Source organism: Peromyscus leucopus, chromosome 3 (assembly GCF_004664715.2).
Source record: "Peromyscus leucopus breed LL Stock chromosome 3, UCI_PerLeu_2.1, whole genome shotgun sequence".
NCBI lineage: Eukaryota > Metazoa > Chordata > Mammalia > Rodentia > Cricetidae > Peromyscus > Peromyscus leucopus.
In genome coordinates, this window is record NC_051065.1 from 60,813,577 (window position 1) to 60,882,878 (window position 69,302).

Genomic DNA, 69,302 nt, shown 5'->3' on the forward strand with positions numbered 1-69,302 from the left:
TTCAACCACATCAAAGACCTGAGAAGGAACATAATGGTACCTGAGAAATGGTAGATGGATGTAAGCAACTTTCGGGAATCTTGCAAGAGTAGACCAAGACAGCTGGCAGCCTGGACAGTCACCTAATGTTTCTCAGCATTGTTGGTGCATTCAAATTGGCTACAGGCCTAGAGTATCTGACAGACCATTTTTAGAAGCAGGAATTTTAAGAGACCATCTTACCCTGTCTTGGCAGAGTACAGTGGTCGCTTTCCTTGTGTCCCGCTTGTCCAGAAAGGACAGCATTGCATTTGTACTGTCAGCCATCAAGGCAAGGGCAGTTCTTTGCCCAGTAGGCCATTTTGTGCCAAAAAGACAAACTTCCAAATGGAAATGTCTTAGAAGCCCAACATTCTCTCGGGATCAAATTGGTGCAGCCAGGAGCAATTGTGTCTCACGTCAACAGAATTCTAAGTTATTTAAATGCCATATTCTCTAGGTCTATGAAGTGTTTGAAGATTACCTATCTATCTGAAATATATCTATGTATACCTAGAAGACTTAACTAACATGGCTACAGATATGATTATCATAGATGACTAATTATTAATCTATTTTTTAATTATCCATTACAATTTTAAATGAGTTATATAAACACAATACCTCAAACAAGAATAGAAACATATATATATATATATATATATATATATATATATATATACAGTATAACAAAATCAACCTCAAGTCTGTATCAATGAACCAAAATCTATACCAATGTAAAACATTTTAAACAAGTTGTTCTTTAAAAGTAGGTTCATTAATCTACCCTTTTATCTTATCATCTCCATATCCTTCTATATATCATATCCCCTTTTCTTTTTCAGAAAGAGATCATATTTATAATCAACCTGTTTTAAATAAAAATATTGGTTTTTCTCTGTCCCACACCAGAGGGCTCTTCTGATTTGGGACACAAGAATCCCTTAACCATTTTTTTTTTTTTTTTTAAAGCAATATGTCTGGGTTTATAGGGGGAGTGAGCCAATTCCACCTCTAAAGCCAGTTTGGTATATTTGGGAATTTGGGCGTAGCATCTCTTACTACTTCCTGCTGGAGGGGGGCGCTGTATCTTATGGGGATGCAAAGAAAATTTTAGACCTATGGGGTAGTCCGTGAGGCTGTATTGTGTGAACCAGTTGCCTTGAAACCGATCTGGATGTTGGATCATCTGGGCCATGGTGTCATTGGAGTCCTTTCAGGGGGTCTTGGCTGGTGAAACCTGATGTATCTTAATCTGGAACAAGTCCACAGCCTCTGGCTTTCTGTGGAAACAAAAGCAGAACCTCTTTTCCAAAGTAACATATCCTTATATCCAAATTTTGAAGTCAAGGTACCTTTAAAATATACATTTTGGCATAACTCAACAGGTTTTGTAATCAAATGTTTTTCTTTAGTTATGAATATCAAAGAGAACATAATCCAGATTTTCTGTGTGGTAGCCATCTTTATGTGGCTTATGTTTTATATTACCTTGAGCCTTGAGCCTATTGCTTTAAACTGTACCATTGTAAGCCTGAAACGGCGCTGTGGCTGCTGGCTCCGCCCACTTCAGCTTCCCAACATGGCAGTGGTACGTTTTCTGCCAGCTCTGGGAGTCATCAAGTCTCAGAAATAGTGGGTCTAAGCTTTTATCAAAGCAGCGTGTAGCCCAGAAACCTCTTTTTTTTTTTTTTTTAAAATACTAGTAAAGACTAAATCTACCACACAGCTTAATTTGCCGCTGGCAGATGCCTCATTTTCGCCATACTGCCGGTCAAACGCACCCGCCAGGAACCCGCCAGTGTCCAAACTTGCGTTTTGCCGCATCTAGCTGCCCGTATGAGACAAGAAGCAGGAACCTGGTTTTGGCTCTGTTTAGAATTGGTTATTAAATATTCTCAGGTTTAAGGTGGAAACTCGAGCCGTTGGGCGCCATTTGTCGCTGGAGGGCTTCTCTCCAGGTTCCCCAAGCCCTGCAGTCCCACAATCCATTTATAAAATAATCACTCAGATGCTTATATCACTTATAAACTGTATGGCCGTGGCAGGCTTCTTGCTAACTGTTCTTTTATCTTAAATTAACCCATTTCTATAAATCTATACCTTGCCACGTGGCTGGTGGCTTACCAGAGTCTCTACATGCTGCTTGTCCTGGCGGTGGCTGCAGTCTCTCTCCCCCAGCCTTCCGCTTCCCAGAATTCTCCTCTCTCCTTGTCCCACCTACCTCCTGCCTGGTCATTGGCCATCAGTGTTTTATTTATATAGAACAATATCCACAGCACAGGCTGAAGCCCCCAATTCTAAGGCGTTACGTTTCTGACCAGTACAAAGGCTCAGGAATCTTTGCCCAAGTCCCTGACATTTATTTCCCCTTGCAGAGTCAAGGCTGGTACTCTGTCTCTTTTATTGAGAAAAAAGCACAGGTCACATCTACTGAATGGGAATGGTAGGGGGAACAAGGTACTTCTTTCCAGGGTCAGGAGAAAAGGAATGCTTTAGGGCTGTGGTTCTTTCTAATGCTCCATCCTTCAGTACAATTTCTCATGTTGTGGTGACCCCCAGTTATAAAATTATTTCATTGCTACTTCATAACTTTAATTTTGCTACTGGTATGAGTCATAGTGTAAATATCTGATATGCAGGATATCTGATAGGTGACCCTCAAAGGCCTTGATATAGGGCCTTGTTTAAGAAAGGAGAGGGGCTGATCACAGATGTGACGGAGGGGTCTCTTTGAGTGTATGAAGTCTGCTTGAGGGGCTCTTGCAAAAATGCAGTAATCAACTCTAGTGATCTCGAGGCATCAGATCTGCACACTCATTAACCACAAGCATTTTACATTTCACACTTACTCTGCTGGGCCCAGCATGTGGTGCTCCCCCGCCCCCCAAGCCCCCTCTTCCCTGCCCCCCCACCTCTGCACACAGCTGCAGTGGGTAAGGGTGAGGCTGGGTAGTGCTGCCCCTGTCCCCGTCACCCACATGCAGCAGTCTGGCCCCCAGTTAGCCCTCTAACATCTCCAAGGCTCAGCTGTGTCATCTGTCAAGTGAGGACCAGAGAGTCTGTTTCGTAGGGCTGTTGAGGGGATGAAATGAGATGTGTAGGGGAGGGTTTTTGTTTTGTTTTTAGAGACAGGGTTTCTCTGTGTATCCCTGGTCTTGGAACTCACTATGTAGATCGGGCTGGCCTAGAACTCACAGAGATCTGCCTGCCTCTGTCTTCAGAGTGCTGGGATTAAAGGTGTGTGCCACCACTGCTCGGCAGTGAGAGGGGTTTATCACCACACCAGACGCAAAATTAAGTCCCCCTGAGGGTTTACGCATCCCTATAAAACATGCAGGTGGGACTGGGGGGTCTTACTGCATATTCTTTTGCAACCACTGTGCTGGACATATGCTCCACGGATGCTCCACCCATGCTTGCTGAATGGGAAGCTCTGCAGTCTGGGGTGCACTTTACAGGAAGAGTGAAAGGTCTGCCTGCGTGCAGCCCACATGTCAGCGACTCCACAGTGAGAGGCAAGTGTGACCCCGACAGTGCATCTATTCCATGAGTGCGCACATCTCTGTTCTCTCCCAACAGAAACAGGGTTCCAAATATTGACAAGTTCTAAAGTTCATGTGGAAAGACAGAGGAGTGATTCTAGACAAGTTTTGAAAATCAAATTAAACACGACAGACTCGCTGTAGGGAATGCTGAAACTGAAGTGTTAAAATTCACTTTCTGCAACAAAACTGTAAACAAAGAGTAACGGGATGGAGGATATAACGTTCTAAACACAAATCTAAAGGCAAACATCAGAAAGAAAAGGATGGGCAAGTTTCAGCACATAAAACCAAAATTTTCTCACTTCAAAAATTGAAGTTGCTGAGTGTGGTAGACATGACTGTAATTCCAGGTTTGGGTTCGAGGCCAGTGTGGGCTATATAGAGAGACCTTGCTTCCCATATCCCCAAAAAAGAACAGTCTAAGGGAAAACATTTTCCACATACACAACAGATTAACACCTTCAAGCATGAACCCCAAACAACAAAACCAACTTCCCAACCTTGAAATTGGACAAAGGACAAATTCTCAAAAGTCATAGCATACACTGGAAAAAAAAAATCAAACTCATGTAAAAGAAACAGTTCAGCAAACCAGCAATCCAAGAAACAAAAACCAAAACAAAGTCATTTTAATTAACTTTGGGAAAATAGCCCATGTTGTCAAGGAAATGGGAAAGTGGTCATTTCTCGGGGATAGTAAGTTTTGGATGATCATTTAAAAATACATACCTTGTCTTTGACCATCTGTTTCCACCTCCCAAAGTCCGATACTGGGCATGTACAGTGAAACATTAATCTATAAGGATATAGCAATTTGTAATCTATTTGTATATTCATGTAGCCATTAAAATATATGAAAAAATATAAAAGAACAATGAAATGGGAGAAAATTTGCAATATCTTAAGTGACGAGCCAGCATATACAGTTGCAAGGGATTACCTCAGGCAACCCCAACATAAAATGCTATTCAGAGCATCAGAGTATGTCAAAACACCGAATGTAATTGACTCTAGGAGGCTATTATATGAAAGGGCTAGATGGCCCTCTATTTCCTACGTATGGGAGAGATTTTAAAAGTGTTTTTAAAATAATTGTACAATTCAAAACTTGTCTTTGTTGAAAGCATGAAAGGACACGAAATTGCGCTGGTCTGGAAGCTCCAAGATGGGGTTCCTTTGGAAAGCCAAGGCCACCTGCTAGTGGGTGAGTCATCACCACAGGCTTGCACCTGCCCCCGCAGACGCCACACTGGCTGCTGTGCGTTTGCAAGCGTAAATGACCCACTTGTGCCAACAGCCACCTGGGCCCGGCCTGCGGCTCTAGAGAGCGAGCAACTCCGGATCTTAGTTGTGGGAAGAGAGGGCCTTGCAGGGTTCACAGTCGCGGGCCATTCATTCTCCGTCCGGGTGCGTGCGGGGTGCACTGGGTTGCCATGGGATCTGTGGCCCTGGTGAGCGGCCGCCCCGCAGCAGCCCCAAGCAGGAGCGGCCTGGGCAAAGCCCCGGGCTCGATGCCAGGGGAACCGACGGTGGTGCCCTGTCCAGTTCTCTCGGCCTGAGTCTTTAAAAAGGCAGTGCAGGTGGGTCAGACGCACTGACCACAGCCTGGCCACGAGGTGACCCAGGGGCGAGCGTCCTTCGCTGGGACAGAGGGGTGAGAAACTGGAGTTCCGGCCGGTGGCCAAAACTCGAGCTGGTGGCTGCCATGGTAACGGAGCCGGGCCCTCCCCGGCCGTGCGCCCAGGCGGGAGGGAAGCGCGGGTGACCTGGCCCGCCCCGCCCCCAGGCCGCGGCCGCCTAGCCGAGACTGACCCTCCGCAGCTCCTGTAGTCACGTGGCGCTGGGAACCCGGAGGGGGGAGGTTGGGGACGGGCCTGGCAGTTGTGAACTCGAACCTGCCGCTGTCGCGGCGGCGGGGCGGGGAGCGGGCCGCAGAGGCCGGCCGGGGGCTTCATGGATGGGCGCCGCGTCCCCGCAGGGCACGCGGGAGAGGTAGGGCCCGGAGCAGGGGCGCAGGGGCCACGGAGGGCGCGCGGGGGCAGCTCCACCTGCGGGCGCGTGACCGTGAGTGTGTGCGGCTGGGGGTTCGCGCGCGCGCGCGGGGCGGGGGCGGGGGGGGCGCGGAGTGCTGCGGCGCCGGGCGAGCGCACCTGCGCACAGGCTCCGCGGGCTGCGCTCTGCGTGGGACCCAAGATGGCCCGCTCCCTCGTAGGAGCCGGTCCAGCGTGCCAGCGACCGTGGACAGAGGACACTCACCAATACAAAAGGGGGGTGTGGGCCTGCCGCCACCCGGGGCTGTCCTAGATACCGAAGGGGATCCCGGCCGAGTCCTGGGCACACTGGCGCGCCCCGCGCAGACCCTCGGGCCACAGGCCTGGAATTTCTGTTGCGGGGAGAGTGGGGGAAGGGGAGCCAGCAGGGATTCCTGAGTTACTGCTTAGGTCGGTCGGCCTTTGGCCACAGAGAAAGATCGTCGCCACCGATCAAGAATTCGTCTGTGACCCTTCCAGGCTAGGAGGTGGCCCCCCAAAGGCAGCACTGTGCTTCCTGGTGAAGGGCCATATTCATGCTTTCGTCCAGTGGCCGTTAGGTCATTCTGCCAAGCTGGGGTGTGGAACTCAAGGCAGAAGTCTGTGGCTTTGAATGGGGGAGGGACTGGGTGAGGACACAGAGCTGCCTGGCCGAGCGCGGAGCCTCACCTAGGTTTTCTCTCCCTTCCCCAGGTAAGGCTGACCTCTCTGCAGTTAGAGGTCTGAGCTCTGCCATGGGGATAGGGATGTCTTTATTGCTACAGTTTTCTCTGACATCCGGGGGCTACCAGAGTGTGGGCCGAAGCAGGCGCTGCGGCAGAAGTTTCCCCAGGAACGTCCCCACGAGGAGCTGGAAAACGCCTCATCCCCAGCTCCGCACTCTCCAGGGTAGAGTCTGGCCTTTCCTGTGTCCTCAAACAAACCCAAGCTCCAGTGTTGGGGAAGGAAGGAGTCCCGGGTTCAGGCAGCGGGGGCGGGGGTGATCCATGTCGCCAGTCCCCCAGAAGAGAGCTGGTTGTGAAGGAGTTCGGGAGGTTGTCCCTGGACAGAGCTCCTGAGCAGGCGTGAACGGTCCCTGGGGAGTCTCACTGCCACCCCAGAACTCACTCCGTGCAGGAGACTCTGGAATCTGGGCTCCCCTGCTGTGGTATAGCTGAATATGGACAGTCCTTGGCCAGGTTTGGGCAGCACCAGGCAAGGGAAACAGAGATCACAGTCTCTTCTTCCCTCCCCTTCCTTACCCCAACAATCCCTCGTCCCCCTGAGAGATGCTGGACCAGGGATTGTCCCCTCCCTCCCCACAGCAGACTGTGGGTGCTCCTTGGATTGGAAAGCACTTTCCTTCCCCAGTGTCCCAGTTGTAATCACTTGGGTGTGGGTGACAAGGGCTGGTAGGCAGAATGTGGGCAGTCTGGACAAGTGGTGGCCTGGCATTAGTCTGTGCTGGGAGAGGCACCTTGCTCCCCTCGTGAAGGAAGGCGGTTCCCACTTCCCTCCAGGCTTAGAGCTGGGGTTGGGGAGGCTGAAAGTACCTCCCTCAAGGCTTTAGCCAGATGGTTTTTAAGATCTTTGCACACCTCAGTGTTAAGAGGAACACATACTGGTCTGGGGGTTCACAAGACCTGTCCCCCCAGCTTTGGTCTGCTAGTGGTTTCCAGTGTCACCTCAGGCAAGTACTACCACCATTTAAAGCCCCACACTCGCCTCACGTGTCAAGTGGAGAGCTCTCATGGGGTAGGAAAGGGTTGCCATGGGAAAGGTAACAGGCGGGTTTACAATAGGCCAGGCACAGTAGGGAGACGCTGGAGTATTCTCTGTAAGCCCTCCTGACACTAGGTAATACCTGTGAGAATCCCAAGGAGTGACAGCATGTCTCCCTTCTGGAAGTTTCCAAGGCAGTAAAGATATAAAGATCCTTGAAATGTCGTTTAGAAACTCAAGACCAGCATATAGAATAGAATGGTGCTAGCAGTTCCTAGAGGGCAGCCTTTCTAGGGGTGGGAGGGAGAAACGGGGGTCAGCTCGTGCAGTGACTGTGCCTTTCCACCCCCAGCAGAGGAAGAACCGATGCTGGAGCGGCGCTGCAGGGGCACCATGGCCATGGGCCCAGTCCAGCCCAGGCTCCTTTCTGGGCCCTCCCAGGAGTCCCCCCAGCCCGAAAGAGGGTTGAGGCACCAGGGCAAGTCAGTAGCTCAGCCAGGAGGCCAAGCACCAGGCAAGGCCCATCGCTGTGCCCACTGTCGGAGGCGCTTCCCGGGCTGGGTGGCCCTGTGGCTTCACACTCGGCGGTGCCAGGCCAGGCTGCCGCTGCCCTGCCACGAGTGCAACCAGCGCTTTCGCCACGCCCCCTTCTTAGCGCTGCACCTTCAGGTTCATGCCTCTGCCACCCCTGATCTGGGTTTCACCTGCCACCTCTGTGGGCATAGCTTCCAAGGCTGGGTAGCCCTGGTACTACACCTCCGGGCTCACTCAGCTGCAAAGCGGCCCATCACTTGTCCCGGATGTGACAGGCGCTTCTGGCGACAAAAGCAGCTTCGAGCCCACCTGCAGAGGTGCCATCCCCCTGTCCCTGAGGCTAGGCCCTTCATATGTGGCAACTGTGGTCGGAGCTTTGCCCAGTGGGACCAGCTGGTTGTTCACAAGCGGGTGCACGTCACTGAGGCCCTGGAGGAGGCAGCAGCCAAGGCCCTAGGTCCCCGGCCCCGAGGTCGCCCGGCAGTGGCTGCCCCCAGGCCGGGCGGAGATGCCGTGGACCGCCCCTTCCAGTGTGCCTGCTGCGGCAAGCGCTTCCGTCACAAGCCCAACCTGATCGCCCACCGCCGTGTGCACACTGGCGAGCGACCACACCAGTGCCCAGAGTGCGGGAAACGCTTCACCAACAAGCCCTACCTAACTTCGCACCGGCGCATACACACCGGCGAGAAGCCCTACCCGTGCACCGAGTGTGGCCGCCGCTTCCGCCACAAACCCAACCTGTTGTCGCACAGCAAAATCCACAAGCGCTCAGAGGTCTCAGCGCAGGCCGCCCTGGGCACCGGGAGTCCCCAGATTGCAACGGAGCTCATGGTGCAGCCTGCACTTGGGGCTCCCCTGGGGTCCCCGCGGACCCCGGCCGAGGCATCAGTGCTCTTGCACAGCTGCGCCGACTGTGGCCGCAGCTTCCGTCTCGAGCGCTTCCTGAGGCTGCACCAGCGACAGCACACAGGCGAGCGGCCCTTCACCTGCCCCGAGTGCGGCAAGAACTTCGGCAAGAAGACACACTTGGTTGCTCACTCGCGAGTGCACTCGGGTGAGCGGCCTTTCGCCTGCGAGGAGTGTGGGCGCCGCTTCTCACAGGGCAGCCACCTGGCAGCCCACCGGCGCGACCACGCACCGGAGAGGCCCTTCGTGTGCCCCGACTGTGGCAAGGCTTTCCGCCACAAGCCCTACCTAGCAGCACACCGGCGCATCCACACCGGCGAGAAGCCCTACGTGTGTCCAGACTGTGGCAAAGCCTTCAGTCAGAAGTCCAACCTGGTGTCGCACCGGCGCATCCACACGGGCGAGCGGCCCTACGCCTGCCCCGACTGTGACCGCAGCTTCAGCCAGAAGTCCAACCTTATCACACACCGGAAAAGCCACATCCGGGATGGTGCCTTCTGCTGTGCCATCTGCGGTCAGACCTTTGACGACGAGGATCGACTCTTGATGCACCAGAAGCAGCACGATGCCTAAGAGGGGCCATAGGCTGAGGGAAACAGGCCTGGATGTCCTTGGCAATAGCATGGCAGAGGGCCCGTGTGGGGTGCCTTCACTGACACGTCTGGAGGGCATCCCAGGGGGATAGAAGAGGCGGAGTGATCAGGCCTCTGTTCAGGATTGGAGTTTCCCCGGGTGGTCAGGGAACCCATTTTAGAATGCAGGGACCTGGTTTTGAGTTAGCAGGCCCCCACCTGGTTTTTGTAAGGTCAACTCAGACTGCCCTGTACCCTGGAAAAGTAGCAATAGCAGCTCCATCTACCCTTTGAATCCTCGGCTAGAGGAGCCACCAGTGGGAAGGGAGCTACTCCACCTCTGGTGTTGACGCCTTAATGTCCCAGTCTTCACTATGAGTTACTTCAGGTCATTTTTTGGAAGTAGGTGTGGTGTAGTCACTAGTAAATGAATCCTGGGGCAGGGAAGTGTGCCAGCTGGATACACCTTGGTGAGCCGGCTGCTGGCCTTGTCAGGCAGCCGGAGAGGTGAAGCTGAGCTGTTTCTTTTTCCTTTTTCTTTTTTTAACCAGTACCCTTCTGCAATGCCTCCCGCACAGGTACCTAGAGGTGTCGAGGCCCATCCTCGGTTAGCAATTCCATCCACTTCAGGTTATCCTCCCAGGGCATTTATTTACTCCTTCACCTGCCTGGCTTTATCAGCCCTTCCTCCCCGAGTAGAGGGCTTCCCTGGTGGTTTCGTTTAAACCCCTGGCTCTCCCCAACTCTTTCCAGAGCTTCAGGAGTTCTGGGAAAGCCTAGCCCTCTGATGCTGGGGGTTTGACTGCAGGGAAGGTCCTGGGTAGATTTTCTTTTTAAGGTTTCCTGGGTGTGGATGCAGCCTCCACCCGCGCACCTCGGTGCTGGGGCACTCTTACCTCCAGAGGCTCTGGTTCTATTGTAGGGTGATTCGAATTGTTAGAAATCCTTACTTATAATGATTGGATTCTGCTTTCCTATGATTTCTGCCCACTGGGTCTTATTTTGTTCTCTGGACCGAAAAAGAACCATTTACCCTCCTTTTCAAACTAAAGAATAAAGATTTGGTTTTAGAACTAGTGGCTGGCTGTGTTCCTTTCTGTGGGAGCTATGGTGACAGGGGAAGGGACATCACTCTGTTTCCAAAAAAGAAGTCAGGCTCTGGGAGCTTTGACAGCAGCTGAGTGCCTTATACTCTCCTCCCAGTCCTTCCTGGAGGCAGAGCTAGACATACCTGAGCTTGAGCAAATTCAGGTGTGTGCAAAAGCACCAGAGAACAAACATGCTTACTTTGGAATCAAGGTATTGGAATGTTGGGCCAGAGACTATCATTGCTTTCTTCCAACTTCAGCCTTCATGTCACATCACTGAGAGCTTCCTTGGAAGGACGGTGAACCTTACATACTGCGGTCACATCTGCAGCTTTGTCAGGTTGTTATGAAAAAACAAAGAGTCTCTGGGAAAAGAGGTGTTCTGAGCAGCAAAGAGCTTTCAGCTAACACCCCCACACTGATTACAGATCCACACATGAGCACAGCCTTCTCTGGGGTCAGCTCAAAATCAGCAGGTTCCCTACGGGGAAAAGGGATTCCGTGGCAGGTTGCTGCAGGCCCACCATGGATAGTTTCACACACAGCTGAATGCTGCTCTTGTGGGGCATTCATAGGCCCCTTGCCTGTGAGCTGCATCAATCCCTACACAGAGTGGTGCATAAGAATAACTAACTTTTTGGGAATGCACTTTGCTAAGAAGTTCTACCTGATCCTGCTGATGGGCTGCTCTGGATGCTCTTCTCCCCTTAAATTCATGCAAACGCTTGCACATGATCCTGCAATGCTGATTACTAGAGGCTGAGACTCGTCTGTCTGCTCCTGCCCCCTTTTCTCTTAGAGATGTATATGTGTATGTATTTGCCTTCATGCATGTCTGTGTACATGTGTGTACCTGGTGCCTGTGGAGGCTAGACCAGAAGAGGGTATTAGACCTTCTAGAACTGGAGTTATGAGAGTTGTGAGCCACTGTGTGAGCTCTAGGAACCAAACCCAAGTCTTCTCCAAGAGCAGCATTAATTAGTCTTAATTAGTCAGCCATCTCCCCAGCTCCCCTCTCACTCTTGACTTCCACTACATATCAAAAAAAAAGTAAATTTGTGTGCTGCTTTTGGTTAATATTGAGGTTGGGGAGATGGCTCGGTTTGTCGATCATATTCCTTTCAAGCATGAGGACCAGCCGGAGTTTGGCTCCCAGGGGCCATGTGACAAGCTGAGTGTGGTGGCTCACAATTGTAATCCCACAGGTAGTGCAACCCCTGCATCTTGCTGGTCACCTCAGCCTAGGCTGCTTGATGAAGCTCCAGGCCAATTAGAGACCCTGTCTTGAGAAGATAACAGGTGCCTGAAGATACCTGCTGGGGTCCTCTGGCCTTCACATGCATTCCCCGTACACATACACACAAATTTTATAATGCAGGTTCTCCCTGTATGTGTATATATGTATGTGTATCAACACCCATGTAGTTTTGTTTTGTTTTGTTTTGTTTTGAGACAGGATATAACATAGCTCCAGGCTGTCCTTGAACTCACTATGTAAGGTAGGCTGGCCTTCAACTACTGATCCTCTGAACTTTACCTCCCAAGCACTGGGATTCCAAGCAAGCACCACCACATGCAACTTCTCTTTATGTGCTTTACATATCCTTCTTGGCCCCTCTTTCTCTTCATACCTGAAGTTCAAAGGATTTTCTCCCAGCCATTTCTTTTTGTGCCTTTTCAGCTGCCCTGTTTTGGCTTGGTGGGAAATACTCCCAGATGTGCTTCAATCTTTCACTCTGGAGTGGAATTGCTTGCTGTTCCAGGGCCACACTAGCTGGTGGAAGATCTGGAACTAGAATGCTGCTCAGAGAGGAATGAAAATCCAGAAAGATATACAAGCAGGTGGAAAATTATTCATCTGTTTCACAGACAAATACGTCAAAGTCCAGAAACAGAGAAGTCTCTCTCGTGACTACTGCACGTGAAGTCAGTGGGGAAATGGGTAGAAATTCCACCCCAGTTTCCATTATGCTTAAGAGCTGGACAGCAGCTGGGCTTAGAGCAAGCCCAGATTGATCAGCTGCAGATTGGTCCCATGGCAGGGGTCGTAGAAAGTCATCCATCTTGGTTCCAAATGCACCTTCAAAGTAGCTCTGGAGAGAAAATGCAGTTTCTCTCCAGTTGACCCCACCGTGGTTCCTAAGCCTGGAGTGAGAGAATTTACCCAACTTTGACCCAACTAAAGGCAGGAGTGGGAGGAGTTCTTTCAGATGGATGGAAGTGGTTGGAGATGAAAACACTTCCCTGAAGGTGTTTGGAAACAGTCACCCTCCTTGGTGGCCTGGACCGGGTTAGCAGCTTGAAGATATTTCACTCAACTGAACCCTAGAGTGCAGTGAAACCTGTTGCGGTAAAGTAACCTCTTCAGACCTGTTTCCTCAGCTAGAAAAAGTTCTCGAGTGCAACGATTTCCAAGGCCACTCCCAGACAGCACCACACATCGTTTATCATGACTGTGGTCTGCTGAGGTGCTGACCATGGCTCATCGCATACTCATGAGGTACAAGAGTCCTGCAATGTTTAACAGGCGGGCGTGTACAGTGTCACCTGAACACAGCTCTCAGGGAATAAAGAAAAAGGGCCACACTAAAATGGACATACTCTCGAGAGGGCTCCTAACAGTGGTGGCCCGCGACGGCTTCCCAGGACCGACACCAGTAGCACCACGAGAATACTAGCTACTGCCGGACCCCGCACCTATGTTACGAGTTCAGATGTCAACACGCGCTTGTGCGGGAGGCCGAGCACGCAAAGGCGGGCAGATCCGAGGCACCCGGTGGACAGGGGAGGACGACGTAATGTCGCCCAGCACAGGACGCCGCCGGAGACCACCGTTCTCATCCCAGCAGTGCCCGGCGCACAGATTGACCGCTCACGAACGCTCGTCCGCGGGCGAGGTCAGACCCTGGCTATTGGCTCCGGAGAACAAAGGGGCCGCCCCGCGGGCTGCTCCGATAGGGCCGGGACTGTCATCTGAGCCGCACAGCCAATCCGCAGACAGGGCTATGCAGGGCGGCCAGCCAATCACGGGCGCCTGCCCGCCCCGCCTGCCCCGGGACTGGCCGTGGCCGGGAGCCGGGTGCCCAAGTCGCCCCTTGGGTAGCAGTTCCCGTTAACCTTAGCTACAAAGTCAAAGGTATTTATTTCCCAGCCCCCCTTCCCCACCCCGAGTCCCTGTGCATTCCAGGCAGGAGGGGCGGTGCAGGGATGGTCCAGCGCCTGGCCGCTGCTCCGGTGCTGCTCCGCTGTCCCGGGCTGTAGAGGAAGGATGGGTCCCGGGCCTTGAGGTGCCCTGAGTCCCGCGCGCACCTCAGCTCCAGGCCCCAACTTTCTGCACCACCAGCACCCTGCCTAGCGCAGCGGGGAGAGACCTGAGGCTGGCTGGGGGGGCGGCAGGCCAGGGCAGAGAGGTCAAGGGGTAGGACCGTTGGAGAGCGGAGAGTCTACGCGCGGCCCCTCTGGTTGTTCTGAGTTCTCTGTCTGCCCACCCCACCCCCACCCCCGCGTAGACGCGCTTCTGGAGACAGGAACCCCAGTGTTGGTTGCAGAAAGACTCAGAGTAGGTGATCCCTAAGTGAGCGATTCGGTGACCTGGGATGAGGATGGAGGTGGAGAACAAGCGAGAGAAAAACACACAGAAGTTACAGCTGTGTGCGCGTTTTCGGGGGAGGGGGTTCCCGAGACTATTCAAGTAAAATGATGGCAGCAGCTTCAGTGGGTGTGGTGTCCGGCGACCTAGAGTCCGGAATGGTCTCCAGCTGCAGCGGAGGCTGGGTGTGGTCACCTGAGGTTGGAGGCAAGTGACAATCCAGGCTCCGCATTTTTGTCTGTTCGGTTTTGTTTTTTACCTGTGTTCAGCAATTGCATGAAAACATTCCATAGCATTTGTGTCCTGTCAATTCCAAGGTTCCATGATTCTGTGCTTCTACCAATCAGTTGTGGCTGACGAACTGACATTTATTTAAGTGAGCCCTCATAACCGTGTTTTGTAATGGTCTACAAGGCTGGGCCTGGATTGTGTGCTGCGGTAGAGGCATCCTGTATTAGGATGTGTTTGATCTTCTGTGATAACAGAAAACACTGATGATGACAGTTACCCTGAGTACTTGTTTGGATGACACAGAAACATTAGCTTGTGTCTCCAAAAGGTGTCTGTCTCTGGCAAAGTGAGCCCTGATTTGGGCCGGAAAGGGGTATGGGCAAGTCACTGCAAGACAGGTCAGAGGTTGCAGGTGGGTGAGGAGACAAGAAATCTGGGTATTGGGTGATAACATACATGGGACAATGGGGAAAGGTAACCAGAGACTAAATTTTGAATGACCTTGCCAAGACGTTTTGGCTAAATTTCCAAGTGTCTGGGAGCCCTTGAAGTATGTTAAGGGAGAAAAATGTCCAAATTGCAGTTTTCAAAAAGTATTTGGGTTCTGGGTGGCAGATGGATTGGAGGGACCAAGAAAATCAGTAAAACTTTCAGATTTTACTTATTTTGTGTGCGTGGGGTGGGGGAGGGAGGGAGGGAGGGAGGGAGGGAGGAGGGAGAGAGAGAGAGAGAGAGAGAGAGAGAGAGAGAGAGAGAGAGAGAGAGTGAGTTTTGGGAGTTGGCTCTCACACTCCACCACGTGCATCACATGGGTTCTGGGTATCAAACTTAGGCCAACAGGTTTACATGTCAAGCACTTTTACCCACTCAGCCAGTGGTTCTCCATCTTCCTAGCGCTGCAGCCCTTGAATCCAGTTCCTCATGTGGTGACCCCCAGCCATAAACTGTTTTGAAGTTACTACTTCATAACTGTGATTTTGCTACTGTTAGACTCGGACTATAAGTATCTGTGTTTTCTCATGGTCTTAGGCGACCCACAGGTCGAGAACTGATGTATTAAGTGCTCTCACTGACTTTTTAAAGTCAGTTAGGTGAGAAACAGTGAGAACTGAACTCAGAATTGGTGTCAGGTGGCCCGGGATGGGTTCCTGATTCCCGTTCTAGGTGTGATGTGGAGGCCTGGAAGAACTTTGCCAGCCTTGGGTGTGGGCTCAAGGGAGAAACTTGGGCTGATGATTTAGACTTGGGGTAACTGAGCTCACCCAAAGTGGGTAGAGGGGTAAGGACCTGCTGCTTCTGTGTGGGCTAGGCCCTGGATGAGCTCACACTGCACGGACTGCTGGGCACATTCTAGTCATCATGTCCCATAAGGCAACTCAGGGCTTCCTCCCTCCCTAAATTCTGTTTCTTGGAGTGAATGTGTGTTAATATGGCTCTGGATATTCAAAGACTTTTTAAAAAAATTTTTTTAAGATAGGGTTTTATTTAACCCAGGCTAGTGTTGAACCTGAAATGTAGCTTAGGCTGGCCTTGAACTCCTGGGGTTCCTGTTTACTGAAAGCTTGGATTACATGAAGGTCCTACTACATTCAATTTGAGAAGACTTTATCATGATTGCTTTCGTTTCTGTTGTCATAAGTGATTCGTGATGATGTGCCTCACATCGGCATGCCTGTATGATGCTGGAAATGCATCTTTTTTTTTTTTTTTAAGATTTATTTATTTATTATGTATACAGCATGTATGACTGCAGGCCAGAAGAGGGCGCCAGATCTCTTTACAGATGGTTGTGAGCCACCATGTGGTTGCTGGGAATTTAACTCAGGACCTCTGGAAGAGCAGTCAGTGCTCTTAACCTCTGAGCCATCTCTCCAATAATGCTACTATGTCAGGAAATGCATCTTTTTAAAAAGACTTAGTGTTGCTTTATGTGTCCGGGTGCTTTGCCTATGTGTATCTCTATACACCACATACATGCATGCAGACCAGAGCAGGAGTCAGATCTCCTGGAACTGGAGTTACACACCGGTGTCAGCCATCATGTGGGTGCTGGGAACGGAACCCCATCCTCTGCAAGAGCGGCAAGTGCTCTTAACTAGCCAGTCACCTCTCCAGCCCCCATGCCTGTTTTAAGACACTTTCCTGTGTTTACAAGTCCGGTCCTCCAGCCCTCCACGTGTCTAGGGGACACGCTGCAGTGTTGCCCAGCTCCCAGTGCGTGTTTGAAACTGCAGCTAATACTGGACTGTACTCAGTCTTTTCCGCACATACATCTGACAGTCTACTTTATACATTAGACAGAGAGGGTAAGATCAGTAAATGTTACAATATAACAGTTATGACAGTGTGTTGCAATAAATGTCATGGGATTCTTGGGTCTCTCAAAAGGTCTTTTCTATTCTGCCAGGTGAGGTTGGCCATGGCTAACTGGATCTGGAAAGCACACTGTGGGTGAAGGGTTACTGTGCAGTGTGGCAGGTATCCGTTCTGTGTCTTTGAACTTGTGTTTGCTCAGCTGGTTTGGATAGGGGGTATTGCTCGTGTGTGCACTTGGTTGTGTTTCTCAGCTTCCTGTTGGCCGTTGGTCTTGTTTGACTGAAATCCATTCCAGGCAGAGTCAATGTGTTGGTGATGACAAGGGACAAGCCAGAGGAGTGTCTGCTTCAAGTCTTCACCTTAACTACCCAATTCAGTGTGTGTGGGCTCTTTTGTGTCAGGGCTCCCGCAGGGCAGGGCTCTGCCCTCCTAGATCTCACCCCCCAGGAAGACAGCAGTGGCCTTGGCTGTCAGTCACAGTGGGACAAGCACATGTGACCAGCATGCTTGAGAAACTGAATTTTAAAAGTTAATTTATTTGAATTGAAGGATGCTTGTTATTGTATCTGTTAATGGTTTGTGTATTTTTATTTTATGGGCATTGGTGTTTCACCTGCATGCATGTCTGTGTGAGGGTGTCAGATCCCCTGGAACTGAAGTTACAGGCAGCGTAAGCTGCCATGTAGGTGCTGGGAGTTGAACCCTGGTCCTCTGGAAGTGCAGCCAGTGCTCTTAACCTAGGAACCATCTTTCCAGCTCTTCTGAATTTAAATAACCACATTTGGGCATAGAAGGCAAACTCCTGAAAATGAGGGACGGGGGGTTTAGGGTTGTCTTGGCTGCTGGTGCCCTCCAGGCAAGTCTCGTACCTTCTCTTGGAGGCTACATGGTTTTGGAGAGTGCTTCTTCTCACCCCCCATCTATCCTGATGCCACCGTTTACATGACCCCAGGCAGGATTTCCTTAGCTAAAAGACAATGTGGGCTTTGCTTGCTGAGTGCTTGATACTTGTCAGTTTTTAGCAGCTGGGGACATTTTCCTTGTTCGTGCTGACAGCTCTTCTCTCTTTCCCCAGGTCACTGTCAAGGAAGCCCGTGACCCCATCCTCAGATCCGTGTGGGCTTGGGTGATGCACATCCTCTTCCCCAGGGGGGAGCCAAGAGCCTCCTTGGCACAGAGGTACAGATGTTACCCTCCCCTGTCCCTCTGCAGATGCTGTCCCTGCTTTCTGGCAATCCCCTGGGAGGCTGGCTGGCAAGCAGGGAAGGCAGGCAGAAGGATGATGTCACTGGTGGGTGCCCTGAGGACCGGCAGGGTCAGTGAGGGCTGGGAAAGATGTTTTTGCCAGGAAGGAAAGTGGGGGAGAGGACAGGTGGGGAGGGCCCTGAGGCGGGCTGTCGCCTGCCTGGGTCTCCTGGGAAGGTAAAGGGTCCTTGGTGTAGATGAGAGCTCAACAGGACTGGGACCTGGTGGGACCTCTGGGCTGAGAAAAGCCAGTGGCTGGGCTTTTGTCATTGGAAGGCCTGCTCTACTGATGACGAGATACGAAGTACCGAAGTACCGTCCACTTCTCACTTCCATTCCCGGGCAGGGGCCTGCATTGTGGGAGGGGTGAGTGGGGAGACCTGGACGGGCCCCTGAGTTGCTTGTCTCTGTCACTGGGCCTCACCTCAGTTCCTCTTCTTCACCCCGTGCACTTCGGTCTGTGCTGACACCAAAGTCCCTCGTTATTCCCCCGTGTCCCAGCCCTCACCGCCTGCTGCAGGCCACAGTCCCCTCTTTGTGTTTCTGCAGATGGCAGAGCAGCCGATGGCTGGGGACTTCCCATCAGGGGAGTTCACAGCCAAACCGTGGTCAGAGGCCTTACCTTGTGTATGTCCTGTCCCCGCAGTTCTCGTGGTGATGGAAAGAAGAGAGGGTCAAGACTGGGGAACCCCTGTGATAGGCCAGCCTGTCTTCCTGTCTCTTGGCTGTATAGGAAGTAGTGTGTGTGGGGGGGTGCACCCGCCCCTTAGCTCCTATGTCTTGCTAGGGTGTTCAGGTGGAAAGTCTGCTGCTCACTTGCTTCCTGGGTGTCTCTCCTGTCAGCTGGCTGGTGTGTCAGGTGGGTTATGGGGAGGGACAATGTAAATGGCGCGGCAGAGCGATAGGTGGAATGAGAGACACACTGGGAGGGTGTGGCATGGAGGCATGGAGGACTCGAGAGTGGCCGTGTGTGACTTACCCTGGGCTTGGCTTGCCTAGCCTGTGTTCTGCAGACATGTAACACCTGAGCATACAGGGAGTAGGTCTCCAAAGACATGGCCTGCCTCCACGTATCTCTGTCTTTTCTGTATCCCCCTCATCTCTCTCCCTCATCCCTTTGGGCCTGTGTAGGTCCTCCTTCCTTCTTTTCCCATGTCTGTTCCTGCTGAGACCCCAGGAGATTGCCCTTCCTGCCTGGTGTGGCCTGGCGGTGCTCAGGCTGGGTCACCAGGAACCAAAACCCTTCCGGTTCCACTTTTGAAATAGTTCTTAGAAGCCAGTGGGTGAAGTGGTGCTCTGGCTGGGCGGTTTAGGGGTGCTCTGACTGGGCGATTTAGGGGTGCTCTGACGACTGGGTGGTTTAGGGATGCTCTGGCTGGGCGGTTTAGGGGTGCTCTGACGACTGGGCGGTTTAGGGGTGCTCTGGCTGGGCAGTTTAGGGTCTCTCAGGTGTGGTGTAGGCTGACTCCTGACCCTCTTGCTCTGTTCTGCATTCCAGGCCCGCACTCTCTCAGTCTGGCCAGGTGACCTCCGTTTATGGTCCTCTAGGCCTCTAGACCTAGGTGGTCTCCAAGGTGTGGGATGCAGAAACTCACATACAGAAATAGAGGGACCTGGAGGTAACGGGTGGTGGACAAGAGGGAGCTCCAGTCCCCAGATGTCCCTCAGGTAGGGCTTGCCTTCGGCTTCCTGCTGCTCCCTCCTCTCTGCCTCCAGTGGGTGTCAGTGTCTATGAGAAAATGCAGTGACAGTGCTTCCCAGACCCCCATGCGGAAACAGAACTGCAAACAAAACCTGCTGCCTCCATAGAAGAGTTCCCACAGGGGTAAAGGAGAAAGAAAGGTCGTCCCCCCTCCCCCATTGGATAAATATTAGTACGAATGATAGCTTGGCCAGACAGTGGAAATCAAGCTCCAGATGTAGCCTAGGAAGATGCCTCCCACTGCACAATCATGTTCTCACAAAAATCATGGCTGGTGGTCAGGCAGGAGGATGTCACATGTCACATGTCACATGCCCCTCATTATGAGTCCAGCTGGTCGTTGGGGTGACGATCTGTTAGATAATTGCCCTTTTCCAAATTAAAGATAAGCATCATTTTCCCCCCAGTATCAGAGCTTTATTGGGGGGGGGGTAGGACAGAAGAGAGTGACCAGACCTGTGAAAGACACGTGCAGGGAGGGGGTGGAGGAGAGAGCAGAAGGTAAACATCGTATTTTTATGACAGAAAAAAACAGTTTGCTGCCCAGGTGCCAGCCTGCTGGAGGGAGGCATCCAACTTTCTTGAGGAGAGAGGCCGCTGGCTTCCTGCCTGCTTTATCTCCAGTGGATGGCTCCCGACCCTTGAAGAAGACAGTGGGTTGTCAAGCTTATTTAGAGGCTTATTTAGTTTTGAAAAGATTTACATTTGTTTAGAGAGGACAGAGTCAGAGCTTAGCAACTAGAAATTTCTAAAGAAGATGCTCCGAGAAAAGGAAATATTTCCTCCCTGCCTTGCATCTGGGGGTTGCATTTCTGGTCAGGGCTCTGATTTCTAGTCTGGGGAAGCACCCCCAGGACAAACTCGGGAAGGTGGCCTGGGGGACGTCATACTGAGGGCTGGTCTCCAGGGCCCAGAGTTGATTTTCTAGTGCAGATAACCCAGACAAAGGTGTCAAGAAGTCCCTGTCTGGGGCTGGGTGAAACCAGCTCTGAATTTCCATAGGGCAGCCAGCCACAAAGTCCTGGTTGTGCTAAGGGGGAATTGTTGGGTGAAGCTGGACCCCAACCTTAGGAGAGACAGTCACACCAGCGTGGTGGATGGCACGAGCCCACCTGTGAGCCACAGCTGAAAGCCAGGCAGCGTGTTTGGTGATACACAGAGCCTGTCAGGCTCCAAAACACGTTGGAGGCGAGCTGGGGAATGTAGCTCAGTTGGTAGAGTGGGTGCAGAGCATGCTGGGAGCCTTGAGTTCTGTCCCTAGACCGCATAGAAAGCCAGGCCTGGTGGCCCGGGTCTGTGACGGGGGCACGAGGGAGATGGGAGTTGGAGGCGGTAAACTGAAGGTCATCCTTGAGTACATGACAAGAAAGGCCAGCCTGGCCTACACAGGACAGTGCCCCACACTCTCCTAAACTTAGGGGATGGAAACAAACAGTGAGGGGTCCCGGGGCAAGCCAGCCACTCTGGTAAGGTGATGCTTAAGCAGAAGGAAGGAAGGGTGAGATAGGCAGAGATTGTAGGGATGAACAGAGCAGAGGGGGGGTCAAAGCCTGGGGCATCCAAGCAGCTGTGTGGTCTGTCTCAAGCGGTACCCCAGCTATAAAGGGAGGCAGTTGGAGAAGTTCATAAGATGATTGTAAAATAAGATTGGTGAATGCTAGATCTGGAACTAGGGGGTGGTGAGCCTGCGTTCTTGGTGGTGGTGGTGGTGGTGGTGGTGGTGGTGATGGTGGTGGTGGTGGTGGTGGAGGCGGTGGTGGAGGCGGCGACAGCAGCTGTGAGATGTCATGGAGGGGTTTGTTCTAGGATATCGGAAGAGTTTTCCACTGACGTAGGGAGTGTGGGAGATGGTCTGCCTTCCCGGGGTTGTCTTAGTGTTGGTGATAGTGTTGGGATGGAATTCCAGGCCTTGCACATGCTAGCCGAGCCCTCTGCCACAGTCACATCCCCAGCCCTTCCAGGTGTCTTCTTGAACAGGTCCCCCATATCTAACCTCACCTGGGGTACCTGGCTCTCGGGTGCCATGCCCTTCGTATGCCCTCTACCCATGCTGAGGGTATGGACTCTGAGGCTTTGGTGTGGGAGTTAGGGAATTTGCACACATTCAGCTGTCTAGCCATCTCTGTGTCTCTGGGCGCATGCAGGCCTCTCTCAGGCCCAGTTTCCTCTTTGTCCGTGAGAACTGTGCCCGCTTCCCTTCCCATCTGCACATTTCACCCGAGGGAGCCGACAGAACTCTGAAGAAAAGCCTGGGCTGTGAGATGGGAGAGCGCTGGGAAAATGGGTTTTGACTGTGCCACGGACCATTCTTTCTCTTTCCTTCCATCTTCCCCCAGCGGGCAGGGCTGAGACCTCAGCAGCACTGATGCAGGGGGAGGTCTGCAGGGATGGAGAGCATCCTCGTTGCCAACGGCGCAGGTAAGAGAAGTCAGCCTCCCCCTCCCAAGCCCTTACCCTCCTTGGAGCCCAATGTAAGTTGCCTCCCTCAGCTACTATCTTCTAGAATGTAGAATTTCAGTGCGGGGACCAGGACTTTGAAGGTCATCCAAAGAATAAAACAAAGACAGTAATGTTGGAGCATGAAAAAGGCAAAGCCAGGCCCGTAGAGACACAGCAGGCCGGTAAAAAGCGGGCTGTTGTTTTCAGTGCTGGGACTGGGACTTGACGACGCCTTGCCAGTCAGACTTGGGGAGTGAGCTCTCTGGGTAGGGCGGTTGGCTAACAGAAGCTGTTGTTCACTGACCATCAGGCCAGACTACTAGAGATCCCAGGGTCACGCCGAGTTCAGGGTCCTCATCATTCTGCAGGCTGCTGTGATGACGGGCAGCAGGCGGTCTGGGGATTTCCCAGGCCAATGCTTCCTGGAGTGGAAACATTTCCTGCCTGGCATTCTGTTATAAGAATGGGAGCAGTACCTGGAGGCCCGAGACTTTCATCACACTTGCGCACCTTGGGGCAGGCTGAGGTTCAAGCACACTCCCTTCCTCAGCCGTGCAGGGGTCTGTGCTGGGTCCAGATTCCTCTGCACTCTGAAGCATACAGCTGGAGAAGAGCTCTGTCCGGGGGTCATCTTTCTGGTTGGATGTCATCTAAGCTTAACTAGATAAGGCATTAAACATGGGGGCCTCTGGGTTATTTCAATAGGCACCTTGTCAATCAGGGACAGTGATCTCTTCTCATTGAATAAACCTCAGACTCACTGCCAGGTTAGATACTTGGCACCAAATACTTCCTTTGCCCGGATTTCAGTGCAGGTCAGGGACAGTCCTATAATCAATTTAACTCATTACACTTGGATATTCAGTTCCTGCCAATACAGAATTGAAGCCACTGCCCGCCTTCTTAAGCATGACTTACTAAAATGAATTCTCATGACCAAGCACAGAGAAGACCAAAATTAATTTAGAACTGATGTTTATTAATACTGTGCACCAGGAACCTGTTGAATTTCCCCTGAAAGAGAATGTCTTAGTTACTCTTCTGTTTCTATTATGAAACACCATGACCAGAGCAACTTGTAAGAAAAATCATTTAATTTGGCTTATGGTTTCAGAAGGTTAGAGTCCATAATGGTGGGGCAAGGGACCAGCTGAGGGTGCACATCATGATCCACAACCATCAGACAGACAGACAGACAGGACAGAGGGGAACGCACTGGGAATGGCTCCAGTCTTTGGAAACCTCAAAGCCTACCCCCAGTGATACTAACTGGAGACCAAGATTTCACCTCTATGACCCCCTCTGGAGGCCATTCTTTCAAGCTACCAAAGAAAGACAGTTGGCACTAAGACCTTTGTCTCTTCAATAAAATTTAGTGGTTTTCTTTACAAACATTTTCTATGCTTTTTAAGGCACTCATAATTATAAATGACTGTTGTCTGTTTTTAAAAGTGATTAATTTTGTATTCTTTTGTGCCTGACAGTCTTGCTGAACTTGCTGAACCATAGTATCTCCATTTGTTAGTGGGCTCTCTGGTACACCTAAGTTAATAGTCATAAGCACATGAGAGTTTTTTTTTTTCTCTTTCAAGTATCTTTGTGTTTTTCTCCTCTATCTTTGGCTGATTCCTCAGGGTTAAATAGTATCAATGAGAATACTTGTCCTTACTGTGTCTGAATACTGTCTTCTATCCTTTGCTGCTGACAAGAAAGCTTGCTGTAGTGTTAGTATACATCTTTTGTCATCTTGAATTTCCTTATATCCCTAGTTTGCTAATGCCCTTCCTCCTCCCGAAATGATGACTGAAATTTTTTCATGTGACTTCTTCTGCATCTGTTGAAAATGCTGTAAGGTAGACTTTTTTTTTTTTTTTTAATATGCTGGGGAATCAATTACAGGCCTTGTGCTGCTAGGTAAACACTCTACAACCCCAGCTGATATTTCACTTTTTATAAGATAATATCGAGCCAGGTGGTGGTTGTGCACACCTTTAATCCCAGCACTCGGGAGGCAGAGGCAGGCGGATCTTTGTGAGTTTGAGGCCAGCCTGGGCTACAGAGTGAGTTCCAGGACAGGCTCCAAAGCTACACAGAGAAACCCTGTCTTGAAAAACCAAAAAAAAAAAAAAAAAAAAAAAAAAAAAAAAAAAAAAAAAAAAATAATATCGAGAGTTATATCATGCCATCTGTACCTTTTCTAGGGAAAAATCCCAGCAAGGCTGTAATATTTCTAATTCTGCTGAACTTGCTTTGCGAATGTTTGTGTTTGAGGAGCGGTGAATCTGCACTTTCTTGCCTGTTCCCATTCTTGTAGGCTTGTCTTATAGATGCTCCCTGCCCCTCCTTCTCTCCTCTCCTCCTTCCCTCTTCCCTCCTAGTTACTGACTAACTAGTTCCAGAGCTGAGAATCGTCCTTTCTTATCAATTAAAAGACATTTTTATTTTTGAGTGCTGAGTGTGTGTCTGTGAGTGTATGCTGTACATGTGCATGTTCCCAAACTCCAGAAGAGAACGTCAGATCCCGAGAGCTAGAGTTACGGCTGGTTGTGAGTCACCCCACCTGGGTGCTGAAGCCGAATTCAGAGCAGGACATGCTCTTCAGTGCTGAGCCTCATACTTCCTTTGAATTTTTTATAGAGTGTGTTGATGCAGCTATGTTGTTTATAACCCAGTTTGGGCTAGAATTTAGCTTTCACATTAATCTCATATATATATATAAATCAGTTTTTTAACCTGTTCTTATTTAAAATCATTTTAAAATGTGTTTTTATTTTTAAATTATTTATTTTTGTTCTTTTAAAACGGTCTCTTTAGGGAGGTTATGTAGCCCTGGTTGTCCTGGAACTTACTATGTAGGTGAGGCTGGCCTCAAACTCACAGAGCTCTGCCTCCTTCTGCCTCCCAAGTGTTGGGATTAAAGGAGTACACTGCTATGCTGGGCCATTTTTATTTTTATGTGTATGCATATTTTACCTGCATGTGTCTGTGCACCACATGCATGCAGTACCCATAGAGGCCAGAAGGGGGAGTCATTACAGGAGGTTTATGAGCCGCCTTGTGGGCACTGGGAACTGAGCCCTGGTCCTCTGGAAGAGCAACTGGTGCTCTTAACCACTGAGCCATCTCTCCAGTCTTTTTAACCTGCTCTTGAATTCATTTTAATTTATATTTTCTTGTAATATTATTTACTTTATATTTATGGATTTAGTGATATAAAGGCTATTCATGATATTTTAGTATTGTTGGAATCCTTTTGTACTTTGCGAGACTTTATTTTTAACTTTATTAATCTTTTTTTCTACTTCTTTGAATGTGTTACTTTGCTGATGCTGAAATCTGTTGTTTGCAAATCTTCTTGGCTCATGACTGTTTCGTACTGCCTCTTTTTATCAGGTGTGAGCTCCTTACTGAAACACAGCACACAAAGGAAGGTGCACACATTACAAGCTCATAAATTCTTACAAAGCAGCCCACCTTTGTAACCAGGACCTGTGTCAAAGAAGAACACAGATAGGACCTCAGAGCCTGTTCCTCTGTGATGGGCCATGATCTAACTCACAGTAGTTTTACCAGATTTGATGTTTACATATGTGAATCACGTCTATACTCTGCCCTTTCTAAAGCAGTCTTCACTATGGCTTCTTACCACCGGGAGCCTGGGTGTAAGCTGTGGGCTGGTCACTCTTCCCCTGAGTTCTAGTGCAGTGGTTCTCAACCCATGAGTTGTGATCCCTTTGGGGGTGAATGACCCTTTCACAGGGGTTGCATATCAGATATTTAAATTATGATTCATAGCAGTAGCAAAATTACAGGTATAAAGTAACAATGAAATAATTTTACGATTGGGGGTCACCACAACATGAGGAACTGTTTAAAGGGTGGCAGCATTAGGAAGGCTGAGAACCACTGCTCTAATGGATTACCTTCACTAAAAGGGCACGGACTACCTTTTTCCATGCTGAGCCTTTGGGGCCTACCTCCTCATTCATGGTTTTGTGAGAGAAAGGTGAAGGTCCTTCCAGTGCGGTGTTCCTGCTCCATAGCTACTGTATTGGAGCAGGGGCCCTGCCAGAGGAGACAAAGGGTCGGTGACTCGGGGTGTGGTAGCCCTAACCACTGAGGGACTGGGCTGCCTAGAAAGCTCCTGGTGCCCATTCTCCTAGAAAAAGAAGAGCAAGTTTTAGTTTGGTGAGATGGCTCAGCAGACGATATTCTTACAGAGCAGGAGATGCACTTAGAGGGCAGGAGATGCTCTTACAGGGCAGGAGATGCTCTAACAGGGCAGGAGATGCTCTTACAGGGCAGGAGATGCTCTTACAGGGCAGGAGATGCACTTAGAGGGCAGGAGATGCTCTAACAGGGCAGGAGATGCTCTTACAGAGCAGGAGATGCACTTAGAGGGCAGGGGATGCTACTACAGGGCAGGAGATGCTCTTACAGGGCAGGAGATACTCTTACAGGGCAGGAGATGCTCTAACTGGGCAGGAGATGCTCTTACAGGGCAGTAGATGCTCTAACAGGGCAGGAGATGCTCTAACAGGGCAGGAGATGCTCTTACAGGGCAGGAGATGCTCTAACAGGGCAGGAGATGATCTTACAGGGCAGGAGATGCTCTTACAGGGCAGGAGATGCTCTAACAGGGCAGGAGATGATCTTACAGGGCAGGAGATGCTCTTACAGGGCAGGAGATGCTCTAACAGGGCAAGCCTGACAGCCCAAGTTCAACTCCCAAAACCTACATGAAAGTGGAAGTTGTCCTTGGACCTCCACATATCGACCTTGCATCTGCCTACCCACACAAACACACACACACGTGCATACACATGCATATACACATAGTCACTTTTAAAAAACAATGGTAATTTTGAACATTGGCCATTGTCTTTCTCCCTGGCTCAGGAAGTGTCATTGCCTGGGTTCATTAACATCTCTACATCCACTGGACTTTGTGTAGAGAAGGCAGGACAGCTCATGCATGAGGGACCCCATGGCCTTGTCAAGCCAGCCGTGCACTTGGTTTTACCCTTCTGTGGGCTTTCTCCACTCTTCACCTTGTGCCTGCTCATCTAGGTCCTTCAAGTCTTCCCTATCCTCGTTCTTTCTTATCCACGTTCTTCCCTCTATTGAAAACTTTTGCCTTCACTCTTTCAGCTGTTTCCACCCTTCCACGCACCTCTTCCTCTCTAAGCTCTCTGCATCCCACGATGATGTCTTCTGACTTCTCCCTTTGCCTCTGTAGGAGATGGGCTGGCGGGGATCAAGCAGGAGAAGCCCGAGTGGCTGCTGCAGACTGTGGTGTCTCAGGCCGCGCTTCCGGAGAAGGACAAGGAAAACATATTTCAGCAGCAGGGCGTCCTCCCACCGTGCCAGACCGCGGGGCGGCCCTGGGCTCTGGGGTCACAGGAGGAGATTGGAGGTGCATGGTGGGTCCCACCTCCTGAGCAGGATGCACGGCTGGCTACTCGAGTTCCGGGAACAGCCCCAGGCCCGCTGAGCCCGGCACTTTCTGCGGGTGGGGGTCACTTCGTGTGTGTGGATTGTGGGAAAAGGTTCAGCTGGTGGTCATCCCTGAAGATCCACCAGCGCACACACACGGGCGAGAAGCCTTACCTCTGCAGCAAGTGTGGCAAGAGCTTCAGCCAGAAGCCTAACCTGGAGCGCCATCAGCGCCACCACACTGGCGAGAGGCCCTTCTGCTGCCCAGAGTGCACAAGACGCTTCAGTCAGAAGCAACACCTGCTCAAGCACCAGAAGACTCACTCTCGACCCGCCACCCACGCGTGTCCAGAATGCGAGCGCTGCTTCCGGCACCAAGTGGGCCTCCGCATCCATCAGCGAGCGCATGCCCGGGACCGCCTGGGTGCCCGTGTCAGCTTGCAGGAGATGCTCCGGTATGCTGCTGCGCGCCGCCGGGTCTGCCGCCTGCGCCCTGGATCCCCACGCGGGCGCCCCGAGTGGGTCTGGCTGGGGCTCTGCCAGGGCTGGTGGGGCCAGCATGGGGTACGGACAGCAGCCCATGGCCGCTTAGGTCCCAGTGAGCAGCGCCAGTTCATCTGTAATGAGTGCGGTAAGAGCTTCACGTGGTGGTCATCCCTGAATATCCATCAGCGCATCCATACAGGCGAGCGGCCCTACGCATGCCCTGAATGCGGCCGCCGCTTCAGCCAGAAGCCCAACCTGACAAGGCACCTGCGCAACCACACGGGCGAGCGGCCGCACCCATGCTCGCACTGTGGCCGCAGCTTCCGCCAAAAGCAGCACCTGCTCAAGCACTTGCGCACACACCTGCCTGGTGCCCAGTCTGCAAGGTGCACCAGCTGTGGACAGAACTACCCCAGCCGTGCGGCACTGCGGGCCCACCAGCGAGTACATGCCACGGCAGAGCTGCTGCGTTCGCGGTCGGCAGTCCAGGGTGGTGTGCCCGGTTCAGAGCCACAAGCTGAGATGGCCCGGAGTGTGGCTGTGAAGCCCCACCGTCCTCAGGGTGTCAAGGAAGTGCTGTGTGGTCAGGGGTGCGAGACCCTGGCTGCACCCAGTGAGCAGCGCCAGTTCATCTGTAACGAGTGCGGCAAGAGCTTCTCATGGTGGTCAGCGCTCACCATCCACCAGCGCATCCACACTGGCGAGCGGCCCTATGCGTGCCCAGACTGCGGCCGCTGTTTCAGCCAAAAGCCCAACCTTACACGACACCGGCGCAACCACACCGGCGAGAGACCCTACCTGTGCACTGCCTGTGGCCGTGGGTTCCGTCAAAAGCAGCATCTGCTCAAGCACCAGCGTGTGCATCGTGGAGCTCAGGCACCACACCCCCGCCCAGAGGAGGAAGAAGAGCCGTAGTGTGTGCCCCCCGTGCAGCTAATGGTGGTGGGTGGTAGAATGTGTGCCTGCAGGGTGTTATTTGGGGAACAGGAGAGACAGGAATGCTGACTCTTGATGCTCCCCAAGTTAGAGCCTGTTGAAAGGCTCCTCAAGGTTCGGAGGCCTGAGGATGGTATTCCAGAAGCCTGAAAAGTGCCTAGTGGGGGAGGTGAGATCAAAGCTCCGAGTGTCCGTGATGGGAATGTGTTCATTAGTACACCATTCAGAACTGGCCCTCAGCCTTAGGCGCCTTGTGAAGGGCTGTTGGGGTCCCCAGGAAAGCCTCCTTGTGTGCAATGGCCTGGAACTGATCAATGGTAGCACTGTCCTGTCACATAGGCTACAAGATGGTTAGTGGGGTCATCCGCATGGGAAGATGTCACAGGCTCCAGGATACCAGCAGTAGAGCAAAGGTTTCTATTCCCCAGCACCAAGGACAGTGCCGCCTGTGCCGGCTTGGATGATTTGATGGTCTCTCTCCATCTGAGTGTCGTGGTGCTAGGTAAGGCAGACCTGGCCATAGAACCGATGATGTGTGTGATGACTAAGGGTTGGGGTACAGTCACATGGTTTCAGCTCTAGCTTGGCTGCTCGGGAAGGTGGCTGTGCGGGAGTGATCCATCTGTTCCAAGCCTGTGGGTTTCTATGGCTGGCTTGGGTCCGTACCCATACTGCTGTTGGAGGAAAATGAAGGACTGAATATTCCACGTGGTGTCACTGTCCTTTCTGAGTTATCCTTACTGGAGACCAGCTATGTGTGCTCCCTAGGATTCCGAGGGTGTTTGTGAGGGCTGCCTTTCATATGTGTCCTGTCCAGGCTGGAGGGTAGTTTTGTCTTCCACTCTCCTTCAGGTCAGTTCCATGTCTCTTCCCACATACTGATCCTCTGTCCCCTGCTCATCCCTCTGAGGTCACCTCTCCTCCCCCTGTAAAGCAGAGGGGTTGATGTCCTGGTGTTGACAAAAGCCAGGGCTCCAGCTCAGGCCATAGCCTTGGATGTGTTCTTCCCCAAAGATGAGTTCCAGTGCTGGAAGCAGGAGGAAGGTGGTCCCAGTAAAGTTCTGGAGAAGAGAACTGCACGCGCTGGCCTCCTGGGGCCTCTATCTTCCTGAGGATGCCAAGCAGTGTTGAGTTCAGCCTGGCCTCTGGTCGAAGCCACTCTAGGGAGAAGAGTTTAACCTTTTGTTTTGGTTTTTTTGTTTTTTTGTTTGTTTGTTTTGTTTTTTGAGACAGGGTTTCTCTGTGTAGTTTTGGTGCCTGCCCTGGATCTCACTCTGTAGCCCAGGCTGGCCTTGAACTCACAGAGATCTGCCTGGCTCTGCCTCCCGAGTGCTGGTTTTAAAGGCGTGCACCACTGCAGCCCAGCAGAGTTTAACCTCTTTATTTTGGAGATGCTTCAGTTGTTACAGAAGGCCACGGAAGGCTAGAGGCCAGACAAGTCCCCTGCTCTCCGAGGAGCACGTGGGCAAGCCTGGCCTGCTCTTTCTTGATCAAGTTATTTGACCCTAAGCTGGGTGAAGTTCTGCAATGGCTGAGATATGCTGATCAGCTCTGAGGACCAACAGGAAGCCAAACCTGCAGAGTTTTCCCAGCACCCCCTCCACCCCACACTGGGAATAGCTTCTCCCCTGCCACCCTGTGATACCCTATTCTCTCCTATCCAACCTGCCCTGCCCTTCCCTTCCCAGGAGGTATTCAGGGTCCTGCATTATTCCGTGCTGCTTCTCTGTCATCTAGCAGATCCTGGATCTAGCCTGGAAAGCTCCCCTACTGCTGAAAGGCATCCCAGAGCACCGCCATCTGGGGCTAGAGCACCATTGCCTTCAGGGTAGGTCCTGCAGAAATACCGGCTCCCTATAGAATCCAGGGGCAGACACTGAAGAGATTGGATAGGCTCGGTCCTTCAACGGAACGGATTCTTTCCCACAAAGGGCCTGTGATTAATTTCAAATCACAGTGGAGTGTGAGTAGGACTCAGGGTTAATGAGGCCTAATTGTAGCTCTTGCTTGTGCAAGTTGCAAGTTAAGAATGCCTGTTCACTTTTCCTGGGTGACGAGTCTCTCACAGGGTCAGAGGGCAGACAGGGTCAAATCTCCCAGAAGGCTAAATTACTGATTTATGTGCATATCAACCAGATTGGGACTGCAAAGCATTGGCTCCTTAATGGATCTGTATACAAGGCCTTGTGCTAGATGAGCAGAACATGGCCTCTGCCCTTGCTGAAGGACTTCCTGGGGAATCATGTTAATATGCTGTACACTGTCACAGCCTGTAGGCTCCACTCTTGAACAGATGGTTTTCAGCCCTGGCCCTGTTAACAAGACTTTCTTATTCATGATCTCATCTAATCCCATGAAGTCAGTGATGCAGGCTAAGCAGCGACATGGACATTTGACATGAGGCAGAGGGTTGGTAACTTTTCCACCAGGTCACGTTCTACACTGATAGCAAGTCCAGACCTTCTGTCAGCCTGAGGTCCCTTGTCACAACTATCGGCTTCTCTAAGGATAGCTCAGGGCTGGCAACTTCGGTTCTGATTCTCTTTCTTTGTAAAGTGGGTCAGAGACTATCAAAGAGGTGACATCAAATCAAAGACAAGGTCACACTTGTCCTAGTGGTTTACAATGCGGGGTACTGGGGTACATGGGAGCCAGTCCATGAGAAAGGAAACAAGACCCCAAGCGTTCCTATCCAGTCCTCTGCCAGGTAAGTGAGTGAGAGCCTGCAGTGTGGCCCTGTAGCCAAGTTTACAAAAGGCTGCATCCGCTGGGTGGGGCTGCATCCTGGACCCCTTCTTGTCTTCTGTGAGGAGCAGGCTGAAGGCTAAGACAGATAACCCAAGGTGCATGAAGAGCAGCTGGTCTTAGGCAAACAAAGAAACATCAAGTTCGCCAGCCAAGGGGAGCTGTCAACCGAGTTATCTCTTCAGCAGGCCACAGGAGAAAGGGGGACACTCGGGAAGAGCAAGGTTTTCCAAAGCAAATACAATACTATATGGCAGGACAGTGCCATGCTCTCAGTGGCATTTCCTAGGTAAGCTGTGTGAGTACAGAGGAAGAAAACACAGCTGTGGGCAGGAATAGGGGACAGGGTGCCATTTAAAACCCGAGGACAGGAATGACAGGGACGAAGGCTGAACTCTGGCCGAGTCACTACTGTCTCCTCCCATTTTATATACTTTCTGTCCCCAGATATCAGGCCATGGTCTCTGTCTCACCCAATGTCTGGTACCGATTTCAATTTGGAATTTAACACACTTGTGTCGTCCCCATCAGGTTGTGAATATCCAAGAGCATGGACTGTGTTTTTAGGATCCCTGCTCCCCCAAGAGTCCAGCATATAGTGAGTCTTTTTCAATGTCTATTCAGTGAATAATGCATGTCTACATGGTACATCTCACGTCTCCATGGGCAGCCACAGGGACAAGGTGAAAATGAGGAAAACTACCGATCCGGCTACACGTTAGAGGGGTGTGAGGGGCTGCAGAGGCAGCTGAATGTAGACGTAGGGCTCTAGTTGTGAGGTGTCATCTCTTCCAAAGTTCTTTCCTCACAATTAAAATCCGAGACAGGGCCAAAAACATCGGTTCAGCCAGACAAACACATGGCAGATCTGCTGAATGCAAGGAACTGGTTCATTCTGGCCATTCTACCATTTAGATACAATGTGCCCCTCCCTTCCAGAGCTCCAAGATTAATCCACTGATGGATTCATACGATGACAGCAATGGCAGTATTGGGAGGATTTTGCAATGTTGGAGAGGGCGCCTAGTTGGAGGGAGTAGGCTCTTCCTTGGGTGGAAGGGAGTGCCCAGGAATGATATAGTTTGTCCCAGACCCCTCCTGTCTCTGTGCTTCCTGGCTGCCTTTCGGTGAGCAGCCCTCCTTTGCCAGACACTGCCACCACCATGATATTCTGTCTCACTTCAGGCCTAAAGAGATGGAGCCAGCAAAGCATGGACTGAGCATGGACTGAAACCCAGCCACGCACACCCTTAGGGTGGTACTGCAGCCTTTGCTGTCCTCAGGTATTTCCACAGCAACAGAAAAACTGAGGAACACATTTCCTCATAGAAACTGAGCTCAACGGGGAAACTCCTTTCCTTCTCTCTCCACAGTGCGCATGCTCTTCCAGTAGCCACACACGGAGCTTATTAGGATCACAGTAAAGGCAACCTCCGAGTGAGTGCTCGCCTTGTTCTTCGCCCACCAAGGCCCAGCTTCAGCCCCACAGCTGTAACGCCATCCTTGATTAACAACAGCAAAAACCCATCTTTTTCTAGATTTGAGCCATGGGTAAGGAAGAGAGGAGAAAGGGTGGGAGAAGGCAAGGCTTCTAGCTTTTTGCCTATGGAAGCATCATTACTAGGGTACATTATTGCCCCATGTAGCTCTTATATAAAATTCAAGTTAAAATTCAGGAATCGGTTATACATGTGTGGATGTTTGTTTTTTGTTTTTGAGAAGAGTCTGTAGCCCAAGCTAGCCTCAAAAGCCTCTACTTTCCATGTAGACAAGGATGACCTTGAGCTTCTGATCCTCCTGCCTCCACCTCCCAAGGGCAGAGATGAACAGATGTGTCCATGGTGGCTAATTCTATGGGGTTCTGGGGACAGAACCCAGGGTTTTGTGCATGCTGGGCAAGCACTAACATCTAATCTATGAGATACATCCCCAGCCTCCAGGCTTACGTGTTTAGAGCCGCATGTGGCCAGTGACTATATTGGACGACTCACACTTCATCACTGCAGAAAGTGCTGTAGCACAAAGATGATCCAGGACACCCCCAAACCTGGAGACGCACAAGATTCCACCCCTTTCCCCAAAGGGACAACCTAAGACTCTACTAGTTTCCCTCTCTTCCCTGTCCTCATCTCATCCAGGATGGATGGTGACATACTATTTTGGGCTCCAATGCTCCTCCTACCAAAAGGTCAAAGATATTTATGAAACTCAGACCATGTTAGAATGTTTCAGAGGTACCCTCCACTCTGTGAGCTTTTCCACCCCCCACTCCCCCACTCCGCCCAGCAAGGATCTGTTCTCTCTCCAGGTTAGTGCACCTGCTGGACAGCTGCTCCTCAGGGCCACTGTATCCCGCCCCGACCTTCCCTCCATCAGCTTCCCATGGCAGATTGACCCATGGACCTGAGCAGTGTACTCCAAACCCTCCCAAGGAGCCTGGCCCCTTGGCTGTGGAACTTGATTTGTTTGTTTGTTTGTTTGCCTAAAGCCAGCTGCTCTTCATGCACCTTGGGTTATCTGTCTTAGCCTTCAGCCTGCTCCTCACAGAAGACAAGAAGGGGTCCAGGATGCAGCCCCACCCAGCTGATGCAGCCTTTTGTAAACTTGGCTACAGGGCCACACTGCAGGCTCGCACTCACTTACCTGGCAGAGGACTGGATAGGAACGCTTGGGGTCTTGTTTCCTTTCTCATGGACTGGCTCCCATGTACCCCAGCACCCCGCATTGTAAACCACTAGGACAAGTGTGACCTTGCCTTTGATTTGATGTCACCTCTTTGATAGTCTCTGACCCACTTTACAAAGAAAGAGAATCAGAACCGAAGTTGCCAGCCCTGAGCTGTCCTTAGAGAAGCCGATAGTTGTGACAAGGGACCTCAGGCTGACAGAAGGTCTGGACCTGCCATCAGTGTAGAACGTGACCTGGTGGACAAGCCGAGTTACCAACCCCCTGCCTCATGTCAAATGTCCATGTCGCTGCTTAGCCTGCATCACTGACCGCAGGAATGGGGCGTGGGGCTGGCTGTGGTGGGGTGGCTGGTCCAGAATGAGTCAATCTGGGCTTGCTGACACACTGGTCCTAAGTAAACTGAAAGGCAGGCATGACCTGCAGTTCTAGCGTCCCAAACAAGAGGCGGTTTTCAGTGTCTCAGCCCTCTGGAGCAATTCTGCAGATGCACTGGACACTTGTAGAGATGAAGCAGGGAGGACCCTCACACTATCCAAGTTTCCCAACGCCCATGATGCACCGTTTTCCTACTTAACAGCCAGTCCTAGAAGCTGCTAGAATAAGCTCTACTTGCTTCTGGAAAGCCCGCTTTCTCTGGCAACTACTGAAGGGCCACAGAGGAAGTCTATCGGTGATTTCTCTGGTGACTATAACCTTGAAATCACCCTCCCCACAGGCTTGTTTCCTCATCAGTTGTGAACTAAGGCCCTTTCCTGTGTGAGCTTTGTTACTTTAAAAGTTGTGGGTGCCAGAGGAAGCTACCTTGTGTTTTGTTTTAAATCTTTTCCCATCTATAAATAATAATGATAACTTATTATCCCATCTCATAGATGCAAATTGTTATTGGAGGTTCCCATGAAATAATACATGAGAAACAGTGGTATAGAAAGCCAAGGTTATGGACAGGCAACCTGTATTATTAAAGGACAGTGGGAAACTGCGATTTAGTGCTGCCCCTCAAACCTGCTGCTTCTCTGGGTGCATTCATTCTTTCATTCATTTGAGACAGAGCCTCACTATATAGCACTGGCTGGTATGGAACTCAGTATGTAGACAAAGCTGGCCTCGAATTCCAGAGATCCACTTGTCTCTAGTGCTGCGATTAAAGGCCTGCAGCACTCCTGACTTCTCTGGGGGTTAGAAGCAGCGCTTTTGGGAGACAGCTCTGGCTTGATCACAATAGACTCAGCAGAGACTGTTCAGCACTGCCCACACCCACACCCACCTGGCATCTCTCCCTTCTCGCTCCTTGGGAATGTCTTGCTGCTCCCAGAGACTCAGCCTGCTTCTCAGGAGCTGGGGCAGGTCGGGCGCCTGGCTAGGCTGCTTCTGCCTAGGGATGATGACGATCAAGATCGCGCTCCCCCGGAAGGGGGGCTGGCTGGGGGGCGGGTGTTGGGCCACTAGGGTGACCCCTCCTTTCGGCAAAGCTGGCCCCAGAATCTGGACTCTCTTCTTCCCCGGGCAGGCGCAGCGTTGTTGCCTCCCTTTCCCCCCCACCCCGCCAGGCAGGTTGTTGGCGAGTTAGACCTCCCAGCCTCACGGGGCTGCTGTGCGGCTGCGGCGACGCTGGCGACTGCGGCGCTGCAGCAGAGACGAGGGCTCCAGAGGCGGCGCCACGTGAGTCTCTGGCTAGGGCCCCAGACTGGGAGGGAGATTACCGTATTTATCGAGGCCAGTGCGGGACCCTTGGGGGCGGGTCACTGCGGGCCTGCTACCGTATTTGCCCGGAGCCATGCATCCCTTTCTGGGAGTGGCAGTGCCAAGACTTAATTACTTGTTTACTCGGGGTCGCGCGGGCCCGTGGGGGGCGCTGCGGGCACGGGGGTGGGTGGACTGCATGCGTTCTTCCAGGAGCTGGGGCTGGCAGCCCGGCAGGGTGGGCTGCGGCAGCTGGGTGGTAGCCTGTGTCTATTCCTAGGGGTGGGGTTGATACACAGCTTATCACATTTCTCCAGGGTCGCTCGGACCCCTGGAATTAGCAAGGCTGTGAGAGGGAGTCATGCCGGGTGGGGTGAGCTCTTGAGATTAATGCAGCGGTTTGACTGCGGGAGGCTTTTCGGCCGTATGGGGGCGGGGAAGAAGGGGCGCAGCGCTGCGGGAGACTTAACTGTGTTTTCCTTGGGCTGCCCAGACAGAGGAAAAAGCTGCTGCAGACTGCAGAAGGGGAGCAGGTTGGGCTGTGAGTGTGGCACCTGATGGAGGAACTTGGGGGAGGGAGGCAAAACCATGGCCTTGGACCCTCTGGGCCTGGTCAGAGGTCTAGTAGAGAAAGTGGGGAGGTTGCCCAGCGACCAGGCTTGGACTGGCCAAGGAGACTCTGATGGTCTGTCTTTGCAAATGCCAGCACAGCTATCTGGGGAGGGATTGTGGGTGGAGGCATGACAATGGGTCCTAGTCCCTTTCTCCAGGGTGAGTGCCAGTTCTACCCAGGCTTGGAGGTAGGGGAAGACAGAGGGTGTTTCTGAGACCCCACCCTGCAGGTAGATTGACTGAGGCTGGAAGTGTGAAGACCTTCAGGGAGGTTTGAGGGAAACCCTGAGCAAGCTTCTCTGATGGAGGGGGTGAGTGAAGTGGGTCCCAGTGCCCTACATGGCGTGGGAGTGGAGGCAAGACACCGTGGGCTTTAGGAGCAGTGGCCCTTTGAGAAAGGATGGGTTTGTGGTGGCTGAGGTGTGGGTAGGTGTGCATGCATGTGCATGCGTGTGTATGTATGTGTGTGAAGGGGTGTTTTGTTGCTGAGCAGCTCATATAGCCAAATGTTTTTTAACAGTGAGTCAGGAGACTTAGGGCCTAGGCCTGGCTCACCTTGCTGTGTGACCTTGGACAAGTATGCTGGTTTCACACAGCTCCCATGATTCCATTTACAAACCTGGGCTCGGCAGGCACGGCTGCTCTGCCCCTTATTCAAGGATGTTGTGAGGGCGGTGGGAAACTATTTCAGAATGATAGTGAGTGGCTTGGGAAGGCAATCTTTAAAGCAGGCCTGCAGGGAGCCCAGTGCTGGGGGTGTTTGTTGGAGTGAGTGTGGTTGGTGCTCACTCAGCCTTTGGACCAGACCTGGCTCCTTGGGAGCTCTTGCTTTGGTTCAGTGACCTGCAACTTTTCAAGTGTAGGATTCATCTTGTTAGACAGAGGGACTACCTTTAATGTTTAACCCAGGGAGGTCACTTTCAGGTTTATGGGGGTTTATTTTGCTTCCTGCTTTAAGCCACTGGTGACCTTCCTTCCTGCAGGTTTCAGGCCATCTTCTATCCTTGGGCATCTGAATGGAGAAGCTGCTCCTGAGAATTGCCAGACAGTATTTAGCCCATGAGTTGTGTGTTGCAGGCTCAGGGCTTGATGTGTCTTTTAAGAGAAGGTAGCTCTCTGTTCTTGAGGTGCTGGGTTGGAGTTAGAGGTAGCATGACCACCCTATCCCACGGTGAAGGGCACAGGGCTGGGCAGCAGACTGCAAGGGGATGCTGGAGAGGCCAGGGAAGTCTTCTAGGAGGTAATGGGTCTTGAGAAAAGCCAGGGCGACAGGCTGTGAGGAACCGAAACAAAGCTGTAGATGGGCAAACACTGGGGGTTATTGGAAGTGAGTGATTCAAAAGGCTGGAGAATGGCTGATCCGTGGGGTCTTCCTTGATCCCTCTCTCCGCTTCTGCTTCCCCAGGGGCTGGTGACTGCATCTGGAAGTGCCCATGACAGAGCTGGTGTCCTCCAGGGAAGGGTCTCCTACGGGGGACGGGGAGGAGGGTCTGGGGGACGACCAAGGCCTGGTTATCCACCACCCGGCAGAGGAACAGCCCCACCGCTGCCCACTGTGCGGCCAGACCTTCTCCCAGCAGCCCAGCCTGGTGCGGCACCAGAAGGCGCACGTAGGGGCGGGTCGCACCGCCGCCTTCGTGTGTCCCGAGTGCGGCAAGGCCTTCAGCGTCAAACACAACCTGGAGGTGCACCAGCGCACACACACCGGCGAGCGGCCCTTCCCCTGCCCCGAGTGCGGCCGCTGCTTCAGCCTCAAGCAGAACCTGCTCACGCACCAGCGCATCCACAGCGGCGAGAAGCCGCACCAGTGCGCGCAGTGCGGCCGCTGCTTCCGCGAGCCGCGCTTCCTGCTCAACCACCAGCGCACGCACGCGCGCATGCCCACGCCACACCCGCGTCGTCCCGGTGTCTTCGGGGAGCGGCGACCCTACTTCTGCCCACGCTGCGGCAAGAGCTTCGCGCGTGAGGGCTCGCTCAAGACCCACCAGCGCAGCCATGGCCATGGGCCTGAGGGCCAGGCAGCCCATTTAGGACGCGTGCTATGACCCGTGGTGGGAGGCCTGCCACCACCAGCTGCCGCCGATCCAGGAGCCACATCCAGGGGTGCTGAGTTGCCCCCCCGATCTGGATGGGCTCATGGGAGAGGGGCAGGGCCAGCTTGGGGTGTTGGAAGGGCTTGAGCCACCCCCTTTCCTTCCTCCCCCTGGACCCCTTGGCTGGCTGCATGCATCTGCTATGGGTTCTGCGTTAGTTTGCCTCCTCCGTCTCCTGTGGCCTAGAGCAGGTGAGCCCCATAGTTTGGCCAGAGTCCCCTGGGGCGTGGAGGTGGTGGGAGTGGGGGTGGGGTGGGTGTACAGTGTTGGCCGTCTAGGTCAGAAGTGGGTGTGGGCAGGCCTGTGTCGGTCTCCATGACTGTTGCTTACCTGATCTTCATTCTCAGCACGTCAGACTTGAAAGCGACTTGGAGAGGGCCGCGCTTTCCACGGTCCCTGGGCCCAAGCTCAGTCCCCAAAGCCTCGGCCTCCTGCACCCACTGTCTGGTGGCCTTGAGAAGCCATTTCACTCCATGTCTCAGTTTGCGTATCTGTAAGTGGGGGACGAAGATGAGAGACTTTTCCTTTTCCCTGGGGTGTCGCGAGGCTTGGCTGTTGGCAGAGGGTGAAGTCATTTGTCCAGAGAATTTTGCTCAGCAGCTCTGGGCTGTGCTCCGCTGCACTCTTGGAAGGACCCCAGGCCCAGGCACTTGGAAGCCCACGCTCGTGCCTGTGACCAGGTGTCAGGGTGTCTGCACAGACGTGTGGGCTACAGTAGGGACATCCCTGGGTCAGGAGAATGACCGGCTTCACCTGAGGGGGTTCGAAGGCCCTGCACTGCGTCCTAGAGACAGAGAACTGCTGTAGGAAGGGCAGGTGTGCAGAAGGGGGACTTCCAGATGGCAGGGGCTAGGATTTGTTCCACAAACGACTTTGTGTTCAGGAGGAAGGGACCCTAGACATTGTAATGAGTGCGGTGAACGCAGACCTGGGATTTAGGATGAGAGCCGAGGCCCCGGGAGCACAGATGGGAGAGACGAGGGTCATTCAGGGGAAGAGCGGAGAGGCCTCAGCCAGAGGACTGAGCAAGGTCACCTGGTGAGAAGGAGAAGTAGCACCATTAATCCCAGCACTCAGGAGGCAGAGGCAGGTGGATCTACACAGAGAAACCCTGTAAAAATAATAATAATAATAATAATAATGATAAGCAGGGCTTGCTTCCAGGACCCCTGTGTACAAGTCGTCACTCTGAGGCTCTGGCCTTTTCTGCCATTTGACAGACAAGGAAATTCCAAGGTTTTCCCAAGCCTGTTCCAAATCACGGTTAATAATTAGTGCTACAGTGGGTCAAGGATGGGCTTTGTTTTGGATTTTGCACCCAAAGATCTTTGACCTTTGTTACTGAGTGGTTGGAAAGGCAGTGAGGAGAACTTGGGCTTGTGGGCAGGGCATCGGTGGGTTTGGCAGGTGCTGGGGTGTGGGGGGGGGGGGATCTGAGAGGCCCATATTCCCTCAGACCTTGCCTCCTGCTAGGCCTATGTCCGGGGCTGGAGACCTGCCCACTCCCTCTGCTCTCTGCCCTACCTCGCTACTGTGTGGCTCCTCTGGACTCACCGGCCTCAGCCTGAGATCCTTGGTGGTTCGCAATGTGGACTACTATTTGGTGGTAGAAAGTCAACAAGGTCCTGGGGTAGCAGGAGCTAGTCAGTCACTCAAGTACTCAGACCCCAAATAGCCCATGGTGACAGGTTGATAATCTTGGCAGTATTTGTTTGGGGGATGGTGGCAAGAGGGTTGTCGTGAAGTCCCAGAGAGATTCAGAGTGGGCCCTGTGAATGTGTCCATGTAGTCCAGATGGGTGTGTGGGCAGGGCCTTCGTTACTACAATGTACTGACCATGACCTCTCTTTCTGTGAACAGATACAAAGCGGACAGGACCTTGTGGCCCAGGACATGCAGGACATATCTGGGCATGGAGACTAAGAATGGAGTCCCATGGGGTCCTGGCATCCTGGCATGAGGCTGTGTCTCCTCAGAAGACCTACCTCTGGAGGTGCCCTGTGTTGGTAGAGCTGGGAATTAGAGGCTGGGTCCATGCCTTTGGTGGGAGAACTCCCCAGGTCTGACTTGAGTCACAGCTGGCTAAGCCTCCTTTTGGCTTCCTGCCCCTCGATGTCCACTCACATGTGGAGGCAGACAGCGCCTGTGTGGGAGGGCTGTCCTCTCTCTTCCAGCCCTGCCTACCACTGGGTTGAGGGACAGAGACAAGAAGCAACTGGTCTGCATCATCGCAGCAAGTTGATGGCCGTCCTGGCTGGAGAGGCAAAACTCCCCTCGAGACGTGAGCAGCCCCCGAGTGCTCCTGCGCCCTCTCTGAACTAGAAAGGTTAAGACTTCAGGGGCCTGTGGCCCTTTAAGTTCTGATGGAGGCTGTGGCCCTTCTAGAAGTCATATACTCATGTAGCTCTCAAAATACCAAGCGGTTTCAGGAGCCTCGGGACTCCAGACTAAAGACCTCGGCCCTGGGGGTTTCATCTGCCATCCCTTTCTTACTCCGTCCAAGTGTGTCCCTCTCCTCCCGGTCGCCTCTTGTTTGGGAATAAAGCATTCTGAGGCTGAGCCCCTTTGGTCCACCTACCCCTTCTCCCCAATCTAACAACACACCTGATTTGTAGGACCCGGTCTCCCTCCCTCGGCATTGCCCAAGGATCCCTGGGCTTGGTCCTTTCCCCCTTTTTGTGTCTGACAGGCTGTGGGATTTTACAAGGAAGTCCCCTGCTTGGCCTTGACTCTGATTTCACTGTGGAGTCTCAAGGGGAGGCTGGACGGCTGAAGGGATAGTGAGTGGATCGTTTTCTCTGTGTCTGCCCCCAGGGAGAAGGAATCCTGTTTCCTTTAGCCCCACGCAGCCCATCAGGCCTCTTGGTTGGCCAAGACTCTCCCCTGGGAAGGTGTGGGTAGAAAGGCACCAGAGCCCTGCATGGGCATGTGCCCATGGGTCTAGGCAGAGGGAGAAGCCGGTGGAGGAGTTCTGTGTCCCCTAAGCAAGCAGGTGTACAGTAGGGGGTGTGGGTCTTGGGCTACTGTTGGTCAAGGACTCCTGTCTTCAGATGTGAGCAGGTCAGTCGGGAGGCTGTGGATATTTCTCTTTTTCCCTAGAATGAACCACTCATTAGGAAAGGGGAGGCCTCTCTTTTCTGCTAGGGCTTGGTAGGAGCCTGTGGATTCCTAACCTGGGGTCTTACTGCCTGTGTCCCCCATGCAGTTTGGGTTACAGGTTCTTACTGAACCCCTATGCCTTATTCTGGGGTCACTGAGTACTAAAGCAGTCTGAGAAAGGGGCGCATTCCCCGGACCCCAGGAACTCCCATGCGGCTCTTTTCCCTGGCTAGTCTAGAGGAGCCCTCGCCGCGCCCCTCAGCTAACTGCCCAGCTCGTCTCTTCCCTACTGTAGCTGTGCCCTGCCTTCCCCTGTACTGCCCCGAAATGTTCTTTTCCCCACCCCCAAAACCCCCCTTCTTCACCAGGGCTGAGCCTCCCAGCACCCCACCGCCATGCTCCCTCTGGACGGTACTCACGTTAACACGCGGTGTCTCCCTCGAGTACTGTGTGCTGTGTCGTCTTGTGCACGCTGCTTCTGTGTCTGTGTATACCTATACGTGCTGTGTGTGTGCACGTGTGCACCTCAAGTCCCCAACTAGACTGTGAGCTCCCTGAGGGCAAGGGGCTGTCATTTCTTCTTCAACCCCAAGTGGGTCCTAGCACAGGGCTGGGCTCCTGACTCTCAGGAAAGCGCTTGTCAACCGGCTGATGGGAGAAATGTCGGAGGTTGGGGGTGGCGTGGGAGCTGTGCAAGGGGAGAGTGCACGGGAGTTAACTACGGATGCATTGGGTCGGGTTGTGGGCTGGCTCCTTGGATCAATAATGGATGCTCGAGGCCTCAGGTCCTTGCATTTTGGGGGTGGTAGAAGCAGAAGGGACCCCCCCCCAACACACACTATGGCTACACAGGAGTGCACTTGAATGGATGTCCAGGTTGGGTATTCCTGGAAGTCCCTGACATCTGTTGGAGCCGACTCAAATAAATGTTCTCTACAACAGTTGGTATGTGCGGCAGTCTTTGGGGGACATGGCCAGGAGGGGGTAGTGGCTTCTACCTCAACCTGTGTCTTGGCCCCCATCGCTTGTGGGGGAATTTCCTCCAAGGTAACATGGACTGGTGTTCCAAGCAGAATAGTAACCAAAGACTACAGGGAGCAGATCACCAGCTACAGCGGTTAGCACAGACCTCCCTGTCCAGGTAGTGACTACTATTGGGGTCTGAGTCACCCTCAGCCCACAGGGGAGCAACACCTGCCCAGAAGCTTTGAGGTGATTCCCGCTGGCTCCCAAGCGCTGGGCCACCAAGAAGATCTGAGTCAGGAGACTAGACTCCAGGGTGGGCCACCGGCCAGTCACATCTCTTCTGATTGTAGTCCTAACAGCCTGCTCTCTGACTTCGTAGAGCCGGGGTGAGAACAAACAAGTCAGACAGAATTGATGCAAATTCAAAGCATGGCCTCACCCATGCTCCCATCCTAAGGGGGAGCCTGTCACGGACCTCATTTTCTCTAGTGCAAGTGCAAGTGTGTAGGGTCCGGACCCAACCATGGCTGAGGAGTACTCTAGATTCTGTCATTAGCCAAGGAGGGTCATGAGTGGGAAGTCACTCCGGGTCAGTGCCTGTGAAGCCTGGCTCTAGGGTGAGGGGATGGGTAGAGCGGTCAGGGTTAATTTCCGTTCACATTGCCCAAACTGAAGGCGAGAGCAGGGCCCACCCCTCTCTTACTCTGCCCCCAATCCCAGGCAGAAGCAGCGGCCGTGCCCCCTGCCTCTCTTGGCTGACTTCCTCACTGTGAGCTTCAGACAGGGTTGCAGGCCTGGCTCAGCCTGAGCTATGGCCTGGCGAGGACTTTAGGAATGGCTGGATCACAACCCTTCAGAGTCCTACCTGTCACTCACAGGGTGAGAATAGGGGAAGAAAACCTGTGTGTTTGCACCCATAGGTGTGTGTGTGTGTGTGTGTGTGTGTGTGTGTGTGTGTGTTCGCACCCAGGTGTGTGTGTGTGTGTGTGTGTGTGTGTTCCTGTGTGTTTGCACCCATGGATGTGTGCTCTCTGGGCATTACTGTCTCCTGGGAGCTTGTTATGTGAAGCCATGGGTCCGACCCCAGACTTGGCTTGGAAGCTTCATTTTAAAAAGATGTCATCCACACTGGGGAACCGTGCACCCTCTGAGGAGGACCTTCTGGCTCAGGTATTCCATTGGCCCTCTTCCCTTGGGGTGGGGAGGAGGAGATGGAGATGGTTTTTTTTCCTCTTGGGCAAGCTTGCGGGATGTAGAGGCCTGAGAGGGTTCAGTACCTTCACAGGGTCTATCCGCCAGTACTGTTTGTTACCACTCTCTGGTCCCGGGGACTGGCCATATCAGCAGGGCCCATCCTCACCTGGCCTGCATAGCCCAACTTAATGGGAATGGGCGGGGATACAGGACACAGCAGAGAGTGAAAGGCTAAGAAATAACAAGTCTTGGACCAAAATGTCGCATCTTTCCTGGAGCAGGCTCCACCCCTTGTCTATACATCCTGCCTCAGCTGCTGTGTTCTGACACACCAGAGCCCCACCCCAAGTGAAAGAATGTCTCTGTGTGTGCTCTTGGTGTCCCTTGTCCCTTTTATAGCTTTGCTGATTGTTGGCCATTGTGATAGTTAATATTGTCATCTTGATAGGACCTAGGCTCACCCAGGAGACGCCTCTGGCCATGCCTGTGAAAAATTATCTAGATTAGGTTAATTGAGATGAAAAGACTCACTTTAACGGTGGGTGGTATTATTCCACCCGCTGGATCCAAAGCAGGTGAGCTGAGTACCAGCATTCATCTCTCTGCCTCTTGACTGCAGATGCCACGTGACCAGCTGCCTCCTGCTTCTGCGCCCGTCCTCACCACCATGCTCCTTCCCACTGCTACTATTCCGCCCCTGCCATGAGGGAATGACGCCTTTGAACTGTAAGCCGGAACAAGCCCTTCCCCTTTAGATTGCTTCTTGTCAGGTATTCGGTCTGAGAAGTGAGAATTAATACAAACACCAGGGCTTACAGCCGCCCAGCCTGGGCGTCGCCTCACCCCTGCCCTAGCTGAACTGGAAGCTGAGAATGGGAAGCAAGGAGCTTTGTTGCAGCTGACGCTCAGAGTTTCCCGGAGAGCCGAACAGACGGGGTCTCCTGAGGAGACATAGCTGGGGCATCCCGGTTCTGCCCTGTGCTATTTGCTCTTTCTCTGGAACCTTCCTAAGAATTCTCTTCCTGCCAAACGAAAGTCCCTGTTTCAGGCTCTGCTTCCTGGATGCCCCATTGAATGGGACAAGGTCTTTGAAGAGTGAGAGCCAAACTCTTGCCCACACAAGACAGTTCTGTGCGATACTGGTTAGCTGTGGGTCTTCAGTAAAGAACTGTCGCTGGGTTCATGGGTGCTAGATGACAATGGACAAAGGGATCCAAATGCTGGCTGGGTAGTCCCCCAGTGGAGGCACAGTCCCTTTTAGCTGGGAACAAGAGCTGAGAGCAGAGTTTAGAGGTACGGGCTGGGGTCCCATCTGACTGTGCGGCTTTGAACAAGGTCTTTACCCATTTGAACCTCTCCTTCTGATCTCTGACCAGAGCTGGGCAGAGGAGTCAACTGTGGGAGTCACTCCAGGGTGTGCCCTGCCTGGACTGCTGGCCTGAGGGTACAGACCCACAGGGGCCGATGATAGGCTGTGTCCAAAGCCCTTGGGAACGTGAGGCGTTCCTCCTGTCCAACTCTGCAGCTGGGTCTCCAGGGGCAGGCAGCAGGGGTCCCAAGATGGTGTTCTCCTTCTTCTGGTCTCAGATGCTTCTCGGCTGCCACTCCCCAGCACAGCAGCCACCATCTCCGCCCTGCAGCAGATGCCTGATGAACTGCAGTGTGGTGTCTATTTTTCTTTAGGCACAAAATCCTCGGTCATTGGCAGTTTCTAGCAGCATTCCAGGAGAGTCACCTTGGAGCAGACTTTGTTTCCGGAACGCTTTAATTGAATACTCGCTGCTGCTCTTGGACTCAGTGGGTGGGACCTCACAGCTGCTTCTGATCGTGGGATCGCCATTCCACCTCATAATAACCATTATGAACTGAGTACAGCCCGGAGTGGGGAGCTCTGGTGTAGGAAGGAGCCGGGATTTTCCTTATGAGGGTCTGAGTTGGTCCTCATCTGGCACCTGGATAAATGCTAGGGGACTGACAGGGTCCCCCAGGACTATCTTGTGGATTCAAGAGAACCTTTGCAGAAGTCTTGGCAAGGAAGGCTCCTGGGGTGGGTGGCAGGGAGGTGCACTGTGTGTCCTGAGGGTTGAGGGAGGAATTGGCTGATGGGCAGAAGTGACAGTGTCAGCCGATCTATAACTTTCTACAGGCATAGTGTGGGCCCTGGGGGTGGGGAGAGGGGCAGGCTACAGGAGTCCCAGGACTGTGAGAAGCTACATCATGTTTGGATCACAAGAGAACTGTACTTCATGCTGTCGGGGGGATACTCTGACCATGGCTTCCTGCAGGCCCTATCATGTGCTTCCCTTGGTAGCTACAGCTCCGTGGCTCAGGCTTGCTTTTCTCCTTTATACCACAGCTCTTAGCTTTGGTGGGGTCCGGGACATGTTACCCCCTATTATGGCATTTGAACATGGAAAAATGGCAGGCAGTCATCAGATGGTCACTTTCACCATCCCCCTTTCTACTCCCTTGAAGAGGCCACTGATCTCTAAAGTAGGCCAGAGCCTTCATTCCAGAGGAGTCTTCTCTGTGTGAGGGGAATGGAAAGCCGTGCAGACTGGATCCAACTGATCTTGCTGACTTTGTGTTACTGTTGGCTAAGAACAACCCTTGGTTCTCCAGTCACATTCTAGCACAGCTGTCTGAATAGACAGCTCAGCCAGGTTTCCCTGCCTCTGTGAGTTTATTTCTGTCAGCTCCGGCACCACATAAAGCTGACATGCAATAGGTCTGTGTGCTTATCGCCTTAGCTTGTCTTTCATTGTAGGTTTCCATCACAGGCCCGAGGTGGTGGCGGGGGAAGTGGGGGGGAGACTTCTTTCCACCACTCTGCTCCACTGTTCCTGACGTCTTTCTTGTGGATGGCCCAGGCGGATGCTGGTGTGCCTGTCACTGTCCTCATTAGGATGTCTCTCGACTAGACTCCTTTCTTCCCACACCATCTGTGTTGCCCTGAGCCCTGGTCCTCCGGCTGTGTCAGGTGACAGAGTCCTAAAGTGTAAATCTCGGCCAGTTTCAAATTGTCATGATCTCTCATCTATTGCAAATAAAAGCTTCTATATATTAAAAGATTTAAAAAATATATGCAAGAATTCAGGTCAAAGAAAAGAATTGCAATGGAATAAATATTTGTGAACATGTAACTCTGAGAACATTACATTTAAAAACTTGTGGGACAGAACTGAAACAGTAATTACAGGAAAACATTCATGAGAAAAAGAGAAAATGTGGGGATCTAAAAGTGAAAAGCCCAGCTTTCAGGCCAGGCATGGTGACAGATACCTGTATTGCAGAACTCCTGGAGGCTGAGGATGGCAGGGGATGGAAAATTCCAGGCCAGCCTGGGCTAGTAACTAGACCTTGCTTCAACACAATGATAACAACAAACAACAAAACAAACCCAATTTAAGTTAGCAAAAGTGGGCAGACGGTGTAGCTCAGAGGCAGAATGCTAATGCTTGCCCTGGTTTGATTCCCAGCACTGAAAAAAAAGGTAAAATGTCAAGATATGCTTACAAAAGCAGAAAAGTTGCAATAAAAATAAAAAATGGATGGGTTACAGAATAAAATAATATCAAAGAGAATAAATACAATCAAAATGACTTCTTTGAAAAGACTAAACAGGGGAACCCCCACCCAATTGTGCCCCAGTTGCTGGCCAGCAGGGAAAACTCCTGCAACCAAGCTCCCCAACCAAAACCCCCCATTAGATCCTGCAATCTGCAAGATCCACACCCTACCCCAATACCCATCTACCTGTGACCCCAGTAACTTCCTGAGACAAGATATCTGCCAGCTCTCATTGGGCCAAGAGTGACTTCCTGAGACACAGAATCTGCCAGCTCTCACTGGACCAAGAGAGGCCTCCTGAGACACAGAATCCACCAGCTCTGACTGAACCAAGAGCCCTGATAAGACCAAGAGCATCTCCCTGAGTCACAGAATCTGCCAGCTCCAATTAGATCAAGAGCTAAGATTGGACCCAGAGGAGCCCTCTGAGACACAGACTCAATAAGCACAGAGTGGACCAATAGCAGCTCACTCAGACACAGGCACCTCTTGTACCTATTAGAGGAAGAGATGGGCAGATGTTAGTGCAAAAATTCATACAACAACATAAAGAGCAACATGGCATCACCAGAACCTAGCCCTCCCACAACAGCAAGACCTGAACATCACCATGTAGAAGAAGCAGAAGAAAGTGACCTTAAAAATAGCTTCATGAAGATGCTAGACACCTTTAAAGAAAATGAAAAATTTCCTTAAAGAAATTGAGGAAAAGACAAACAAAATATTGGAAGAAATTGAGGGAAAGACAAACAAAAAATTGGAAGAAATCAATAAATCCCTTAAAGAAAGCCAAGAAAACCACGAAAAAGTAATTAAACTGTGAAGGAGACAGTTCAAGATCTGAAAATTGAAATAGAAACAATGAAGAAGACACAAACAGAGGGAATGCTGAAAATAGAAAATCTGAGTAAACAAACAGGAAACACAGATGCAAGCATAACCGACAGAATACAAGAGATGGAAGACAGACTCTCTAGTGTAGAGGATACAATAGAGGAAATAGATTCATAGTCAAAGAAAATATCAAAGCCAAAAAATTCATAACACAAAATGTTCAGGAAATCTGGGACACCATGAAAAGACCAAACCTAAGAATAATAGGGATAGAAGAAGGAGAAGAATACCAACTCAAAGGCACAGAAAATATATTCAATGAAATCATGGAAGAAACTTTCCCAACTTAAAGAAGGAAATATCTATGAAGATACATGAAGCTTATAGAACACTAAATAGACTAGACCCCCCAAAAAAGTTCCCTCACCACATAATAATTAAAACCACTAAACATACAGAATAAAGAAAGAATATTAAGAGCAGCAAAGGAAAAAGGCCAAGTGACTTATAAAGGCAGACCCATCAGAATAACACCCGACTTCTCAATGGAGTCTTTGAAAGCCAAAAGGTCCTGGACAGATGTAATGCAGACACTAAGAGACCATGGATGCCAGCCTAGACTAATATACCCAGTATAACTTTCAATCACCATAGATGGAGTTAACAAGACATTCCAAGACAAAATCAGATTTAGACAATACCTATCCACAAATCTAGCCCTACAGAAAGCACTAGAAGGAAAATTCCAACCTAAGGAAGTCAGATACATTCACGAAAACACAGGCAATAGATAACCCCACAGCAGTAAATCCTAAAGAAGAGAAATACACACACACTACTACCAAAACCAATCACTGGTCCTTAATATCCCTTAATATCAATGGACTTAATTCACCTATAAAAAGGCACAGGGTAACAGAATGGATATGAAAGCAGGACCCATCTTTCTGCTGCATACAAGAAACACACCTCTGTGGTGGTAATCTAATTGTACTGAAATATTATTTTGATTGTATGTTAATAAATAAAGTTGTCCGGGGGTCAGAGCTATTAGAGCCATAGCAAGAGTGTGGCGGTGGTGGCACACGCCTTTAATCCCATAAGATCTCTGTGTGTTCAGGGATATAGCCAGCATTGGAGACATATGCCTTTAAGACCTAGGGGGCTGTACATTCAGACAGTGACAAGGCAGTCATGTGTTTGGGTTTACAACCAATGAGAAGGCAGAACAACCTACTATAAAAAAACGAACTGACAGGAAGTAGGTCTCTTTCGCGAAGCTGGGACAGCAGGAGGAAGGGTGAGATTTTAGCTCTGAGCTCTGACCTCTCGGCTTTCTCTTTTACATTGTTTCTGTGTTTCTTATTTAATAAGACGGTTGGTTACATCTACAAATGGCGCCCAACGAGAGGGCAAGAGTGTCCACTCTCCACATATTTATTCAATATAGTACTTGAAGTTCTAGCTAGAGCAATAAGACAGCAAAAGGAGATCAAGGGGATGCAAATTGGAAAGGGAGAAGTCAAACTTTCACTATTTGCAGATGATATAATAGTATACATAAGTGACCTGAAAAATTCTACCAGGGAACTCCTACAGCTGATAAATACCTTCAATAACATGGCAGGACACAAGATTAACTCAAAAAAACTAGTAGCCCTCCTATATGTAAATGATAAACAGGCTGAGAAAGAAATCAGAGAGACATCACCCTTTACAATAGCCACAAATAACGTAAAATACCTTGGAGTAACTCTAACTAAGCATGTGAAAGACCTGTATGACAATAACTTTAAGTCTCTGAAGAAAGAAATTGAAGAAGATATCAGAAAATGGAAAGATCTCCCATGTTCATGGACAGGCAGAATTAACATAGTAATAATGGCAATCTTACCAAAAGCAATCTACAGATTCCATGGAATCTCCATCAAAATCCCAACATAATTCTTCACAGATCTGGAAAGAACAATACTCAATTTCATTTGGAAAAACAAAAAACCCAGGATAGCTAAAAGAATCCTACACAACAAAGCCACCTCTAGAGGCATCACCATCCCTGACCTCAAGCTCTACTATAGAGCTATAGTAATAAAAACAGCTTGGTATTGGCATAACAACTGACATGTGGACCACTGAAATCAAACTGAAGACCCTGACATCAACCCACACACCTATGAACACCTTATTTTTGACAAAGAAGCCCTGGGATGAGAGCATAAGGGAATGGGTTGGTTGAACTGGAACAGGGAGTGAGGGGGAATGTAATGAAAGAGACATCATGATAGAGAGAGATATCATGGGATAGAGAGAAACCCAGTGCTAGGGAAGTTGCCAGGAATCCCCAAGGATGACCCCAGCCTGGACTACTAGCAATAGTGGAGAGGGTGCCTGAACTGAACTGGCTTGTCCCAGAGATCAGACTAGTGAATACCCTAACTGTCATCACAGAGCTTTTCTCCAATGACTGATGGAAGCAGATGCAGAGATTCACAGCCAGTCACCAGACAGAGCTCCAGGAGTCCAGTCAAAGAGAGAGAAGTGGGATTCTATGAGCAAGTGCACCAGGATCACGATGGGGAAACATGCAGGGATGACCAAACCAAACTAGAGGGAACTCGTGAAAGTTGGATCAATGGCTGTGGAGCCTGCATGGGACTGGACTAGGCCCTCTACATGGTGAGACAGTTGTGTAGCTTGATTTGCATGGGGGGCCCCCATGGTACAATCAGACTCCATCCCTGGTGCATGAGGGGGCTATATGGAGCCCACTACCTATGATGGGACACCTCTTGCAGCCTTGAGGCATGGGGAAGGGCTTGGACTTGGCCTCTACTGGATGTCCCTCCCCATGGAGGCCTTGCCTTCTTGTGGGTGGGAGAGGGGTGTGGGTTGGGAGGGGGAGGCTGTGGGCAGGAGGAGGGAAGAGGGGCATCTCTGATTGATGTGTAAAATGAATGAAAATTTTTCTTAATAAAGAAAAAGAAAAGACAAGTCAGAAAACCTCTGATGGGGTGGGGAGGGAGAGAGGGAGGAGGGCACTCACACAGTGTCAGGAAGAAAACCGAGAACGACTATGGAGCCGATGATGTTTCCATAGATGTCCATGAGCAAAGCATCAAACAAGTTTACATTTACATGAAATAGGCATTTTCTAGACAATTGTAGGGATTCCTATGATGGACCTAGTCTGAATATACACTGAATCATAATTGCCCAGAATACTTGAATTTTTAATAGAAAAATAAGATAAGATCTGTATTCCTACAGCCTCATTAAGATGGCCCTTCCTGTACAGTCCCAGCCAGTGTGGCAAACACTTCCAAAGTCAGGCAACGAGACTCCTGGGGGGAAAACCAGGTCAAGCTCACTTAGGACTGTAATTACAAACTCTCCAATAAAATATTAGCAAATTCGATCCAGAAACATATTTACAGGTAGGCCATGTCCGAGGTGCTATCTCACTCCCATGGCTCAACCTCGGAAGACTGCAGGAGGGCTGGGGGAGCCTCAGTCATTAAAGGGCTCCAGTTCGCTCACTAGACACAGTGTAAAAATACCAGGCCTGACACAGTCCCCACGGCTCCCCGCTGAGCCGGCCTAGCCCAGCAGCTGAGCTCCAGGCCAATGAGATCTTGTCTCCAAAAAGGGCAGTGAGTGTTCCTGAGGAACAACATTGGAGGTTGTCCTCTGGCTTCCTTAAAAGAATGAAAAACAGACCAAACAAACAGAGCAGTCTTTCCTGGCTACCTCTGTTGTCTGCTTTTATCTGTTCCCTCGCCTCTCGGTACAACACAAATGCCCCTTCTCCTCCATGCGGTGCGGCTCTGCCCTGGTGCAGGTCTAACGTGTTTAACACACCTAAGCTATGGCCCCCGTGGAGCAGCAGGACTGACTGGGGCTGGGGCTTGATGCTGCTGCCCAGCATGACAGAGAATCCGCCATGTGTACCTCACTCCAGAAAAGCTTCAAACTCAGACTTTGAAGTTGCTACTGGATTTATATCGATCACTGCGACCCAGTAACGTTGAAAACTTAAGCCCAGAACTACCAAAGTCAAGGGGCTATTTGCATATTTTCCCTGCCCTTCGTTATGGTTTAGAAACTCATACTCCATCATCGAAAGCACCTCCTGTCTTTTCCCTCTGCATGGTTATTCTGAAATATTTTGTTCTCACATCCCAGAATTCTTTCTTGTCACTTGTGTTCCAGGGCAGCTGCCACTGTCTCAGAAGGCTTTGACTGAAGACACTATCAAAATCATCACACGTCCATTCTCTTTGTATTGTCTACTTCCCCTTTAGCATTCTCCACTAATGTTCTCCATGTTGGTCAGCTTCCTGTTATTACAATAAAGTGCTTGAGAAAATCAGCTTGCAAAGAGAAGAGGGATATTTGGCGACAGTTGGGAGGCTCTGGTTCATGGCCATTTGGCTATTTTTCTTTGGGCCTGTGGTGAGGAGAATTTTTTTTTTTCAACGATTTATTATGTATACAGGGTTCTGCCTACACGCCAGAAGAGGGCGCCAGATCTCATTACAGACCGTTGGGAGCGGTGCTGGGAGCTGAAAATTAATTGCTCACCCCATGAACAAGGGCAAAATAGAGAGGATGAAGAAGGGACCGAGGTCTCACTGTCCCCTCAGAGACTGGAAGCCTTCTTTCCCGTGCTTGCCACCTCCCACTAACGCCATCGGCTGGGGACCAAGCCTCCAACACATGTCCTTTGGACCAGACTACAGCACTTGCCTATTTGCTTGCTGTGTGCCTATCCATCAGCTCCCCTGAAGTGTGGGCTGCAAAGGTCTGGGACCAGACCTCCACTGCCCACAGTGGCATCCAGCACACTTTAGTGCCAAGGAGACATATGCTGTTTGACTCTGCTTTCTTGGCTGTTTTTATTTAGGCTGGCTGAGGAGTTGGACAGTATGGGAAAATCAGAACTATTAATTTTTCAAGCATATTGAAATTGGTTGAACTATAAACATATAATTAAAGGCATTAATTTTATTCTTGCTGTTTTTTTTCAATATTTTGGAGTGGAAACACTCTTTAGCTTTCATAATTTTATAGGACCCCCAAATCTGTAGGCTGTCTCTATTGTGTTTTTGGAAAACAGACCTGTTCGGGAGCGATGCCTTGCATCCACATGATGGAATTATTTAACTTTTGTTTTTCAGTGCTGTGGATTGACCCAGTGCCTCACACATGCTAGGCAAGAAGTCTTTCAAACAATGAGCTCCACCCCAACCCTTTGTTTCCCGTTTATAGGGCAGGTTGTCTGGGATTCTTCGCTGAGTGAGCTAAGAAGGATACAGAAATCTCACTGGTTGAATAGCACATGGAAGCTGGTGTTTAAAGATCATAGTTCCCTCTAGTGCACATTTTGAGAATAGACCTTGGAGACAAAGGTTGCCTTGGAGTCCTGAGGGACCAGCTTATATTGGTAAGGAGTCAGTAAGTTAGAGGGTGCCTATTTGCTGAATGAGTTAATATGGAGAATCATAAGGTGTGCCCTAGAGAAGGGAATCATCAAAATACATAGCTCAGTTGGTCGAATTTGCCCAGGGTGTGCAAAACCCTAGGTTCTGTCCCCACCCCTGTAATCTCAACCCTTGAAAGAAGGACACAGAAGGACCAGAAGCTCGAGGTCAACCTAAATGCGTTATCCCCTAAGAGAGGAAGTGGGAGTTGGCAGTGAGTATGGTGGAGACAAGAGGCTACAGCTAGAACTTGGTTTTGTTTCTACTTTCAAAGGATTTAAGAAAAAGGAAGGAAATAATGACTCTGGGAATTGAACAACAGAAAAACCAGTCACTAATGTTAATCATATAAGCCCCAAATACTTAGGAGGAAAGGATATAGCTCAGAGGGAGAGCACTTGTCCAGCATACGTGAGGCACCAGGTTCAAGTCTCAGTATCTTAAAACAAACAAACAAACAAACAGCCCAACTACAGAAACAACAAAGTCCAAAGGGAACACTTTAAATACTTAGGTGGCTTTGAGATGGGGTGATGCATCAACTCCCCTGGCTGCCTCAGCTGCCTGCACCAGTGTGAGAGCCTGCAGGAGAATCAGGGGTCCCAATAACAAGCAGACAAATTGCAGTGGGCTGCTTTCATGTGCAGGAAGCATTGAAAGTAGAGAAGTTATTGGAGAAATTTGGACACACTCTGGACATTTTTATGCTATGGGATTATTGACTTTCTCAGCTATAATTCTGTTGTTCTTACGCTGTCATTCAGAGTGCATGCTGGGTGAGACAGGAGAGGCTTTGGAACCAGGTGGGTGTGGGTGAGGCTGGGGGCAGCACTGATGATGTTTTGATAGTTTGGGAGGCAAGTGACAGGTAACTGGAGGCTCATTAGATTCTCTTTGATCCCGTCCCAGGTTAGGAAATCTCCATTATAAACTAACATATGTTTGTATGACCCCCTTTTCCCTTTGGGGGGAAAAACTTCCCTCTAATAGTCCTGAAAAACCTACAGAGAGGAAGTGTTGGTTGATTTGAAGTTCTGATTTTAGAACATTTTCTTTGGTCTAAAAGATCAAGATGACTAGGGGTAGGGAATAGGAGAAAAGGTTCCCTTTCTTATTTATAAGTGGATGATTACAAAATAGTCTTTTTAAATCATTGATCCAGATGACTGTCATGGCTGACCTGATTGAAGGGTGAGTCCATGTTTCTATGTTTACTGGAAAATATGAGAAGTATCTGTCAGTCCAGGAATACCCCCCTCATTATTATTATTACTTGGAATAACCAAGTTGAGAGCATTTAGATCGGTGTCCACAATGCATTGCCAAACAGACTTGCACTTCCTCTCTTCTGCTCTCCTTGGTCTATAACGAGAATGCCCCTTACTCAACAGTAGGTGCACTCTGCCGCCTTGGGTCAAGATGCCTTGCTTCATGGAAAGCCTTGCTTATTATTCTCACCCCTTATTTGGACCATATAACCCTTCCACTCTTTGCCCAGAATGTCAACAGCTACTTCTGTGGCTATTTGCTTCTCACGGAAAGTATGAAGCTTGTATTCATCGTCCTCTTCAGTGGGTTTCTGACAGCTAAGTGGAAAGGAGACGTTCACTTTCACCTGGACATTCCAACCATATAGGAGAGGCCATGAAGAGAGCTGAAGCAACTTTTGACTAGTGAACTAAATCAGGAACCTAGAGGCAGGAGCTAAAACAGAGACGTGGAGGAGCACATGGAGGCTTGCTTCCTTTGGCTTGCTCAGCTAGCTTTTTTATATAGTTTTGGGGATATATCACCCATAGTGGTCTGGGCCTTTCTACATCAATTGAAAGTTAAGAAAATGTCCCACAGACAAGCCTACAGACCAGTCTGGTGGAGATAAGTCTTCAGTTGAGTTTTTTTTTTCTTCTCAGGATACTTGAGGTTTGTGCCAAGTTGACTGCTGAAGCTAACTATGATAACTAAGCACCACCTGTTATGTATGGGAGGCCCATATGTTATTTAATAAAATATTTATTGTTCGCCACTGCAAAGAAGACGCAGTCTTAGGATTTCCTATTCAGGAGACTGAGTAGTAGGCAGGAGAGAGGAATGGCTCCTAAAGCCACTAAAGAAACTTCTGGATCCTATAAAATCTATTAGCCATCATGATCTGGATCCTATAAAATCTATTAGCCATCATGATCTGGATCCTATAAAATCTATTAGTCATCATGATCTGGGGCTGATTTTTTCCCCATCTTCTGAATATGACTATTACATGTGACATCGAATAGGATTATTATACTTGAAATTAAAACTATCTAGAATACAATCTTGCATAATGAAGCGAAGGTAATGGACTAGGGAAGTGAGCATGCTTACTGACCAAATAACTCTCTGTATGCGCCATTGTGCTCCTTGACTAGACTGTTTTTCCCTTGTGACTTCTACAGCCATTTGTCCTTTATGAAACAAGGACTTTTTTTTTATTTGCTGCAAGGACTTGAAATAATTTATTATTCCCTGTTGTGGTTTGAGTGAGAAATATCCCCCATAGGCTCACATGTTTGAATACTTGGTCCTCAGTTGGTAGTGCTATTTGGAAGGATTATGAGACCCTTAGTAGGTAAATGTCACTGGAGGGATTATATCACTGGGAAAGGCTTTGAGGTTTTATAGCCTGGTCCCATTTTTCATTCTCTCTTTCATCTTCCTCTTTGAAAACAAAATACAAGCAGCTGGCTCCTTGACTGCCAGGCTGGCTTCACACTCATGATGCCATGTCTTCCCTACAATGATGGGTGGTAGCCCCAATGGAACCTTAAACCCAAATAATCCCTTCTCCTCCAAGTAGCTTTTTGCTAGGATATTCTATCACAGGCAGAAGAAAGGTAAATCATGAAGAAATTGCTACCAGGAGTGGGGTTGTTACTGTAATGAACTTGACTATGTTTTCTGGAGGGATGTGGAAAGTTTTGGAATTTTGGGCTATAAAAGACATTGGATACTGTTGGCAAATGGTCCACTGCTCTTTGTGATTATAAGACAGAAGAACTGAGAGTAGCATCGTCAATGGAGACCTGGCTATGAGGCTTCAGAGGGAAACAACAACTCTATTAAGGAATTGGCTATTGGTCATTCATGTGCTGTTTTGGAAAAGGATCTGGTTACACTTTACTTATGTCACAAGAATTTGCATGAGGCTGAATTGGAAAGTAGTGGACTAGTTTCTCTGGTGGAGGAAATTTCAAGAAAGTATAACATTGAATATGTGGCATAGTTACTACTGATGACTCCATATAGGTCTAAATGAAAAAGGACAATCGGGACAGAAAAAAAGTTTTTAAAAAACGCAATTTGGAGAAGTTACAGTTAGGGTAGGTCATGTACTGAAAAAGAATTGAATAATTTAAAGAGAGGCTGGTGCCGTTAAGTGAGGCCTCCTGCCCTGCACCGGAGGAATAAGAAAGGTGCCTCAGGGCAGGACCCCTCTCAGAAGACTCCAGCTTACAGATCAAACCCGCATGGAAATTGTTCACCAGCGTCAGCATACAGAATCTGCTGCAGCTGAGGTCCAGGGAGTAGGGGTGTGTAGCTGGAGAATTTCTCTCCAGCTCCCGCCAAGTCCCGCCAGTCCTGGAGCCCACTTATAAAATAAACACAGACTCTTATGTTATTTAAACTGCTTGGGCATTAGCTCAGGCCTATCATCGTCTAGCTCTTACTCTTATATTTAGCCTATTTTTATTAATCTATACTTTGCCACGTGGCTCGTGGCTTATCAGTACCTTATATCTTCCTTGTCTTGGCGGCCGGCTCCAGCAGTCTCTCCCTTCCCTTCCTGTTTCTCCTCTCTGTTAGTCCCGCCTATACTTCCTGTCTGGCTATTGGCCAATCAGTGTTTATTTATACAGAGCTATATCCACAGCACTTCCCCTTTTCTTCTTTTTCAAAAAGGAAGGTTTTAACTTTAACATAGTAAAATTACATATAACAAAAACAATTATCAAGCAAGAATTACAGTTACAAAATTAAAGAAGATATCCTATCTATCTTATATTTGTGAATTTAAGGTTTTATATCTAACTTATCTTTTATCATAACTAATGAAAACTATAACTATCTAGCTTTAACTACATCAAAGACCTCAGAAGGATATAATATTACCTGAGAAATGGGAGAAGGATGTAAGCAACTTTCAGGAGTCTTGCAGGGTAGACAGAGACAGCTGACAGCCTGGACAGTCACCTAATGTTCTTTTGTAAAGTTGGGGCATCTGTCTTCAGCCCACAGGCCTAGAGTCTCTCAGTCATTTTTCTCAGTGTCTTGTAGAATGTCTGGCAGTTTTCTCTGTGAAGCAGGAACCTGAAGGACCATCTTGTCAAGCAAAGTTCAGTGGTCACCTTGCAATGGGTTCTGCATGTCCAGTTGATCAAGCAGTCCAGGCAAGAACAGTTTCTTGCCCAAATGGCTATTTTTGCCAAGGTGAAGATAATCTCCATATGGAGTGTCTTAGATGCCCATCCTTCTCTCTGAAGTAAATCAGTGCTGCCAGGAGCAGACATGTCTCACTGTCCAGAAAGTCTAAATTTTTAAAAATATTTTAAATACCATATTCTGTAGGTCTTTGAAGTGTTTGAAGATTACCTGTCTATCTGAAATATATCTATGTATGCCTAGAAAACTTAACTAACATGCTATAAGTTTGACTATCATAGAAGACTAATTATTAATCTGTATTTTTAATTATCCATTACAATCTAATTGAGTTACATAAACGTAATACCTCAAACGAGAATAGAAATATACAGTATAACAAAATTAAGTTTAAACTTGTATCAATAAACTAAAATCTATAGCAATGTAAAACATTCTAACCAAGTTGTTGTTCTTTAAAATAGGTTCAGCAATTTAGTTTTAGAAGCATGAGAAATACAAAACCATAGGGGTCATGGGTTTTTCCTTTGTGCTCTCAGAGATGCACTGGGCCAGGCACCACGTGACAGGACTGCAGTCTCTGAGAGAAAACCATGAGTGCCAGCGAATGAAGCTGTGAAGGTGGAGCCTGAAGACTCAGGATGTTGGAGATGCCAGAGCTGTGGGTGTACCACGAATCTTAAATGGTCTTTTTAATAGAAACAAACCTGGAGCCAGGTACTGGGGTGAATTCGGGAAGATCAGAGAACCAGAACAAGCCACAGCTACCTCACTTCGCCAGTTCCTCAGCTGATCCTATTTCCTCAGACTGGAAGCCTCTGTGTCCTCATCCGAAATGGGTCTCAGCTGAACTGTGCTGCTCAAAGCCTAAAAGCTTAACCAGGCTATAGTTCCTCATCCTCACGCCTTAAACCTTTCTGCCTCCTGCCATTACTTCCTGGGATTAAAGGTGTGAGTCACCATGCTTGGCTCTTTCCAGTGTGGCCTTGAACTCACAAAGATCCAGGCAGATCTCTGCCTCTGGAATGCTGGGATTAAAGGCGTGTGCTACCACTGCCTAACCTCTATGTTTAATATTGTGGCTGTTCTGTTCTCTGACCCCAGATAAGTTTATTAGAGTGCACAATATTTTGGGGAAGACAATACCACCACATGTGGGGGCATCTTCCAAGGAGCGCTGCATATAAGGGTGGAACCAGTGTAAGAGATAGCTGTCAGTGGCGGCAGGCAGCAACACTGGATGGGTGAGGTCACCTAAGCCCTTTGAAACTCAAGCCCAAGATACTAGACATGGAGCTAGCTGATTTGGTACTTGCCTTGCTGGGTTTCAGTCTTTCTTTGGTCCAATCTTTCTTCACTATTCCCCATTCCTCCCCTTTGGGATGTGTACTCTGTGATATTGTATGTTGGAAATATATAATTATGTTTTTTTTTTATTTTATAGGGGGTCACAGTTTAAGAGGTTAGTCTGAGAAGATACTTTGGGCCTTTGAACAGCATTGGTACACTTAAAGACTATGGAGACAAAGTTGACTAAATGCATTTTACGGTTAGTCATCATGAGATGACCATGAGTCTGGGGGGCAGAAGGTTGTGGTTTGAATGAGAAACATCTTCCATATGCTCAGCATTTGAACACTTGGTTTCCAGTTGCTGGGGCTATTTGGGAAGATCATGGATCCTTTAGTAGGTGGAATCTTGATGGAGGAAGTACACCCGGGAGGTGGGGGTGAACTTGAGGTTTCATGGCCTTGCCCCATGATGATATCCTGTATTAGTTACTTTTCTATTGCTGTGATAGAACACAATGACCAAGGCAACTTATAAAAGAACAAGTTTAATTGGGCTTGGTGTTCCAGAGTATTGGTGTCCACGATGGCCCAGTGAAGACATGGCAGCAGGACAGCTGAGCGCTCACATCTTGAGTGAGCATGAGTCAGAGAACACGGTGAGAATGGCATGTGTCTTTTGAAACCTCAGGGCCCACCCTCAGTCACATATCTCCTCTAAATAGGCCGCACCGCCTACCCCTTCCCAAACAGTTCCAGCTGAATCGAGTATTCAAGCACGAGTAAATACCAGCCATTCTCATCCAAGCCACCATATATCCTCTCCACAGTCTTAAGCCAAATAACCCCCTCTTTCCTGTGTTGCCTTTTCTCAGGGTATTTTGTCACACCAACAGAAAATTAAATACTATATTCTTTAATTCTAGTTTTTCTTCTGACTGTTTGATTCCATAGCTATGATCTCATATGGAGTGGCTAGCTATAATTCTAGAAGAGGTTAATCCTCTGTAGCTAAATTACTATACCTTTTGTTTGAGGATAATAACTTGATCTGTCATTTTATTTTGGTATTTCACCAGATTCTAGCTTGGGGGATTAAATGAACAATCACATTATAGAAGAATTGGAAAACAATACAGTATCTCTTCAAATTCCATTCCAGAAGATTCTTTACCCATGTACCAATTATTATTTATGACAAGGATAAAAACAAGAGACCAGTCCTGTGAGAAGTCAGGATCCCATAGGTTAAAATATTATTTCATTTTTCAGAGAGTGAATGGAGACTCTAATAGGAAGCATTGTGTAATACTGTCTGCTATGGGACGCTATTCCTGGGAGTCTACTCATCCCATATAGGGGACTGACTAACTGACCAAGGTAAGGACACCATTAAAGTCCAGCTTCGTGGACCAGTGAGTTTTATTGGGTTGTTTATAGATGTCTGGATGAGGGGTACTTAGAGCAGCAGAAGTGACTCAAAGCCCGCTCCCACCAAAGCCTACCCCAGCATGGGTGACAGCTCATGAAAGCTGGGAACCTGGAGCTAACTGCTCAGCCTGCAGGGAGCCCAACAGGTCGGGGATTGTCTTTCGGAGCCTCTTCCAGTTGGCCTGGCTCATCGGGGCCTCTTCTAGGCAGCTCAGCTTGTCTGAGAATCACCCTGTACTCTTGTGCATTTGCAGGCCTCTCTAAATAAATGCGTTTTGAGGGTTGAAAAACTTTACCATGTAATTGTACCACTTACCACATACTTTACTGTGACATACAGGATAGACACGCTGATAACACGCATATCCAATTATGGCTGATAAGATGGATCACTGGGTAAAGGCATTTGTTGCCAACCTTGGTGACTTGAATTCAATTCCCAGGACCCTCATGGCAGGAGAGAACCAAATCCTGCAAGCTACCTTCTGACCTTCATATTCATGTGTGTGTTCCACATACTAAGTACATAGATAATTAAAACCCAAGTCATAGATACAGGCTAGCCACTTCACCTACACACAAAATGACACATCAGCAAGTACATGGGGTGACCAATGTTGAACATTCTAAGAAGAAACTCAAAGGACACACAAGTTGACTACATTCAATAGGAGTGCATGATCAGTAGAATCAAGACAGAAGATTTGTACCTTGACAACACAGAGCTTAACCTAAGTATTGAGAACGGTTGAGTGAAGGCAAAGAGTTCAAAGTAGAGCTGGTTATTTACACTTAGGTTAAAGAAGTGAACTGGTTAGTAAGAAACAACCAGGCAGAAATCTAGAAATGGGGCTGACTTATATGACAGGGAAGAGGCTTGACGGGATTTTAAGGTCAGGGTCTGGAGGTCAAACATAGACCAGGCATGAGTCACAGGGAATAAAAGAACACAGGTTGTGTTGTGGGTTCTACCAGAGGCCCGTGTTTACTCTGAAGGCTAGCTCTTGGAGGCGAAAAAAGAGCCAGCTGTACCACAATGACTCAAGTTGTGCCTCTTTTCCCTGGGTGTCCCCAAGGAAAGAAAGCTTCCCTTCCTGTGGAGATGCAACTGGTCTCAGCCTGCAGTTAAACCCATCTAACGGTTGGTCAGGCCAAACTGACCTGGAAGGGATAGTTACGAACGCAAAGTGCCCGCAAATCCGGTGTGAGAGGAAGGGGGGCTCCCCATTCTGGAGCAAGGGAAGCCTGACTTCTGGTAGGCCCCTTGCATATGAGAGCCTGGTGGGAAGGAGACTGGCAGGGCCGACGTCAGAACCACATGCTCTGCTCCTGCCCCTTCTGAAAAGAAGAAGTGAGTCCAGGCCAGGAGGGGAAGGAAAAGGGAATCTTCACAGTATGCCGGAAATGCAAGAGACCTTGAAGAGGGAAAGGTAGCGCCTTACCTTTCCATATTACAGTGGGCTAGCCTCCTCCCTCTTGCTTACAGTCCCACCAAGTGTAGCCTTGGCTAGTGTCTGTCACCTGCAGAAGGGAAGTGGGGTTTTCCACAAGGAGCAGATGGGAACTTCTTAGCTCATACCCTAATGTGCAATGGTGGCCTGGAATTACAGCTCAGATGCCCTTGAATCTCACCAGAGAGCTGCCCCAGCCACCCCCTGGCTGCTCCAACAATCACTACGAGCACCAGAGTAGAGGTTATTTTGTACCTCACTGTTGTGGGATTTGTTCTGTACCCGTGAGTGTATTTCTCCCCATTTTATATCTTAATACATCCTTGATACCCTTTAACAAACTCTCATGGATTTGCTTAACACCTCACGGGATGTATAACACATATTCTTCCTTGCTCGCAGGGCTCACCAGACGCACCCCTGTGCCCCACATCCTATGTGCAGTTTCGTTGTGGCAGGCTTGGTGGCTTCCCTGTCCCGAGACTGTGGGCTCCTGGGAAATCCTTCTTCTTTGTTTGTTTGTTTGTTTGTTTTTGGAGACAGGCTCTCGTTATGTAGCTCTTGCCTTGCCTACCTGGACCTCACAGAGGTCCACCTGCCTCTGCCTTCCAAGTGCTGAGATTGAAAGTGTGTGCCACTGTGCCCAGGTTCCTTGCTAATCTTTGACTCTGGTCTCACACGGTTCCTTGTCATGGTAGAATCCTCCTTGCATGACCATGTCTTTCTCCTTATTCAGTTTACAGTCCCTCTTCATCTTGTCCCTACTGAGAGCTAGGAGAGTCCCCAGGGATCTTGCAGGTTCACATTTGCTCCATGTATCATTATACATGGCCACTAGAGGGCAGGAGACCCCCATCCTTCCTTAGCTCCAAACCAGAAACAATGTGGATCAACTTGCTGAAAGATCATTCCGCGCAAAGGCCAATTTGGCAAATTGTCACCCTGCTAGATCACGAAGGCGTTATGTGAAGCTTTATTTTCACTTTAAGCACTCCCCCAAAGCTTGCTAGTTCATTCAAGATCCCTGCTCCCCCTCAGTCTTTGGCATCTCTGTTCTGGAGCAGCCTGAGCTCTCTAGCCTTTAGCCCCTCCCTCACAGGCACCTGCACACGCTGTCTACAGTTTTCACCTCATCAGTTTAATGAGATGAGTTCTATGCATTGACCTGGTGCCCAGGGGAGGTGGGGGACTGTTCTTAGGGTGAGCTGAGGGGAGTGGGTGGGTGGTTTTCCTCACCAAGGTATATCCTGTATGTCCCCCGTCCCCCAGTCCTCCAAGATGATTATAGCACAATCGCAGTTTACTTTAGATTTCTAACAAGGACACTGTGTCCTGCTCAGTGTGGCTCTTTGCTTAGGCAGTATAGACCAGATTGGGTTGCTGGGATTGCGGGGGCACAGTGAGCTCTGTGAGCCACTTAAAAACACGAACATTTCTGTGTTTTGCTAGCTGGGGAAAAGCTTCTACTTATCTACGAGGGAGCACTGAATTCTGGGAGAAAGTAAATGATTTCTTTATGGTTTTACCTCCATCTTTGGAGCAGTCCATGCTGAGTGAGGTGGTGGTGAGGATGAGCCAGGAGGAAAACCTGCTGGGATTTACCCCCAAATCGGCTTTGCTCAAAACTTCTGATTTTGGTATTTGCAGAGAATAGACCTCTCTAGTTAGCCATCACTGTGATGAACACCATGACCAAAAGCGACTGGAGAAGGAAAAGGTTAGTTGCAGTTTACAAGCTCTAATTCATCAGAGAGAAGGCAGGGTAGGAGCTCAAGGCAGGAACCTGGAAGCAGGAACTAACGTAGAGACCATGAAGGAAGGCTGCTTTCTGCTTCCTTTGGCTTGCTGGGGTACCTTTTTTACAAAGCCCAGGCCCGCCTCCCTAGGGATGGCACAAGCCACCGTGAACTAGGCCCTCTGGTATCAATTAGCAATTAAGAAACTGCCCCTCAGACATGGCCACGGGCCAGTCTGGTAGGAGCAATCATTTAGTTGAGGTTTCTTCCTCCCAGATGACTCTAGATTTGGGTCACGTTCACATCAGAAGTTCACCATGACAAGACCCAAGCTGGCCTTTCTGTTACATCTTCTGTCTGCAGCTCCCACAGCCTTCTGCCACACGGTGGCCCCCCGAGGGCATCTCCAGAAAAGCTGTGCCTGTGTGCTCATATGGCCCCTCCCTAAGCTTCCGTGTTCATCCTGTGAAGGGTGTTCTGGGCTCCCTCTTAGACTCTCCTGCTGTAATACATGCTTCTAGAAACTTCTTTCTTCCCAGAAAAATCCTGAAATCCTCCTACCAGGGAGACTGGGGTCCTAGTGACCTCCTTGTGTGGCTTCTGGCCCTCTTTAGGATTTACGTCCACTGGCCTGAGGCTAGAGATGGCCACTTCATCCCACAGAGGAGCAGCTGGAGGAAGCCAGGTGGAGCGCAGAAGCTGTGAGACATCGATAGGATATGGGGAAGGACAAAGGTATGTTTCGTGTGTGTGTGTGTGTGTGTGTGTGTGTGTGTGTGTGTGTGTGTGTATTAAACTTTTGGGGGAATGTTTGGCCCATGAAGGCAGCCTACCCTGTGTCAGGTTTAATTTCAAGAGCACTGGGACATTTTTTCCCAACCAAATCCAGACGGGGTGTAGCGTATACTTCCTAAGAAAGTATGTGGGGCAACTTCCTGCCAGAGGTCTGTCAGGGAGGGGTTCATACCCAAGGGGGAAGAAGAGGGCAGACTGGGAGGTTCAGGAGGCTGTCAGGGGGCGTCTCAGGAGTTGGTCCCCCAGGAGGAGGTCAGCACACGCTACTGGGACAGTAGGTCGGGGACAGTGGGTCTCCTGGAGAAGCAAATGCAGAATCTGTGTTCTAAATACTTTCTCTTCTAACACTTCCTAGTCCTTGCACAGAAGATCCGGTTAGACGTGTGTAGAAGGAAGTCCAGTTTAATCCCAACTGGCCCTCACCTGCTAACCCTTTCTCACGTTGACTAAGCCGCTGGTTAGGACTACATTTCTTCTCCTGCTGGGCTCTGGGGGCCTCTCTGACCTCCTTTCCCTGTGACCACTTGCCCTTTGATGTGGGATGAATCCCTGTATCCCAGAAGCTCCTCCCAATGGCTGAGCTCATGGTTCCCTCGGGCTGCATCCTGGGAAGACTGAGAGGACTTAGGTACAATCTTAACTGCCAGTACAGGGTGATGGTTGTGTCCTGGTGGAAACACTCTGCTCTCTGTAACCAAGACCTCTGTGCCACCAGAGTGGGAGGTTTTGGGGACTGGAGCAAATGTTTTGCTGACGCTGAGTGGTGCTGTTCTCACTTGACCTGTGGGTTCCTGAACCATGAATCATGGCTATGGAGAGATACGGCACTGTGTGCTTCCACATTACCAGGCCCATGTATAAAACTGTGCCACTTTGTGCTGAGCCCATTGGCTGATGATTGGGTGACTGGGGGAAGAGGCTGACCGGCACCAACAGAGTGGGTCATCCTATCAACTTGATGGCCAAGATCTTCCTTTGTTGAGGTCAGAAGTTCTCCTGGTTTCCTTCCTTCCCTTCGGAGCCTTCCAGACACTTCTTCCAGACCAGCTTAGCACTGATTTCCCAGCCATGCTGTTTCCAAATCCACAGCACCCAGCCACACTGGTGGCTGGAGCCCACATGTTGGTAATAGTTGCACATCTGACCATTTCTTCTTCTAGTGAAATGAATAAGGTGCACTGCTCAAAGTTCTGCACATGGAGGGAATAGCCTTCCAACACTGTCCTCAAGAGATGCCAAGCCTGGGACACAGTGCTGGAGCTGTCCTCTGCTGCTGGTGCCGACATGTTGTACAGAATCATCTGTCAAAGCCCAAGTCTCCCTTTGCTCTATCCACTGATTGTAGGGGATGCTGCATGAGGTCACAGATTCTGGCCTTGAGAGAGAAGGCGGGGTAGTTGTATTAGGGGTATTGGGGCTACTGCTTCATGAAACCAGACCGTCCTTCTGATCACATAGATTACACCTCCTCAAGGATGGAGTGCTGGTTGTCCATCTACCTGATGGCCTGTTGGAGTCTTGGTGCATTATTTACTAGTATCATCAGTTATCTGAGGCTGGGAAATCCAAGATCAGGGGGTCCATGCCTGGCAAAGGCCTTCATATTATGTTATACTATGATGAAAAAGAGAAGGGTAGGGGGAGTGCTGTGGATATCGCTCTGTATAAATAAAACACTGATTGGCCAGTAGCCAGACAGGAAGTATAGGCAAGACTAGCAGAGAGGAGAGACAAGAGGAGAGGAAGGCAAAGGAGAGGAGACACCAGCTGCCATTCAGGGAGCATCAGATAGAGGCAACAGGTAAAGCCACGGAACATGTGGCAACATATAGATTAACAGAAATGGGCTGAGTATAAGAGTAAGAGCTAGACAATGATAGGCCTGAGCTAATGGCTGAGCAGTTTAAATAATATAAGAGTCTGTGTGTTTATTTTATAAGTGGGCTCCGGGACTGGCGGGACTTGGTGGAAGCTGGAGAGAGATTCTCCAGGTACAGGGGCGTGCATACAAGGCAGCAGAAGGGGTGCAAATTCACTTACAATGATTTATTTACTTTTGAAAAAATGTGTAGGGGTGCTCTGCCTGAGTGCATGTTCGTGCACCTCATAATGCAGTGCCTACAGAGGCCAAAAGAGGGAATCAGATCCTCTAGAACTGAGTTGCAGATGGTTGTGAGCCACCAAATGGGTGCTGGGAACTGAACCCAGGTCCTCTGCAAGAGCAGCAAGTGCTCTCAACCACTGAGCTATCTCTCTCACCCTACTAACACACTTTTATAATGATTCACTCTCCTCATATCCTAACACACTCCCAAAATGGCATTGATCTGCTTGTGAGTACAGAGCTCTCATGTCCTATCTTCTCTTCCTAGGTTCATCTCCCAACACTGCTGAATGTTGGATGAAGTGTCCCACTTTGGCGGATGCATCCAAATCCTAAAACTCTACCCCCAGACCTCCAGTTTGTGTTTGAGTCACATACAGAGTATACTCATTTCATTCCAATAACTCCCCAAGTCTTAACATGCTGGCCCAGCTTTAACTCAAAAATTCAAAGTCCACCAGTCTTACTGAAGGCAGATAAGGATGAAACTCCAGGCAGGGTTTATCCTGAGGCAAATTCCCCTCATGTGAACCTGGGAAATCAAAATAAATGCTTCCAATGTACATCAGTGAGGTGGCCCAACGAGAGTTTTCCTATCTCAAAAGAGAGATGTAGGTCAGAGTAGATAATAGACTCAGGTAGTCTAAAACCAACAGGACAGACAACATTAAACCTAAAGGTTCTAGAACAGTCTTTACTCATATGCTGCCTCCAGGCCACACTCTGGGTTTTGCCTCGGAGACTCCAGTAGCCCTATCAACAGCTTCTCTGAGATTAGCCTAGGGCTCTCATGGGGAGTTAGTCAGACCCTGCAGCCGCAGCAGAGATGTACACTTACCTCACATCTGAGTCTCTGAGGCGGCTGATATTCTAGTGAGATATTTGACCATCACTTCTTTTTTTAAGAAAGTAAGTTATTTTTTAAGTTTTTTTTTTTTTTGGTGTGAAGATGTCAGATCCTCTGGAACTGGAGTCACAGATGGGTGTGAGCTGTCATGTGGGTCCTGGGAATTGAACCTGGGTCCTCTGGAGGAGCAGCCAGTGCTCTTAACCGCTGAGCCATCTCTCCAGCTCCCTGACCATTGCTTCTTTAGCGTTGATATCTGGAGTCACTCTCAGGGAAAACTTAGCCTCAGACTGAAGGGGGCTCATGGTCATCAGAGAGGAATTGACTCCCGAGGAGCATGTATGTATCTGTGGGTGTGGTGAAGCTGCAGGTGCCAATATATATGCAGTAAAAACACTGCAAACTTAGGTGATTCTTCACTGATTGCCTTTAAACTTTTTTGTTCACGTTTTTCTTCATTTTCGAGATACATTTGAGAAACATGTTATTGTTAGTGAATAAGAACTCCTCCGTGGAGACAAGTCATGGTGGAATTACATGAAGGAAGCACACATTTAGCAATGGCCACCTCTGAGAAGCGCTCATGGGGATTTTGTGTTCCTCCTTAACGTTTTCAGAGTACACTGAGTCCTCTAGAATAAATATCACACTTTATAATGAGGGCCACATGGGCCAGAGATGAGGCTTAGTTTGTAGAGTGCTTGCCTAGGAGGCATGAAGCCCTTGGTTCAATCCCAACCCTAGGCTAGGCTACCCGGTGAGCGAGCTCAGGATCTCTGCATCTCTTAATCACGTGATTACAAGCACGTGCTTCCATTGAGCGCCGAGGCCTCACACTAGCGAAGCGACCTTACTGAGCTGCCTCCTACCCTAGTAGTTTAAATTCACAGGGAACAGGAGGACAGTTTTTCTGCTGTCCCTCTCCATTTGCCGAGGGGAGCACTGATGTGCTGCTCTTGTCTCAACAGCACCAGCCGGGACCAGGAGGATAATTTCAAGCGGAGCCAGGGAACATCCACACTGCGGCTCCTGATGTTAGGGAAACACGGCGCAGGCAAAAGCGCCACAGCAAACACCATTCTGGGTAAGGCCGTGTTCGAGTCCAAGTTCAGTGATCACATGGTCACCACCCGGTGCCAGAGTGAGAGTGTGTCCCTGAAAGGGGAGCAGCGGGTCATTGTCATCGACACCCCGGATCTTTTCTCCTCCCTGGCCTGTGAGGAGGTCAGGAAGCAAAACCTGAAGCAGTGCCTGGAGCTGCTGACGGCTGATGGACGCCAAGTGCTGCTCCTGGTCACTCCCATTGGCCACTATACAGAGGAGGACAGGGACACCATTGAGGGCATCGAGGGTTTGTTTGGCCCTAACGCCTACCGTCACATGATCGTGGTCTTCACTCGGGAAGATGAGCTGGGTGAAGACTCGCTGAAGGACTACATCATAAGCAAGAGCTCTCTTAAGGCGTTGCTTGAAAACACTGGAGGTCGATACTGTG

At 50.0% G+C, this 69,302-nt stretch overlaps 4 protein-coding genes across 14 annotated transcripts in view; all 4 read left to right on the forward strand.

Annotated features, from left to right (window-relative positions):
* The first annotated feature begins 5,415 nt into the window (after positions 1-5,415).
* Repin1 (replication initiator 1) lies at positions 5,416-10,385 on the forward strand. Of its 4 annotated transcripts, none has more exons than XM_028879607.2 (3): positions 5,416-5,558; positions 6,361-6,484; positions 7,650-10,385. In XM_028879607.2, the coding sequence occupies exons 1-3, from the start codon at positions 5,520-5,522 to the stop codon at positions 9,308-9,310; spliced, it is 1,824 nt and encodes a 607-aa protein (XP_028735440.1). In that variant the 5' UTR covers positions 5,416-5,519; the 3' UTR covers positions 9,311-10,385. The 4 variants fall into 4 exon arrangements, with proteins under 4 accessions (XP_028735440.1, XP_028735441.1, XP_028735442.1 ...); XM_028879608.2 differs by having other exon boundaries at positions 7,653-10,385; XM_028879609.2 differs by having other exon boundaries at positions 5,436-5,558; positions 6,290-6,484.
* A 3,036-nt stretch (positions 10,386-13,421) lies between these two features.
* Znf775 (zinc finger protein 775) lies at positions 13,422-29,484 on the forward strand. 3 transcript variants are annotated; one of them, XM_028879604.2, is made up of 5 exons: positions 13,422-13,533; positions 16,625-16,695; positions 17,609-17,712; positions 21,817-21,898; positions 27,159-29,484. In XM_028879604.2, the coding sequence occupies exons 4-5, from the start codon at positions 21,868-21,870 to the stop codon at positions 28,754-28,756; spliced, it is 1,629 nt and encodes a 542-aa protein (XP_028735437.1). In that variant the 5' UTR covers positions 13,422-13,533; positions 16,625-16,695; positions 17,609-17,712; positions 21,817-21,867; the 3' UTR covers positions 28,757-29,484. The 3 variants fall into 3 exon arrangements, with proteins under 3 accessions (XP_028735437.1, XP_028735436.1, XP_037059599.1); XM_028879603.2 differs by lacking the exon at positions 16,625-16,695; XM_037203704.1 differs by lacking the exons at positions 13,422-13,533; positions 16,625-16,695; positions 17,609-17,712 and adding an exon at positions 17,727-19,446.
* A 5,032-nt stretch (positions 29,485-34,516) lies between these two features.
* On the forward strand, positions 34,517-42,635 carry LOC114700104 (zinc finger and SCAN domain-containing protein 2-like). 6 transcript variants are annotated; one of them, XM_028879601.2, is made up of 4 exons: positions 34,517-35,869; positions 37,908-38,786; positions 38,943-39,088; positions 40,456-42,635. In XM_028879601.2, the coding sequence occupies exon 2, from the start codon at positions 37,936-37,938 to the stop codon at positions 38,545-38,547; it is 612 nt and encodes a 203-aa protein (XP_028735434.1). In that variant the 5' UTR covers positions 34,517-35,869; positions 37,908-37,935; the 3' UTR covers positions 38,548-38,786; positions 38,943-39,088; positions 40,456-42,635. The 6 variants fall into 6 exon arrangements, with proteins under 6 accessions (XP_028735434.1, XP_037059600.1, XP_037059601.1 ...); XM_037203705.1 differs by lacking the exon at positions 34,517-35,869 and adding an exon at positions 40,069-40,217 and having other exon boundaries at positions 35,876-38,786; XM_037203706.1 differs by lacking the exon at positions 34,517-35,869 and adding an exon at positions 40,069-40,174 and having other exon boundaries at positions 35,876-38,786.
* A 21,857-nt stretch (positions 42,636-64,492) lies between these two features.
* Positions 64,493-69,302, forward strand: part of Gimap8 (GTPase, IMAP family member 8) — a 17,528-nt gene continuing 12,718 nt past the window's right edge. Inside the window, exons 1-2 of the mRNA XM_028879596.2 lie at positions 64,493-64,796; positions 68,776-69,302. The exon at positions 68,776-69,302 is cut by the window's right edge and continues 131 nt beyond it. Of these exons, the coding sequence (XP_028735429.1) occupies positions 64,705-64,796; positions 68,776-69,302 (619 nt within the window). The 5' untranslated portion in view covers positions 64,493-64,704. The remainder of the gene's footprint in view (positions 64,797-68,775) is intronic.

Bases quoted from the DNA above. Each gene is read 5' to 3' on its own strand.
- Repin1 (XM_028879607.2), top strand. From the start codon at position 5,520: ATGGATGGGCGCCGCGTCCCCGCAGGGCACGCGGGAGAG. The intron at 5,559-6,360 runs GTAGGGCCCGGA...TTATTGCTACAG, and splicing joins CCGCAGGGCACGCGGGAGAG to TTTTCTCTGACATCCGGGGG. The intron at 6,485-7,649 runs GTAGAGTCTGGC...TTCCACCCCCAG, and splicing joins CCAGCTCCGCACTCTCCAGG to CAGAGGAAGAACCGATGCTG.
- LOC114700104 (XM_028879601.2), top strand. From the start codon at position 37,936: ATGACAGAGCTGGTGTCCTCCAGGGAAGGGTCTCCTACGGGGGACGGG.
- Znf775 (XM_028879604.2), top strand. From the start codon at position 21,868: ATGGAGAGCATCCTCGTTGCCAACGGCGCAG. The intron at 21,899-27,158 runs GTAAGAGAAGTC...TTGCCTCTGTAG, and splicing joins CCTCGTTGCCAACGGCGCAG to GAGATGGGCTGGCGGGGATC.